This window comes from Salmo salar, chromosome 07 (assembly GCF_965601325.2).
Source record: "Salmo salar chromosome 07, fSalSal1, whole genome shotgun sequence".
In the NCBI taxonomy this organism is placed as follows: domain Eukaryota; kingdom Metazoa; phylum Chordata; class Actinopteri; order Salmoniformes; family Salmonidae; genus Salmo; species Salmo salar.
Genome location: NC_138297.1, coordinates 40,511,017 through 40,583,105, shown reverse-complemented (window position 1 = coordinate 40,583,105; position 72,089 = coordinate 40,511,017). Strand labels below are relative to the sequence as shown.

Here is a 72,089-nt window from a genome sequence, read left to right as displayed (position 1 = left end):
CCTGTCCTCGCGGTGGACGTCTCCGCCACACTACCAGCTGACATCCAAGCAGGTGAGTAGCACTGATAGAGACCCGGCTTCTTCCCACCTGGAGGTTGTGGACATTCCCCCTAAAACAGAGGCATACCCAGCTTCTTCCCACTTGGAGGTTGTGGACATTGCCCCTAACATAGAGGCAGAACCCGTCTCTTCCTACCTGGAGGTTGTGGTAATCCCCCCCCCTAACACAGAGGCAGACATGGCTTGTTCGCACCTAAAGGTTGTGGACATTGCCCCTAACACAGAGGCAGACCCGGCTTTTTCCTACCTGGAGGTTGTGGACATCACCCCTAACACAGAGGCAGAGCCCATCTCTTCCCTCTTGGAGGTTGTGGACGTCACACCTGAAGAAAAGACTCTCACGATGGCTGTCTTCGCCACTCTGCCAGCTGACATCCAAGCAGGTGAGTAACACTTATAGAGAGCACTCTGACAGGTGCCGTTTGTCATGACATCTTGGTAGAACCTTTCAACTGGCCAGAGTTTAGAACCTACAGTTTGCATTTGTTTACATTCTGTCCCTCTTTTTTCCCTTTCTGTTGATGTGGTCACCCCGGATGTCACCAAGGATGTGATCCTGGATTTTCCATGCAGAGCGAGGAAAGGGGCAGTCCGGCTATTTTTTATTTTTATTTTTTGCAGGCTTTGGAGGGCAGTGTGCTGCTGCTCCTGCCACAAGGAAGAGGAGGATCAATATTAATTATTCATCAGACTTTCAGAAGTGGAAAGTCCATAGACCATTCAATTATTTGCATTATAAATGGCTTCAATTCTGCTTTTCTTCTGTTTACTACTTAATTCATTTCAGAAAATGTCTATAAACTTTTACTTTGCAAGTGTGGAGTAGGTTGTGTAAATAAGTGGGAAACATCCCAATTGCGATTTTAATGCTTTTAATAATTTACTTATTACATTTTTATTTATTACAGTATTATTTGACCAAAAAATGGAGGGCGCTCAACCAACGTTGAGGTGCAACCAAAAACTTTAATCAAAATGCATTGTTTTATTCAAGCAAGGTTAACGTTTCAGCCTAGTCTATGACGATATGCAAGTTGTTTGCCCAGTAAAAGGGAGATCCAGACTCACCCTGCTTCCTGAGGGTTGCAGACAGTGAAAAAGTACAATTTTAAGTAAATTGCACATTTCAATTCTTGAGTACAAATCTTTAATGAACATGAGTTTAAATACAATTGAATTGAGGATCAGAGCAGGCAGGCTGACTGGCTAGCCCTGAAGGCCCTCTGCCTCTACCTCTGTGTGGTTCATCTCAGCCAAGAGGTTGTGTGGGTTGTCTTTCTCTCTGTGGGTGTGAATCACTATGACCTCTCCCTCTGCCTGCTCGTTGGCCTGATCAGAAGGCTTCGCTTCTTCCTTGCTCCCAGAAGCAGGAGGGATGGCATCTGGAGTAATCTCCTCTCTTCTATCAAACATCTCTTCCACCTCCTCCTTCTGGCTGCGAGTTCGACTGAGGTCACTCGTTCTCTCTCCCTGGGTGTTGGATAGTTCCTCCTCCTCTGTGTCTTTTTGAGTTTGGGGGGAGTTATCCTGTTCCGGCTCTCCCTCTCGTTCTCCCTCTTTAGGGGTGTGCACCTCAATTTCTTTCGGTGTGTTGAGGGGTTCAGTGGTTTTGGGGGGAGTCTGAAGTTCGATCTCTAGCGATGAGTGTGGGGGCTGTCCCGTGGTTGTGTCCCCCTCCCTCCTAAACTGTATCCTCAGCAGGACAATGACTGCGATGATGAAAAAGTAGGAGGAGCCACTGAGACATGTGATGAGGCCAAGGAAGATCACCCTGCAAGGACGGGATAGGACACATCACAACACTGCTGCTCATTCATATTCAAACACACCTCAGAGTATGCACACACACACGGACACACGCACACATTGGCGCGAGCCCACACACACAATGAACTTACCTGTACATATCAGAGTCATACATTCGACAGGCACCTCTGCCCCCACATTTCTTGATCCCCCACCTCAAACATGTTGAGTCAATCAAAGCCCCGAAGTACACTGGTGCTGGAATACCCCCTACAAAGAGATCAGAGTTCAGTACGCTGTATTAAGGACCTCTATGATATCAAGGGGTCTTTACGTACAACAGAGAAAATTGAGACTTACCTAGGGTTCTCATCACCAAAGTTTGGATACCTAACGCCAGCGATTTTAGCTCGGGCTTGATGCACCTACAAACACACATCACATGCACAGTCATACACAGTCTAACACAGTCTTGTGGCAGCAGGTGTCCCAGGTTCCAACCCCGGTTGGTCACACAAGTATTGGAACATGGCGACTGACCGTATGATGACCATGTATCCAGGCGTGGTCCCAAGGGAGTTGATAAAGGAGCTGAGTACGGACACAGCCATGTAGGATGTGAAGCTGCGGCTGCACTCTCTGCTGCGAGGACACTGGCCTAATATTACTGACATACTGCCCTCTGGTGCAGAGGAGGACAACACACAGCTACAGTTGTGGAATACCTTGTAGAACAACAACAAATACAGTAGTTATAGTTTCTCTGTTATGGTCTATAATCTCTCTCTCTATATATACAGTATATAGCTGTTTTTTTTCTCACTATTTTGTAACCTATTTTTTTATCTTTACAGTTTGCTGATCATTTCGCAGTTAGATGATGACTGATGTTGTACTCTTATTGCAATTATGAGAGTGCACCTATCACATACTTTTCTACTATTTCACAGTGTCAACATAGTTCAGTGGAGATAAGAGCACACAATGTCAATTATTTACACCTTGTAGTTCAAACAATAGACACAACATGGCTGTAAACCAAAGGAGGCAGCTGAGGGGAGGACGGCTCATAATAATGTCTTGAACGGAGCGAATGGAATGGAATTCCGTTCCAGCCATTACCAGGAGCCCGTCCTCCTCAATTAAGGTGCCACCAACCTCCTGTGCTGTAGACTCACCAAACCCATGTCTAAGGGTTAGGGTTATCCTGAGGGACTTCCACTGATCTGATCTGGTAAAGTATTTGCTCTTTGACATGACTGTCAAAGCCACAGGAGTCTACAGCCTTGTCTCAGGGCAGTAGGGCCTAGTATGTAATGATGTAATACCCCATATCCTGTGTTTGTGTTGATGTCATATTGAACAACTACCAGACAAAACCTTCTCTACATGGGAATTGAATAACATCTTTTTTTCCATACATCAAAATAATACTTGACTGCCAATCAGCAATGACTTACTTAGTCCTCTTCGTCCCGGGTGGGAGATAAGACCCAAGGTAATTGTTGAAAATAACTTTTTTCAATGCCAATGAGTTACACTGAGTGTTCAAAACATTAAACATGCTCTTTCCATAACATATACTGACCATGTGAATCCAGGTGAAAGCTATAATCCTTTATGGATGTCATTGTTAAATCCACTTCAATCAGTGTAGATGAAGAGGAGGAATTATTGTAAGCCTTGAGACAATTGAGACATGGATTGCGTATGTGTGTCATTCAGAGGATGAATGGGCAAGACAACATATTTAAGTGCCTTTCAACGGGGTATGGTAGTAGGTGCCATGAGCACCAGTTTTTGTCAAGAACTGACACACTGCTGGGTTTTTTACGCTCAACAGTTTCCCGTGTGCATCAAGACAAAAGACATACAGCCAACTTGACCCAACTGTGGGAAGCATTGGAGTCAACATGGGCCAGCATCCCTGTGAAGGTTTTGTACACTCAGTACATGAATAGTATTTGTACCGTGTTCTTGCCGTATCCTGTAGAGCTGGAGCAGCCTGCGAGGCAGGGGGAGGTGTACGTGATGCCGTTTTCTGAACACACAGGGTCCCACTCCCCAGCCAAGCAGGAGCAGTCACTGTTACACTCTGACCACAGGTTGCCGTTGTACACCACACCAGGGGTCCTGGGGGACAGAGAAAATGGCTGCCAATCATAATGATGTTTAAATAATTGTTGCTGAACTATCAATGACATAGGCACAGTGACAAAACAGCCAGGGATCCTGGCTCAGTAACAACCATACTGTATATTCCCACAAGAGGGAGCCCCGGCACAAGCCCATGTGTGTTTTGGTCTCACTCTCCCTCATATTCCATTGATCAAAACCTTTTTTGTTTTTATATAAATTAATGAAGTCAATGCTTGAATGAATGAATCAACCTACCAACCAACCAACCACCCCGATGTCATATTTACCCGTTGTAGGACACGGTCAGCCCAGCCACCTGAACGTTGTCACACTTAGTGCCAAACTGTAGAAGGAGGAGGAGGTAGGCCATGAAAGAGGTGACAAAAGACAGCTGGGCTCCAGACACAACGCCAAGTTTATACCTCTTCATCAGTAGACCGCCCAGGAATATCCCCACGGCAACCACAGGCAGATTCAACACACCTGGAAAAGTAATACTCACACATCTATAGTGTTACCAGAACAATATATATACTGCATCTAAAGATGCATTAGATCACCAGTGTACTGGAGTTTCATTTCTACTCAGCTTCAACAAACCTACAGGGGACAAGAGAGAACATTTTTTATTTATTTAATGCCATTCAACATCAATGCTGACAGGAGGGAACATTTCAGTTGGAGCATGTCCAGGTTTCTATGGCTATGTTTAGACAGACAGCCCAATTCAGATCTTTTTTTTGAGTAATATGTCTTTTGACCAATCAGATCAAATCTGAAAAAGAGTGGATGTGAAAATATCTGATGTGATTGGTCAAAAGACCAATTAGTGGAAAAATATCATAATTTGGGCTGCCTGTCTAAACGCAGCCCTTGTCTCTCTGTCTCTGACCCAAACCTCAGGTCCAATCCAACCAATAGAGTTTGACTTTACAATGAAAACGAAGCAGAAACGGAGGGGCCATAGTTGACGGAGGGGCCATAGCTGATTTATAAAGACGGTAGCTGATTGAGAAACATGTAGCTACAGTATCTAACCAATGAGGAAGTTGGCTCTGGCTGCTGATTGGCCAAACTGCTGTTCCATGTACTTGGCTTTGAACGTGAGCAGGCCAATGAAGGAGTTGAACTTCAGGAGGCTGCCACATAGAAGCAGAAAGTACGCTGGTGTGCTCAGCAGCTTCTTCAGTGACGGTATGAAACCTGAAGATATACGAGAAAAACATACAACACAGTTACTTGTTCTGGTTTGGGTTATGTGAATGCTTCGAGTCTTTATTATTTACTGTTAGAGGGTCCTGTATATAATGTATGGTTCCTGTATTGGAATATAAATGTCCATCATAAAAGACAGGCACAGGATTCAACTTCCAGTACATCATAAATAGGGCCAGGCATTTTTCTTGTTCACATGACCTGAGTGACTGAGAAAAACGTTGGGCTCTATTCATAAGCTATCTGTAAATCGCCAATGAAAGTCTGACTACCTTTTGCAATTTCAGCCAGCGTCATGGCCTGATGTGAGGTGGCGTCGCTGTTCTCTGTCCCATCCTGAGTAGGGGTGCTAGGGGGCAGCTTGCTCTCCTCTCCCTGCTTTGGCAGCGAGCGGGGCAGAAACCAGAAGGGGATGCCTGACAGGAGCATGATGACCGAGGAGACCAGGAAACCCAGCCACCAGGCCCCCACCCAGCGGGCATCCTTGGGAGTGATGGTCACAGTCTCTGGAAGATGTGAGAGACATCTCTATCATTAGCACTGATACACGTTCTATACTGAGAATACAAATAACATAAAGGGAATTATTTGAGTATTTTTGAGTGGTTTTGAATTCATTTGGATCCAAAATGAATATACATTGCTTAGTAGAAAGGACCCTAACACAATAATGTGGACAGTATGTGATTCTCTTACCCAGATCGACATATCCAATGTCTACATAGAGACTGGCACACAACGACCCCAGCAGGAAACCAAACATGGGACCTAGCAGTGTGATGGTCTGTAGACATGCTGTCAATCATAAAACACACAGTTAGGCCTACAGCACGATCTACTCAGTTACTGTACATATGTCATGACTAGGGATGCAAAGTTCCTAGAACTTTCAATAAATGCAAAACCTAGTCATGACATATTTACAATACATGACACACACTCATTGTACGGTTAACAAACACACACACACACACACATACACAGTGGCTTCATCTCTGCTGTGAGTGGAATTCACTCACCAATGTAAAAAGCAGAGTTTTCAGCTTTAGCGAAGTCGTCGATGTAGGAGATGCCTAGTGGGGTGACGGGGGTCTCTCCTATCCCCCTCACAGCGTTCCCCAGAAACACATAGATCCACATGTGGGAGCTGGAGTCCCTCACACAGTCTACAGAGGGAATCATACAGAGACACACAGGTACACAGTATACCTCCTTTATCAGGGACGATGTATGTACAACTTGTACGCGGCACCATGGTACCCTATGAAGCCAATAGGCATCTCTGTAGGGCCTGCAGAAATAGTATTGTAAGTAAAGTCTCATGCTAGTTCAGCCTTTGACAAGTCAGGCCAAGCGAGACTACTGCAGGAAGGTACAATTATAGTGGTAGAGACAGGTGAAGCTGTTTCTCTGTGATTGGTACCTGTGTTGCTGTCCGAAGATGTCTCCCTCTGGATCTCAGGGATGTCTGTCTGCTTTAGAAGGTCCAGGCATGGAGTTATACTGACACTGTCATTCATTGAGCCTTGGATGACTGTGTCAAATGTGTATCTGTAGAAGAGACAGACCAGTTAGTCGTCATGTCATGTTCTGCAGGCCTTATGATGAATAAGTATTCAAGTTTAAGTGTAACAAAGATATGATTCGTTGAGATGAGACACTGATCAACAACTAATCTTTCGTGGACAGATCTACGAAAAACACAACTGATTATGTAGAATCTGCCAGGAAGGAATGGGATGCGTAGGCTAACGAGCAGCAGTAGTTTCTGTGTTTTTTTTTTTTGTTACTGGTTATTTTGTGTGTTAGCTGATTTCGAAAGGGGAGGGGACATTTGGCCCATGGACTTGCCCGTAACTTGTAAAGAGAGAAGGTGGAGCTCCTCATTCCGATTACGCTCCTTCTTATAGCCTCTCTTAATCCCGTCTGTTAACATGTATAGCCCCATAACATAATCAAGCAGCTGACCAATTACGCAAGACTTTAGTTCTAAGTTAACCGAGTTGAATCAACAACTGCATGCATTTCTTAATTTCTAAAGTGAAACTATCAACCGTATAGGAGTATCTCTACAAGTATAGTTTAACCAGTATTTCAATTGTTTTACCGTCCCATGAAGAAGTGTGGCAGGCCTGTGAGGAATGATCCTACGGCCATGAGGAAACAGCCCACAGCGATGAGCCTGGGCCGGTGCAGCTTTGCCCCAAAATGGCTGACCACAGCCAGGAACAGCAGGTTACCTGCAAGAAACCACAACACTACAGTAGCCTGGAAACGCAAATTTAAGCTCTGTTTTTTTAAACTAAAAATAGCATAACAGTTTGGGTTCCAGGCTACCACATAAAACACATAAAACAATGTTAGGGGTTTGACAGTAGAGTTATGGACAAACTGCCAGATAATCAATTAATAGGAACAACTACAAAACGGAACGGTATTGAGAGCAGACTAATTGAATCACAACAAAAATTGATCACACTGTAGTGAATATCTACATGAATTCTCAAGCAACTCAATGCTATTGTTGATACCCATCTCAAAGCTGCCGTCTATGAGTCCGATGAGAGAGCTGGACAGGTCAAAGCGTCTCTCTATCTGAGTGATGGCACTCTTCATGTAGGTCCCTGACAGAGCCTTGGAGAAGTAGGCGAATGACAGGGCCACGATGAACAGCTGACAAACACAAGGGAGAGAACATTAGTCTGTGTTTGTCCGTGTGTATGTGCTTGCCGATGGTTGTTTGTCAACGTGTGTGTGTGTGCATGCTTATGTGCGTGCCAATGTGTACACGTGGGAACGACGTGAGTGCATATGTTTCGCACATCTGTCTGTGTGTGTGTGTGCGCATGCGGGGATGCGTGTGCAGACAGAGTGCATGCACATTCATTTGTGTGCATTTTAAAGCATTATTAAGCACCTTGAGTGTGGAACAGCAGGGGCGTTTGGTGGCCTGCTTGTCAGAAACACACAGTTCCTGTTGGCTGGTCAGCTTCCCTCTGTCCTCCGCTGGATCACCCATTCTATCCAGTCAGATACAGGACAGCACACTGCCTCTCAGCTTGCTCACGCTTACGCAAAAAAACACATGAATTTCACACGTGAACACGTGAAGTGTTCCAAAAACATGTTTTCATGTGACCACGTGATCTTATGTGAAGTTAATGTGATAACATGTAAAGCAACATGTGATTACACGAAACTACACATGTGAAAACGGGATCACTTGAAGTGTTCCAAAACATGTTTTCACATGATTTCACATAAAATGTCACATGTGAAATCATGTGACTTTCAACAAGTGAAATAATGTGGTTTTTCTGTAAGGGCAGGAATATAAGATGCATTTTGATGTTATGTTTGATGTTACATGATCTTGAAAAGGCAATGTTCTTTGAGGTTCTTCCATGTTCTTTTCCATTTATTTTCCATTTTACTTTCCCTCAGTCGTTTTCACTTTCCTTGGCAAAACAAGCTATGTGTCAGTCAAGACTTATTCAGAGCCAACATGAATTGAAAGCAGCTTTCAATGGATTTCAAACCATTCAACAAATAGTTTTATAAAGGTCGAGTAGACCCAACTAAACACTCTTGATTCTTTACACACACATTGAGAGCCTACACGACCGTAATTAGCCCCAAACTGAGCATGGTAGCCTATTAATATGAGTAAGAAAATACTGCCTTAATAACTCTTACCTCTGGAGTATGAGAATCCAAAAGTGGCTATTCACAAACACCTCGGCACAGTTATTGTCAGGTACTGGAAATCAAATCCATGTTCTGAGATGACGAAGATGATTCTGGCTTCATTTGAATGCTAGTAACAATAGGAAACACAGGTCAACACAATGCAAATATGTACATGAGTTAGATAGTGGAAGCAGGGAGCATAGCTGGACAAAGGCACTAGCACCTTTTCTGTTTTCTGATAATCCCCCCCCACATTTAGCCTGGCTAATTCTTTCTCCCCTCCCAATTCTCAGCACTCCAACCTGAAGTCTCATAATAGCAGAGTCAGAATCAATCAAGTACCCCCAAAACACACACATACACACGCATGCGTGTGCACACACACACACACACACACACACACACACACACACACACACACACACACACACACACACACACACACCACACACACACACACACACACACACACACACACACACACACACACACACACACACACAGAACCTGACTGGATAAATGTTAAAATACCTGACCTGAGTTGGGGCTCCTCTCTCCTCCTGTGTATCCCAGACAAACAGCTGAGGCTCCGCCTCTTTCCCTCCTTGTCTCTGGTGGCAGACCTTTCCCCTCCTACTCTCTGCCCCCTGAGCCTGAGCCCCTATTCTATGAGCGGGTGGCAGTGGAGGTACTGAGGACCGGCCTAACAAAAGGCCTGGCACATTTCTATTCCACACACATGCCTAGATAGAAACAAGTGGAGAGAGTGTGGAGAGAGCTAGAGAGAGAGAGAGAGAGCGAGAGATAGACAAATCAACTTAGTCACCTCTTGAGAGGCTGCACAGCATCTCCCTTTTTTACACAGCCTGTTTTCCTCAAAACCAACCTTTCTGGATGCAAAACATCAAGCACCCCTAAGGTCCTTGGGGGCACCTGCAAGTGCAGGCTGCAGGTTTTGTACACCACAAAAACCTCAGCTGCACTTGTTAAGCATTTCATCTGTCAAAGAGGACTACAAGAAGGCAACATTGCTGGTTACAAAACCAGCTCGGCCAAATGTGTCCCAATGGGTGGACTCAGCTGGGTCTGAGTCAGGGGAATGTGTTATTAGCATGTTTAACCAGCATGCATGTGGTGCAGGCAGACAGGTCGCCCTGAAAGCAGCTTTGCCCCAACAGGAGTTTTAGGGATTAACAGTTAAGAACCTGACACATTCCTGGGCACCAACCAAGGGAAAGTGCCCTTTGTGTTGAGACCTTACTATTGCTTCACACTTTTGTCAAATTGCATGGCAGAGACAAATTTGTATGTCTAAGTTCCATACTGTAGGTAATGGAAGGGCCAGTGGGTGATGTTAGGAAGGTACTGCAGCTTAAGATATATATTGAACATACAGGTTTAACACTTAGGTGGATTTTGTGTTGTTTTTTACTACAATGCATCTGCAGACTCAAGGTCTAGTTGACCTTCATTCCTTTCCTTTCACTGTACTGTTCAGCAGAATATCAGTGCAAAGCAGATGTTATACTTTCTGTAGACAGTGCAGCCTGCTGGTGATATTGGTTACTGCTTATTTTCACCAGTTGTTGAAGCCATATCAATTGTTGAGATGAAAGTAAAGTATCAAGAGGGCACAATCCCCACACAAATGATTTACTAGGATTTATACACTTGTTTAATGACCAATTTACAAATCACTGGACATCACTGAAAATGGCAAGAATAGGTTAACAACGGCACAACAAAATATCACCATTACAGTATAACAATGTCCTAACCACTGTCTACAGTACTGTATATACAGCATTCTCAATATTGACAATAAGTATTTATATTAATTCACAAGATTGCTTAAAAACAGGGCTTTACAAGGTAAAAAATAGTACAACCAACAACATTCCATCACCACTAATATGTTCTCGAACTAATATTATTCAATTGCAAAAGATAGATTACAACTTTTAGAACAAAGATAATATTGAGGGTAAACAAAGTTTACCAATAGAACTAACAACCAGGTTTAGTGGAAGGATGAAATAGTATGAATTTACTTATCAACATTTAAATCTCAATGAAAACATGTAATTTTTATCAGTAACTGTGAGCTTGTTTTCTTTGGCAAATGTGGCGTTAGCGGGATAAACGCCTCCACCCTGTACATTATCTGGAACTAATAAACTCGGGCAGTCCAAGTCGTCCATTATTTCCATATAATGTACAAAGTTTCAGTGTTTATCCCTTACATGTACGTGTGTATGTAAATGTATCGATGTCTCTCTGGGTCTATCCGCCCTTTCGTTGCTGTGTTTGGTCCTCTCCTTTCTGCCCCAGTCTCTTTCTGGTGCAAGCTGCAGCCACCTTATGACAAACTTCTCCGTCTCTCCGTCTGTAGCCTTGGATGTGAAAGTGTTTCTCTTGACACAGCCTTTGAATAACAGAAAAAAAGAGCAAAAAAATTAGTTACAACAATTAGTCAGATTTTGACACCACACAAAAATCCTAGGAATGACAATCCAGACCTCAAATGCGAAGCACATGAACACAACATAACAACCACAGAGGTTTTCAATTTCAACACTCAGTCAAACAGATCAAGAGATATAAATATGTTCCTGTTGTGGCACCACCGTGTGGTCAATCTGAAAGCTTGCATATGTGGAGTCTTGACAGGGTTTGGAACATGTGCACAACGTTTAGTTACAATACAATTATCCGCGTCTGATTTATACGCATTTATGTGCCTGACTACACCCACATGAATGTTTATTGGTCAGTTGTTTGAAATACTAGTCTGGAAAATATTGGGTTGAAAGACATTTGTCCATAGATGCCACAGATTCACCCAGATTGGCGGGCCCCAAAGACCTCGGATCAATTTCCTGGAATTTTTGTATTTTATTTTATTTTTTTAACTTTTATTTAACTAGGCAAGTCAGTTAAGAACAAATTCTTATTTACAATGATGGCTTACCCCGGCCAAACCCAGACAATGCTGGGCCAATTGTGCGCTGCCCTATGGGACTCCCAATCACGGCCAGATGTGATACAGCCTGGAATCAAACCAGGGACTGTAGTGACACCTCTTGCACTGAGATGCAGTGCCTTAGACCGCTGCGCCTCTCAGGAGCCCAGATGCAAGGTCTGGCCATCCATTATATAAAAATTCAAGTTAACCATGTTTTGAGGCTATAAGGTGTTTGTTTTCAGTTAAACAGGTCTATGTTTGGTTCTGATGGGGATGAACACTTAAACTAAGCTCAACAAGCATTTATAACTTATTTTCTTCAAGAATCAATGGCTATACAGTGCCTAATGAAAGTCAACACACCCTTGAACAGTTTTTACATTTGAGATTTAATCCTTTACTGTCCAGCCACACCAGCTCAGACTCAGGCGGTGCATCACCAGCCTTCAGATTCACATTTTGAGAATTTGGTGCACGGTGGTAGGTGGAGACAGTCCATCAGAGAGACTGCGGGTGGAGAGACAGAGTCTGCTGGTAGGGAGACAAACAAGAAGAAATGTATTGTAGAGCACATCACTTTACATGTGGTTCAACTGAGGAATGGGTTTAACTGGAAACACTCATCATTCAACCTATAGAATGCTGTTTTACATTATACTTATAGTTATTATTAGTGGAAAGTTAAAATGTATTGTAAACCAGAATGGATGGACTGTAATTGTTGTTAAACAAGTAATACGTTATTATGAGTTGTGTCACACACACATTTCTGCGTGGTCCCATGGTGTTTATACTTGTGTACTATTGTTTGTACAGATGAACGTAGAACCTTCAGAGGTTTGGAAATTACTCCCAAGGATGAACCAGACTTGTGGAGGTCTACAATCCTTTTTCTGAGGTCTTGGCTGATTTCTTTTGATTTTCCCATGATGTCAAGCAGAGAGGCACTGAGTTTGAAGGTAGGCCTTGAAATACATTCACAGGTACACCTCCAATTGACTCAAATTATGTCAATTAGCCTATCAGAAGCTTCAAAACCATTACATAATTTTCTGGAATTTTCCAAGCTGTTTAAATCAGTCAATTTAGTGTATGTAAACTTCTGACCCACTGGAATTGTGATAAAGTGAATTCTAAGTGAAATAATCTGTCTGTAAACAATTGTTGGAAAAATTACTTCTGTCATGCACAAAGTAGATGTCCTAACCGACTTGGTTTTCCTTTTGTGGTCCGTGATTGTCTGTAGTCCCTGCCACATATGTCTCGTGTCTGAGCCATTGAATTGCGACTCCCCTTTATCTCTATACTGGCATTTAGCTTGTTTGATTGCCTTGTGGAGTGAATAACTACGCTGTTTATATTCTGCCATATTACCAGTCACCTTTCCATGGTTGCGAATGCTACCATCTATCCACAGTTTCTGGTTAGGGTAGGTTTTAATAGTCACAGTGGGTACTACATATCCTATACACTTCCTTATAAACTCAGTCACCGTATCCGTGTATGCGTCTAGATTATTTTCACAAGCTACCCGGAACATATCCCAGTCCACGTGATCAAAACAATCCTGAAGCGTGGATTTCGATTGGTCAAACCAGAGGTGAATAGTACGAAGCCGGTGTACTTCCTGTTTGAGTTTCTGCCTATAGGACAGGAGGAGCAAGATGGATTCATGGTCAGATTTGCCGAAAGGAGGGGGGGAGGGCCTTGTAAGCATTCCCGGTGTCACGACTCCTGCCGAGGGTGACTCCTCTCCCTGTTCGGGTGTCCCCCGTCTCAGGGGAATACCACGGTCTTGGTAGTCGTGGATCGGTTTTCTAAGTCCTGTCGTCTCCTCCCGTTGCCCGGTCTCCCTACGGCCCTACAGACTGCGGAAGCTCTATTCACCCATGTTTTCCGGCACTACGGGGTGCCGGAGGACATCGTTTCTGATCGGGGTCCCCAGTTCACGTCCCATGTATGGAGGGCATTTATGGAGCGCCTGGGGGTCTCGGTCAGCTTGACCTCCGGTTATCACCCCGAGAGCAATGGGCAGGTGGAGAGAGTTAACCAGGAGGTGGGTAGGTTTTTGCGGTCGTACTGCCAGGACCGGCCAGGGGAGTGGTCCAGGTACATACCTTGGGCCGAACTGGCCCAAAACTCACTCCGCCACTCCTCCACTAACATTTCACCATTTCAGTGTGTGTTGGGCTACCAGCCGGTCCTGGCACCGTGGCATCAGAGCCAGACCGAGGCTCCTGCGGTGGAGGATTGGGTGCAGCGCTCCAAGGAGACCTGGAGGGCCATCCAGGAGGCCCTTAAGGAAGCAGGGGGACGACAGAAGAGGAGCGCTGACCGCCACCGCAGTGAGACCCCCGTATTCCAACCAGGGGACAGGGCCTGGGATCAAAGTTAATATTCAGACCACTAGGGGTCAATGTGTTTAGAAAGGATATCCAGTAAGCCTCCCTTTGTAGTAGTAGGATCTCAATGTTACCTCCTTTGCTTGTGTCACGGTTGTCGTCGGTAAAGGAGGACCAAAATGCAGCAGGACTGTGTTTGTTCATTTATTAACTCAAAATGAACATAAAACAAACTCACGATCACCGAACAGTCTTCTCAGGCTCATACATGCTAGACAAAGAACAATCTCCCACAAAACCTACACCAAACAATTACACATATATAGGACTCTCAATCAGAGGCAACGAGGAAGCACCTGCCTCCAATTGAGAGTCCCAAACCCTAATCAACCTAACATAGACATACATAAACCAGACTCAACATAGAAATAGACCACAACTCAAAACCCGGAAATAATCAAACGCCCTCCTAACTAACACACCACCCCGAACCACATAAAACAAATACCCTCTGCCACGTTCTGACCAAACTACAATAACAATTAACCCTTATACTGGCCAGGACGTGACAGCTTGGTAGTGCAGCATGCTCAATACCTGTGTATTTGAGGGAGGAGATAGGATGGTTAGCTTCAACAAAGTGAGCTGCTACTGGATAGTCAATGTTCTTACACCTGATTGAGCTGTGGTGTTCAGCTATGCATTGTTTTAATTGTCTTTTGTTTGTCCTACACAGGCTTTCCCACATGAGCAGGTGATGAGATAGATACTTCCTTTGTCTTGCGTGAGATGATACCCCTAACAGGGATTGTTCGACCTGTATGTGGGTGTCTGAAGAAGGATGTTTTTATAGTGGTATTGCAATGTCGGCATGAGCCACATTTGTAGTTCCCATTTGGAATGGGTGTCAAGAGTGTCTGAGTGGGCTAAGGGGGCAGGTGTATGTAACAAGAGAGCAATCGAAATAGGACAGAAGTCGAGTTTTGAAAGCAGTTGTAAGAGGTTTTTGGTTTATAGTATGTACACGGATCCTTCAGATAGGAAAGGGGGAGAAGGAAACACGTAATAGGGGTTGTGATTGGCAAACTACTTTCAATGAACTCATATGGAGAAATACTTCATTGGGATCATATTTTGAATACTGCATTAATAACATTAAGAGGATGGTAAATGCATCAGGGCTGTGGTCAAAGAAGTCCAGCAGCAAAATCAGTGTTTCCCAAATAGCGACCAATTCCTACCAATGCACTGGATCTTGGCTTAAGACCGTACCGAGTTGTGGCAAAAAATCTACTTGTTAATTTGACAAGTGGGTCACCAAATACCCCAAAACACTTTGGGTGGATCATGTGCATGGCATAAAACAGGATCAGAAACCATTGGTTTGGAAACATCTTTTCGGTATCTCAGATAGTGCTCTCTCCGTCCCTGTCCAGATCATCTTTGTTCTTAAAGATGCTGACCATGGCATGTCCATTGTGATTGTTGTTCCCGTTGGCCTCTAGTGCTGTAGCCTTGGCCTGGCTTCGCAGTGCCAACTTCTTCTGCCGCTTGGTCAGCTGCCGGTACAGCACCCCCCACAGCAGGTAGCTCAGGCCATATAGACCATAGATCAGACCCAGGAACGTTTTTATATAGGGGAGAGAAGGGACAGAGGTTATTTTAAAGTCCATCCATCCATTTATCAGTTGAATGTACCTGTACCTGATGCTCCTTGACCCCCACATCGCTTTAAAACCCAACTTCAGACACGTCCTGTCAATTAAAGCTCCAAAGTAGATAGGGGAGGGATTCCACCTGCAAACACACACAAGTTACTGAAGTGTTTTACTTCCTCAAGTTCAACCATAAAAATTGAAGGAAATTGTAACATTTTGAGAATGTTCCACAAGGTTCTAAGATTGTGGAAGTTTGTGGAAGGTATGAACAAACTTCTCTTACTTACCTTCCAAACTTCTCTTACTTACCTTCCAAACTTCTCTTACTTACCTTCCAAACTTCTCTTACTTACCTTCCAAACTTCTCTTACTTACCTTCCAAACTTCTCTTACTTACCTTCCAAACTTCTCTTACTTACCCAGAGTTCTGACTATCAATGTTTGCATTCCAAGAGCCAGTGATTTTAAATTGGGGTGTATCGATCTGAAACAAAACAAAAGCAACACATTGAGGGTAAACAAAGGTTGCAAACAAATCAATACAAAAGTGATTCCAATCCCAGGTGGGCAGTTCCATCCATCCTATTGTCTTGTCTTACCTGAGTAGGACGATGTATCCAGATGTGACCCCGCAGGCCCCCAGGACAGAGACAGCCATGTAGAACTTAAACATCCTGTCACAGTCACTCTTCCTGGGGCACTGGCCCAAGATGGCTGACATGTTGGTTGGTGGAGCCACCAGCCCCCACTTCGGCAACCCCATACATGTGCAGTTCTGGAACTCCTGTGGAACAGAGGAAGGAGAAGATGAAAAAACAGAAGCAGAAACAGTGACTTTAAATTAATCAATGTTGGTTATTCATTCGACCCACAGGGGGTGCAGGTTTTTGCTCCAGCCCAGTATTAACATACCCGATTGTGTGGTATAGTATATAACCTCCCGAGTCAACGGGCGGACCGGATCCGGACCCAGAACGGGGTCAATACGGACCGCAGGTCCACTCCAAAAAATAAATATTTATTAAATGTTTTCTACTCAGTCAGGCTTTGACCCCGTGGGGGTCATATATCATATAAACACACATAAGACATGGAACAATGCATATCATTGCATGAAATTAGCTTTAAAACAGCAAAACAAATCTCTGGACCATGCAAAATGTGTAGAATTAAGGGAAATTAGCTTTAAAACTAACATTCTCTCCGCCAACAAGAGGGGTGTGAACAGTTTGGGGTCGCATGGGTTTGTTACTACGCCGATAAATTACATTATCAATCTGGTCCTTTGCCACCTAGGAAATGTGTGTGACTGGACCTTCTCAAATAGTACTTGAGTACCCCTGGTATATAACATTCAGAAGTGTTTATTGGAGTTCTACACATATGTTATCCCTATGGAAACACATAGTGCTCCTAAAGAGAGTCTTGTGTTATAAAAGAGAGATGTATATGTTAATAAACAAGATAGGAGTTGAGAGTAACTCAGAACACATTTAGACCTTTAGTCATGAGATCCAAGATGGCGTAGCAGTCAGACGTCTTTGTCCTTCGTCTTGTCGTGTCCCATGTATATATACACTGCTCAAAAAAATAAAGGGAACACTTACACAATGTAACTCCAAGTCAATCACACTTCTGTGAAATCAAACTGTCCACTTAGGAAGCAACACTGACTGACAATTTTTCACATGCTGTTGTGCAAATGGAATAGACAACAGGTGGAAATTATAGGCAATTAGCAAGACACCCCAAATAAAGGAGTGGTTCTGCAGGTGGAGACCACAGACCACTTCTCAGTTCCTATGCTTCCTGGCTGATGTTTTGGTCACTTTTCAATGCTGGCGGTGCTTTCACTCTAGTGGTAGCATGAGACGGAGTCTACAACCCACACAAGTGGCTCAGGTAGTGCAGCTCATCCAGGATGGCACATCAATGCGAGCTGTGGCAAGAAGGTTTGCTGTGTCTGTCAGCGTAGTGTCCAGAGCATGGAGGGGCTACCAGGAGACAGGCCAGTACATCAGGAGATGTGGAGGAGGCCGTAGGAGGGCAACAACCCAGCAGCAGGACCGCTACCTCCGCCTTTGTGCAAGGAGGAGCAGGAGGAGCACTGCCAGAGCCCTGCAAAATGACCTCCAGCAGGCCACAAATGTGCATGTGTCTGCTCAAACGGTCAGAAACAGACTCCATGAGGGTGGTATGAGGGCCCGACATCCACAGGTGGGGGTTGTGCTTACAGCCCAACACGTTTGGCATTTGCCAGAGAACACCAAGATTGGCAAATTCGCCACTGGCGCCCTGTGCTCTTCACAAATGAAAGCAGGTTCACACTGAGCACGTGACAGAGTCTGGAGACGCCGTGGAGAACGTTCTGCTGCCTGCAACATCCTCCAGCATGACCGGTTTGGCGGTGGGTCAGTCATGGTGTGGGGTGGCATTTCTTTGGGGGGCCGCACAGCCCTCCATGTGCTCGCCAGAGGTAGCCTGACTGCCATTAGGTACCGAGATGAGATCCTCAGACCCCTTGTGAGACCATATGCTGGTGCGGTTGGCCCTGGGTTCCTCCTAATGCAAGACAATGCTAGACCTCATGTGGCTGGAGTGTGTCAGCAGTTCCTGCAAGATGAAGGCATTGATGCTATGGACTGGCCCGCCCGTTCCCCAGACCTGAATCCAATTGAGCACATCTGGGACATCATGTCTCGCTCGATCCACCAATGCCACGTTGCACCACAGACTGTCCAGGAGTTGGCGGATGCTTTAGCCCAGGTCTGGGAGGAGATCCCTCAGGAGACCATCCGCCACCTCATCAGGAGCATGCCCAGGTGTTGTAGGGAGGTCATACAGGCACGTGGAGGCCACACACACTACTGAGCCTCATTTTGACTTGTTTTAAGGACATTACATCAAAGTTGGATCAGCCTGTAGTGTGGTTTTCCACTTTAATTTTGAGTGTGACTCCAAATCCAGACCTCCATGGGTTGATAAATTGGATTTCCATTGATTATTTTTTGTGATTTTGTTGTCAGCACATTCAACTATGTAAAGAAAAAAGTATTTAATAAGATTATTTCTTTCATTCAGATCTAGGATGTGTTGTTTAAGTGTTCCCTTTATTTTTTTGAGCAGTATATTTAGTTAGGAAGCATAGATTGATAAATGTGTTAGTGATTTATAATGTCTAGCACGTGTAAAACTAATGCATAGCAGAGTATTGTAAAAACACTAATGTTACTGCTGAGTGTAAGTTGTGTGGGAAAAGTGTTGCATGACAGTCATGTACAGTATGAGCTAGATACTCATTGACAAGTGGTGGTGAGTAATCTAATAACAGTTCAGAGTGCTCTTTCAGTTTAAAGTTGCCGCCCACACACACACACACACAACTGACTTTTAGTCATGATTATCTCTGTTTGTCTCAAGCACATGTTCTTTCAATGACAACATTGTTTCGGCTTTCATCTGAATGAAGGAGAGAAAAAGTGTCTGTGTGTATGTCAATGCGTGTGCCTGTGTGTGTGTGCGTGTTTACGTGCCTCCTGTACTGTGGCCTACCTATAAAGAAGATTGCCTTGGAGGGAGAATGACCGTAGACTTGCTCCATGAACTTGGGTTTGAAGGTGATCATCCCTATGAAGCTGTTGACTGCCACCAGGGACATCAGGATGATCAGCAGGTAGACTTTGTTGCTGAACAGCCTTTTCAAAGACGGCCCAAAATCTGGAAATAACAATAAATAACACAATTCAGAAAGAATTCAAAAATACATACTGTAATATTCAGTAGCAAAACAGTCTGCAACCAACCATACTGTCACGGCTGTCTGAAGAATGGGACCAAGGCGCAGCGTGTGTATCGTTCCACATTTTATTTTAACTGTGAAACTATGCAAGACATACAAATAAACTCATAAACTCATAAACAAAACGTGACGAAGCGGTGCAACATACACTTACTCAAAATAATCTCCCACAAGACCTAGTGTGAAAACCAACAACTTAAATATGATCCCCAATTAGAGACAACGATAACCAGCTGCCTCTAATTGGAGATCATCCCCCCCAAAAAACATAGAAATACAGAAACTAGAACCCCAACATAGAAAAAAGAAACTAGAACCAACATAGAAATAAATAAAGTAGACAAAACCCCCTGTCACACCCTGACCTACTCTACCATAGAAAATAAAAGCTTTCTATGGTCAGAACGTGACACATACACAAACAACTACCCTCACATGATTTAGCAACATCATAGAAGTTAATTAACTTCAGATTCAACCCAAATAGAATGATTAACAAATTAGTAACTAATAAAATGAAGCAAATGCAACATGATTATTAGTAACACATATTCCGCCATAAATACAATATTGATGTTCACATATAAATACAACCCAGCTTACATAAAATAGACAATGTAGGATTTGTTAATTCAGGGGTCTGTGACCTAAATCCACAGAGCCAATGTCCACATAGATCTTGGCACAGAAGGATCCAAACAGGAAGCCAAATACGGGCCTCAGGTTGCCAACAGTCTGTAAACACGCTGAGGCAGAGGAGACAGAGAGAGTTGTTCAGATACAGTTCAAGCAACAGAAAAGACAATAGATTTAACTGAAGTCAGTCCAGTAGTTTGGCCAGATTCGTTTGTCATGTGGTTTGCTGTAGCTGATACATCTAAATCAGCTACTGGTATTTGTAGGATGGCAGATTTTGATATGGAAGGCCTGAAGAGGTTGTTTCTAACCAAGGTTTACATGATTTGCCAGACTAAAATACAGTTTGATACAAATCAAGTAACAGCTAAAATTTGAATGTGGTAGGTGTTGGGTGAAGTTGGCCCAAGATGCTGATCTTGGGTCAGTTTTCATTTCCCCCACTAAGCTTAGGATTGAGGAGGGGAAGTTGTTCCTAGACCTACATCTAGGTGAAACTTCAACCGGGAGCAATGTAGTATAAAAATAGGTTTACTATCCAGTGTTGATATGGTACACCTGAAAGTGTTTTTTACTAACCAAGGTAGATGGCAGTGTTCTCCTTTCTGGCGTAGTCATCCAGGTAGGACACTCCTAAAGGCATGACAGGCGTCTCACCAATCCCACACAGCATGTTACCCAGGAATACATAGATCCACATGGACGAGCCTGCCTCCTCACACACTGTGGGAACACAATTTCTGTTTAGAACATGGTTTCTTAATCCTGATCCTGGGGACCGAAAGGGGTGCACATTTTGGTTTTTGCCCTAGCAATAAGACACTTGTTTCCACTAATCCACTCATCAATCAGGTGTGTTAGGGCTAGGAGAAAAACAAAAAAGTACACCATTTTGGGTTCCTAGAACCAGGATTCTGAAATAAAATGGCTTATAAAACTAGGATAGGATCAACTTAAGGGTAAAATGGTCTTGAATACACAGTGCTGCTCTATAAAAAAATACCTTGTGGCAAACTATTTTTTATTTTATCCCCTTTTTTGGGATATCCAATTGAGATCTTGTCTCATCGCTGAAACTCCCAAACGGGCTCGGGAGAGGCGAAGGTCGAGTCATGCATCCTCCGAAACTTGACATGCCAAATCGCGCTTCTTAACACCCGCCCGCTTAACCCGGAAGCAAGCCGCACCATTGTGTCGGAGGAAACACTGCTTAACTTACGACCGAAGTTAGCCTGCAGGCGCCCGGCCCACCACAAGAGCACGATGAAACAAGTAAAGCCCCTCCGGCCAAACCCTCCCCTAACAATGCTGGGCCAAGTTGTGCACCGCCTTATGGGACTCCCAGTTGTGACACAGCCTGGAATCAAACCTGGGTCTGTAGTGATACCTCAAGCACTGTGATGCAGTGCCTAAAACCACTGCACTACTCGGGAGACCCTGTGGCAAGCTTTTAACCTGTGGCGCACCATTTATCTGAGATTGGCGCAGTGGAAGCTGGTGGGAGGAATTATACAGTGGTGGGCTCATTGTAGTGGCTGGAATGTAATTAATGGACCGGAGTCAAACGTGGTTTCCATATGTTTGATACCGCTCCATTTATTCCATTCCATGTATTCCATTGAGCCCGTCCTCCTATAGCCCCTCCCACTAGCCTCTCCCACTAGCCTCATCTGGTTTGGCGGTTATACTGTATCAACACAAAAATTCATAGGAATAATATATTGTTCAAGGTACCCAGATGCAGCCTGACTCTGATGCTGCTGTGATGGTGATTTACTCGTTACCTGCTTTACTCGCAGCTGTAGCCTGATCATTTATGACCAGATGACTCGTGTTGGACAGACAAGGCAGAATACTCTCTGTAGTGTTTTCCTCAGGTATATGTGACAGGGTTGTTTCATACATACCTGAATGGGAAAGAAATTAAATGTATGTTTCCTCTATAAAGTGATACGGTGGTTTTGAGAAGCCACATTTCCATTCTTCATACCCAAGCATTTCTTTGTTGTTTTTTGTACCACTTCTTAAAGAAGTGTTAAGATTTTCTTTCAAATCTTTGTCACGCCTTATGTTTACTTACATGTATATACTATGCACAAATATACATAGTCTAGAGTCTAAACCAAATAAGAGGTAGACTTACTGTCCCTGGAAGAAGTGTGGCAGAGCGGTGAGGAAGGCCCCAGCAGCCAAGATGAGACAGACAATCCCTATCAGTCTGGGCCTGTGGAGCTTCGCCCCAAAGTAACTCACAAATGCTATCACCAGCAGGTTACCTGGTAGGAGAGAGAACAGACAACCATGGCATAGCCAATGAGTAATGTTTATGGAACTAAAGTTAGAAGGCTTTTATTGTTCAGAATAAGATCAACCCCTATACTTCTTGGATTGTATATCTGAAAGGATTGTGAGCAAAATGTTGAAAATTCCACATAGCCCATCACAGGGCTTTAACGTTCAACCTTATTTGTCCCAGAGGAATGTTGCTTGTGCAGCAAGACCACACATAAAAATACAAAAAAATAACATTGTATGGTTAGGTGGAGCCCTATAACTGTACTGCTTACACACTTTCAGATGTTCAGGACAAGTATATAGGGCTAGGGGCCAGGGTTTGATGTCCTCCTGAAGAACAATAAACATCATCTATTGATTTCGGGCCCTGGGCAAACAAGGCTTTAGGACTAAGTACTTAGGAAATTAGGCCTACCCATCTCAAAGCTGCCATCGATGATTCCTATGAGTGAGCTGGGGATGTCAAAGCGTCTCTCTATCTGAGTGATAGAACTCTTCATGTAGCTTCCCACAAAGGTCTTGGCGAAGTACACAAAGGACAGGGAAACCAGGAGCAGCTGTGAAAATGAACACAAAGCAGAGTTCGATGAAGGCAATGTCCCTAGAGTCTAGATGTTGATCTGAGGCCAGATTTGTGTTGCCCAGACTATGGTTCATTTTGGGGTTTGGGAAGGGTAAACTGATATCCTAAATCTACCCAGAGGGGTCATGAAAACATGAGTATGGTTTGTTTGACACCACTTCCCCTGTCCTACATTCAGTTCTGTTAATAAGACAGAACATCTACTGTAGTTCAAGACAACGAGTAATACCCAGACACAGAAAACAAGACTCTGACCCATTTTCATCCAGCCATGTGCTCACGTCGCCCGAGTTATGGAGTCATAACAAACAAAGGTTATCGACCATCATAACAGTCAGTTCTAGGGAATCATTTGTGTACGCATCTATAAGTGAAGGTATGTGTGTGTACAGTATGTATGGCTGAATAAATGCAAACACCGTGTTTCAACAAAATGTTTAGGTTGAAAAACTGCTTTGTCATTTTACAGGTCTGGCTGTTGAATGACACACCAAAAGAATGTACTCTTGTATCTGCCCCCTTCTCTCCACCTCTCCTACCTATTTACCTATTTACCTATTTACCTATTCACCTATTTACCTATTTGGTATCCCTCCCCTCCAGTTCCTTCAGTTCAGATATACAGGTAGTTAAGAGTTTGTTTGCTCTTTTATTAGTCAATTGGTGGTTTTTTGTAAAATACTGGAACGGACTGTAAAGAGAATAAACAATTAAAAGCTCTCGGTAAAGGTCTGGGTCAGAGGCTATCCATGGACTAGGTTTACACAATCACTGTAATCCCATTTGCCATAGTCAACAGCAGCAAATATAAAAGCCAGACGGCCTTTCAATACTTAACTTACTCAGTCGTCTTCATTCCTATGTGGAACATAAAGGCTTCCACAAGATAATGCCACTAATTCCCTAGCTTCTGCCTGTCTGGCCAATACTTCAATCAGGCTTATTTCATCTTATTTAACCTTTATTTTTCTCTTTCCAGGATACGTATTTTTCAAAAGAGACACCAGAATGTTCTCCTTGCAAGTTCTGTGTGGACCACTATTAAGTTCCAAATGTTTGTTTCCAAGTGCATCTAATTTTACTGTTTCTCATCATCATCTACTAGGAGGCATACGTCCTTACTAACCTGAATGCCCTGATGATGAAATGACTACCAACTAGTTACCGTCACAGAGATTCAGGGTGATGATATTGTGAGTTATAACACCAACCTTCAGTTTGGAGCAGCAAAGCTCCCGCGGTGCCTTAGTTTCAACACTCATGATGACCTCCGCAGTTGACACAGGTAAATGTAGAAGGAACCAGCGGACCTATAGACAGATGGCAAGATCTGAGTTTGACTACTGCGATTATCAAAACCTGGAGAACCTAATTGTCTTAGGTACAACAAATGTCATTGCAGCTATGTAGATTAAGCATCAAATAATATTTTTATCCTCCTGTTGCTGTAGTCATTATACAAATGATCAAACAAATCAGTCAACATACTGTGGGCAACACACTAACACAAGGAATGTTGTGAAATACAATATATTGATAAACGAAAATAAAAAATGCCAGTTTTTACCAGTGCAGCAGCACGAGGAGATGGAGAGATGTGTTAGAGCGGCAGAGGATTTCACTGACTGGACTTTGGTCTAAGATCAAACCTTTATCTCAAAGAGGTATTATAACACAGGTAGTTTGGATCCTGGATGTTGATTGGCTGAAACGATAACATCCATTCTACAGTAATCAGTAACCGCAGGCCACCACTCGCGAACTCTTTGATCATGTCAACATGCAGGTCTTCCCCTAAAAAACGTGTCCATGAGAGAGGTAGGACCCATCCATAGGTATCCTGGAGAAGAGAGTCCACAAGGTTCACGGAACACTATGGCACAGATGCAAAACACAATTACACACACACACACACACAAACACACTCACACATTTACACACACACACACACACACACACACACACACACACACACACACACACACACACACACACACACACACACACACACACACACACACACACACACACACACACACACACACACACACACACACACGCTGTACTCATGGAGAGAATATCATATGAGAGACTCCATGATACACTGTGAATCCTCTCCTTGAGTCCTACTACTAAAAACAACGTATTTTACAAGCCTGTTATGCAGAGTTAAAGTATCAATCTTCTACAGACTTGCAGTGATTAAGGTCCTTTTTCCTCCCTCATGAAACTCATGAATGTTTTTCTAAGGCAGGGTGTAGCCATGCCAATTCAAAGTCTTCCAGGTCTTTGATATAGAGTTTCAAAGAATGTCGCTCTCCCTCAACTGAGGATGGGACAGGAGGCTGTGGAACAATGGTTCTCAACCAGGGGAGCTGGAACACCTAGTGGGCCTACAGAGTTCTGACAGGTCTATAGAAAAGCATGGAAAATGTCTTAACAGAACAAGAATGACACCTCTCTACTGTTTAGAATTCAATGCAGTATATGTTACAGGAATGAATCAGACATGATGCAATATGCTTCAATATGTTTTATGTCATTTTTTGGCATTGACTGATTCCAAAATACAAGTATTTGTATATACACCATCTACCGATACAGATACAGTAGCAATGACAGTCAACCCTGTCTTCTGCATTTGGCCACAGGTTCTCATCCACATCACATGTCATCTTGGGCAATACATCTAGGAAAGAATCTTTTGACATGCCTGGTCCATCCTTGGCAATCTTCTGCAGATATGTCCAGGCATCCAGCATTCATTGCGTCCAGGAGGGACATTTGATCATGTGGATGGTGGTCATAAACCTTCCACCTCCATGAGGAAAAGTGACACCATCCTGGGATGGGCTGCAAACCACTCTGTGACTACACGGGAGTGGTGAAATGCCACATTGTCCCATACAATTACAAACGATTTCGCCTCACTGCAACCCTTTCCTCACCTGGCACAACCCTTCCATAGAGGTCATCCAGGAATGAAGTGAGACGCTCGGTGTTGTATGGCCCAATTAGCGGTTTGTGTAACAGCAATCCATCAGAGGATATTGCTGCACACATTGTGATGTTGGCACCCCTCTGGCCCGGGACATTCAATGTAGCTCTTTTCCCAATCACATTCCTTCCTCGCTGTGTTTTTCTGTGTTTTAGCCAAGTTGAAACCAGCCTCATCCACAAAGATGAATATGTGGGGTGTTTGCCTGGCTTCAATCTCCATGACTCTCTAAAATAAATCCACAAGGCGACATAAGAGTTAGGCTATTATGGCAGTTTACATTATACCTAAAAACATGCCATTGTGTGTCCCTGCCCTGTTTGGTTTTGTTCAAAACAAGTTCTGTATTTTATAGTAATCTTACCTGGACATATTGGTTCCTGAGTTGCTTGACTCGTTCAGAGTTCCTCTCAAAGGGGACAGTGTACAACTGCTTCATCCTGACTTGATGTTGTTTCAGGACTCTAGAAATAGTTGTTATGCTTACATTGTGAATATTTCCAAATGTAATGTTGTCTGCCAACACTCTGTCCTGAATCTCTGTGAGTTTTATGCCATTGTTTCTGATGACCATATCAACGATTGCAGTTTCCTGCACAGCAGTGAAAATCCTACCTAGTAGAAATACAAAAACAATTACACACAAGTGGGTTTGGAGGCTTTGCTCAATTTACTTCTGTAATGTGCAGTTCAGTCAGATGCCCTTGCAGAATGCACATCTTACCTGTTGTTTTGCCGGAAATGTCTAACAATAGATGCCACTGTTGAGCGTTACAGATTTGGATTGCACACTCAGACCAGCCTCTCTCATTGATAGACCATGATTTATTACATGATCCATTATAGTAGCCCTAATCTCATCTGAGACTACAGCTCTTGATCTTCCTCTGTCTTCTTCCACCATGGATGTGTACTCCTCTCCCACTCCCAGCCACTCTTCTTCCTCTATCAGCCACTTCTCTCTGGCTGGGTCCATGTTTACATTACAGTACAGCATTATTCCTAACATGTCCCCTTTTGTATAGATGGTACTGAAATTGAAAGACTAACACCTGGGTAGGTGTTCAGCTACAATGGGAATCAGCCGTGGCTGGTCTAATTGTTTTGATAGTATTTCATATTTTAGATTTGGAATATATTTCAATACGGTATTACTGTAGAAATGTAGCAGATTTCTGTCTTATTCAATTTTGTGTTGTTAGGTTTTGAACTTAAGTTTAACAGTTTTGAAAAGAGTATGTAAACATGTGCAAATTGGCATGTAGGTACTTAGAGTTTTGGTGGTGGTTGTGTCTGAGTGAGAAAAGAGTTCATGAAATTTGAAAGATGTAGTCATTGAATGCATTTTGTGCCAAAGCAATGAAAAATGATCCACAGTTTAGCCCACATAGACTGCTGTTGTGTTCACTGTGTGAAGAGTTTTGAAAAAGTGACCTAAGTATTGAGGAATGGGTCCTTGCGATTGTAAAAAAAAAACTGTAAACAACATGCCAACATGAATAGAAAAACATCAGCAACAAGAAGGAAACATTTTATGGAAGAGCACTGTTAGTTGTTTTAAATGTAAGTATATTATTCTTGTTTAATATGAAGACAAAAGGGTTAGTGTTAGTGACATTGAGCCATTTCATTTCAGTGGGGTTTCCTCTTTAAAATGTTATCTCAGAAAATATATGTATTATTCTTACAGGGGGTCTCCAGATTTGACGGGTGTCTCAGTAGGCCCCGGAGAGGAAAGGTTAAGAACCCCTGGCAGCCATAGAATTGCCATAGAAACTGATCCTGATTGGTAGGTAATAGTGTTCCTATACATCTCTGACAGGATTAGCACTGAATTAGCAACTTTCGTTGAATTCAGCTAATCAATACTGATGTTAATATATCAGATGAATCTTAATAAATACTTATGCTAGTGCAAATGAATCAATGAAAGTCAACTGATTGTGTTAAGTAAATGGTTATTCAATGTAGAAGCTTCAGTACTTTATTTAAAATAAATCAGCAAAATCAATGTGGTTACAGTTCATGAAACGATTGGCGAACATACAGAACTCGTATAACTAAAATAAACATTTCAATAAAATAAGAAAATCATTTTAAAATTGGAGATGCAGTCTTTTAGATTAAAAAGTGCTAAAAGTGCTGTGTTGATCATTAGAAGATTTCCTATGTGAAATCTATGGAATACATACAATCAACAATATGCTACATACAATGGTCAACTTCCTGCACCGGAACAGAGTATATGCAATATAGAAAAGGCCTTATGACCGATGTGCACTAGCTGAAAAACCTATTATACTAAGGAAACATTAAGCCATTGTTCTGCACTTACCGTACAGTATACCCTCAACACACCGACCAAGACAGTATTATAAGGAGCAAGGTAGCAGAATTCAGTTACCCTCCACAACAGTAGTCATCCAACTGGCCTTGACACTCCATGTACACCATCCCTGTTGGGCACCCGACAACTGAAAAAATTAAAGTTATTTAGTATTTAGTATTTCTCCCTTATTGTCCTTGGATCTTAATGAATTTCCCCAGCACCAGTACACCATGTTGGATGAATGATTGTTTTTTAAATACACAAATACAAATACATACAAATAAAAAAAATGTAATCAATGTCTCAGTTGATTTTCCAATACATATTTTAGGAAGCTTAAGAATAAAAAAAAAAAGTTAAATTACCACAGGTCCCATTGGTGAGTTGTCTCCAGTTCACACAGATGCCTGCTTTTTTTACGCTCCTTAGCAGCCTGCTCCAAAGGAGAACAAGCCATGTCATTCCACCCACACGAATCAAACCTACAGTTCGTCTCAAGCGGGCTCAGATCCACCTGCCTACTGAAATCTGCAAAAACTCTGTAATGACACATAAACGGACTGATCAACATACAGGAAAATACTGTACAGTGTACATCGTCTCAATAGTTTAACAACACACTGTTTTTGGCACACACCAAAATCAGTGTTGGCTGGATCAATTAATCGTTAAACTAATCAATCAATAAATCAAGTTGAAGACCGGCAGAACCTTCACCCTGTACGACGCTGACAGTGGCCGTGTTGTTCTGGTACTGAAGGATGATGCCTTAGGCACAGGAATACATAAATAGTTGTCCACAGCATCAGTCAGATGGTGACGCAGCGTTTTCACCTTGACCAGGATGTACAGTTGATGTCGGAAGTTTACATACACTTAGGTTGGAGTCATTAAAACTCGTTTTTCAACCACTCCACACATTTCTTGTTAACAAACTATAGTTTTGGCAAGTCTGTTAGGACATCTACTTTGTGCATGACACAAGTAATTTTTCCAACAATTGTTTACAGACAGATTATTTCACTTATAATTCACTGTATCACAATTCCAGTGGGTCAGAAGTTTACATACACTAAATTGACTGTGCCTTTAAACAGCTTGGAAAATTCCAGAAAATTCCAGAAGCTTTAGAAGTTTCTGATAGGCTAATTGACATCATTTGAGTCAATTGGAGGTGTACCTGTGGATGTATTTCAAGGCCTACCTTCAAACTCAGTGCCTCTCTGCTTGACATCATGGGAAAATCAAAAGAAATCAGCCAAGACCAAGAAAATTGTAGACCTCCACAAGTCTGGTTCATCCTTGGGAGCAATTTCCAAACCTCTGAAGGTACCACGTTCATCTGTACAAGCAATAGTATGCAAGTATAAAAACCATGGGACCACGCAGCCGTCATACCGCTCAGGAAGGAGATGGGTTCTGTCTCCTGGAGATGAACGTACTTCTGACCCACTGGAATTGTGATACAGTGAATTATAAGTGAAATAATCTTTCTGTAAACAATTATTGGAAAAATTACTTGTGTCATGCACAAAGTAGATGTCCTAACTGACTTGCCAAATTATAGTTTGTTAACAAGAAATTTGTGGTGGTTGAAAAACGAGTTTTAATGACTCCAATACAGTATCAGTCAAAATGTTGGACACACCTACTCATTCAAGGATTTTTCTTGATTTGTAGTATTTTCTACATTATAGAATAATAGTGAAGACATCAAAACTATGAAATAACACAAATGGAATCATGTAGGAACCAAAACAGTGTTAAATCAAAATATATTAATATCTTAGTTTCTTCAAAGTAGGCACCCTTTGCCTTGATGACAGCTTTAAAAACTTTTGGCATTCTCTCAACCAGCTTCACCTGGAATGCTTTTCCAACACTCTTGAAGGAGTTCCCACATACGCTGAGCACTTGTTGGCTGCTTTTCTTCACTCTGCGGTCCAACTCATCCCAAACCATCTCAATTGGGTTGAGGTTGGGTGATTGTGAAGGCCAGGTCATCTGATGCAGCACTCCATCACTCTCCTTCTTGGTCATATAGCCCTTACACAGCCTGGATGTGTGTTGGGTCATTGTCCTTTTGTGTCACCAGCAAAGCACCCCCACACCATCACACCTCCTCCTCCATCCTTCACGGTGGGAACTACACATGCGGAGATGGGACCACCGAGTGCTGAAGCGCGTAGCACGTAAAAATCATCTGTATTCGGTTGAAACATTCACTACCGAGTTCCCAACAGACTCTGGAAGCAACGTCAGCACAACAGCTGTTTGTCGGGAGCTTCATGAAATGGGTTTCCATGCCCGAGCAGCCGCACACAAGCCTAAGATCACCTTGCAAAATGCCAAACATTGGCTGGAGTGATGTAAAGCTGACCTCTCCTAGGCAATCAGCAATTAGTACAGGGAGGTGGGCTCTTCACCTCTGCTAGACAATTACCACCCCCTGGCTGCAACCCTTCTAATTTAGTGTACCCTGCGCGCACATCCCATGTGGAATTTCATGTCTCTGGCAATGTTTGGAACTGCTGATCTGCGGTCAAGACGGGTCACTTTCTGTTTAAGCGTGCAAATACTCATCACCAATGTTTAATTCTCAAGAAACACAATTTAAGTTTTTCAAGTTTTGGTAAATGTTCCAATGTTAAGCTGCTTTTTAAATGTTTACATGGACTTGCTCCACAACCCTTCGGTAGTCAAGCGACTACTTTACTATCTATAGGGAGCAGTGAAGGAATGGAAACTGTAGTGTTCCAGTGTGTAGAACAGTTTTTGCCTAATCTGCATTTTCTGTAAAAGCTGTTCACCAATGAAACCAATGTCCAGAAAACTTCAAATGTGAGACTAGTGTCAGTGCTTTTACACAAAAAGTGGTTAAAAGAACAGCAGGTTTGTAGCCACTTATGAACCTTTTTGTTGCTGTTTTTTTACTATGTGTGTTTACTCAGAAGTCCAATAGTTATGTGTCCTATTATAATGTGCAATGCCTTGACTTATGTGTGGAAACGTTTATTTTCGTATGTAATGTTTTTTCATGTTTATACAGTATGTTACCCTGCCCGGGGACAACATACAGAAATTAGCTGTTGGATCAATCTGGAACAACACATGTTTTCTCAAGTGTACTGAAACGTACAGTACCAGTAAAAAGTTTGGACACACCTACTCATTCCAGGGTTTTTCTTTATTTTTACTATTTTCTACATTGTATAATAATAGTGAAGACATCAAAACTATTAAATAACACATATGGAATCATGTAGTAACCAACAACATTCTTTCTGATAGTCTTTAATAAAGAAATGTTTTGGTTATCCTGACCTGGACATCATGTATTATAATAGCCCATTATGGGTTATTAGCAGGAAAATAGACTCTTGCCAACACCTCTCTGTATTTTGATACTTTGTGCAAGGCAATTGATCAGCATTAAAAAAAAATGTGGATGGGGCCTCCTGAGTGGCGCAGCGGTCTAAGACAATGCACCGCTGTGCAAACTGCGTTGCTACAGATGCTGGTTCGATACCCATGCCGGCCGCGACCGTGAGCCAATGGTGGGCTTTCGGTTTCTCTCCCTCTAAAAACAGAAATAATAATTCTAAATAACAAACTGGCTTTATTTACAAATTAGTAAGGATGTCTCACCCCATGTTCAAGTATGGCCTTTTTCTCGCTCACTTTAGGATATTTGAAAACAAAAGCATCTCCAAAATATCGTTATTTTTTAAACATATTATTAAATCATTTAGAGTTATATAAAAGCCCCTTAGATATTCTCACAGATGTATTATTTACCCTGTTTTTCACAAGCGTAGCAGGCTGTGAATTCTGCAAACAACGTTTCTATGGTAAGCTATTAGCAGGACAATATATATTGGTCATGGCTCCCGAGTGGCGCACAATGGGATTGCCTTGCAATTCTCCAGCTTTATTCGCTGAGATAGTGGTGGGCGCACAAGGTTCAAGGCACGAGGGCAGGGGGCACGGGACGCAGAGCTGCGCACAGAAGACAGACCTACATAGCCCATGGGGAAGGCAAGAGGAGTAAGGGGGAGGGGGTGGACACCCACCCCGCCCCACTGGGTAGCACAGAGCAACACTTTAAGGGGCATTGCACTAATAATGGTGCTGACTAGGGAAACGTTCCCGCTGTTCTTAGTGCCTGTCTGCACGTTCAAACTAAAACAATGTAATTAATAATGGCGCGGAAAATGCCCCTTATATATGAATTCGGAAGGTAGAAATGATTAAATATTAAAGCATTACACCTTTCAATAAAGGCCTGTCAAAAGTTAGACTTAAATCCCAACTGGATTTAATGAAAAATTACACATTTGTAAATCCCAAACTCTAAAAGTCATTGGAAAGGTAGATACAAATTATTTGTGACATTGTGGTTACAATAAATAATGTAAACAAGATGCTGTGTTTTTATTTACAGTACTGATGGACAGTTGGAGGCATTTTGAAAACAGGTTTTCAAACAATTGTTTTGCACAATTGTACTGTAGTACTATAGCAGGTGTAGACCTATTAGCAGGACATTTAGACTCTTTATAGACTGGCTTTCGTAGGTGTGAAAATCCCCTAACTTCAATGTATTCTATGCTTAAGTACTCTAAAGTGTTACAACTCAAAACAGCAGTACAGTATTTCTTCATCAACATCTTTATGCTCCTGACTACGAGCCCGCCTGCCTGACCACTCTGCCTGAACCTGCCTGCCGACCAGTACCTCTGCCCCCTCTGGATTACCCTGAGCCTACCAGCCATCCTGTACCGTTGCCCCACCTCTGGTTTTCTGACCCCTGCCTGCCTTGACCTGTCTATTGCCTGTCCCTGTTTGGAACATTAAACTATTTATTCGACGTGGTCTGTATCTGGGTCTTCCCTTCATACCTAAAAGTTTTCAGTTGATGCCAAACAAGTTTGATCGGGTTTAAATCAGGAGACCTACATTTCTAGATATACTGTAGGTGTTGTAGATATTTTATTTTACTACATAAAGGTCTACTTACTCTGCTGGCGTCTTGACCCAGTTTATGCCCTCATTTGCGACGCAAACCTGGGCGGCAGTGTGCTTTGGGTCATTGTCTGCATCTGGAGAGGGGGGGGAAAAAATACATTTATTCAAACAGTCAACATTAAGTACAATACTCGAAATATACATGTAAATAGGCCTAAAAATAACAAAATATTGCTATAATTGAAAGATCTGGTCCCAGAAACACCTCTCTGATATAGGGTCCAGCATATCTCTTGACGATTTCTTCCTCAAATCTTGAGCCATGATACCTGAAAAAGGACGCAACAGTGAATTATTGTGGAACACATAGCAGTCCATGAGGTGTAGGCTACAATATTGTATGTACCTTTTGCTTTGTAAATAGCTGAACTTGCCAACAAAAATCTAATTTGGGCCTGGTCCCTGGTGAGGAAATTGCTCCACACAAATGGAGTTTGAGCAGATGCTTGAGACTCTCTGCTTGATTGAGATTTTTTTTTTTTCTGTATAAATTTTGAGCAAATTGCTCAAGGGCCACGGTTGATTCGTCTGTGAAGATGTCATTGAATGTCTCGCCAGCTTTGATCCATGCCTGGGCCTGCAGGATGCAAAGTTCTTTGTTTATCAGACGAATCATCGGGTTGAAACTAACAGAACAGTACAAAACAAGGGAACACACATGGTTAATGTTCCCCCCCAAAAAATGTTCATATACACTACAGTTCAAAGTATTGGGTCACTTTAAATGTCCTTGTTTTTCATGAAAACGTACATGAAATGAGTTGCAAAATGAATAGGAAATAAAGTCAAGACGTTGACAAGGTTTTTAATTGAAATAATTGTCCTTCAAAAGTTGCTTTCGTCAAAGAATCCTACATTTGCAGCAATTACTGCCTTGCAGACCTTCGGCATTCTAGTTGTACATTTGAGGTAATCTGAAGAGATTTCACCCCATGCTTCCTGACGCACCTCCCACAAGTTGGATTGGCTTGATGGGCACTTCTTACGTACCATACGGTCAAACAGCTCAATAGGGTTGAGATCCGGTAACTGTGCTGGCCACTCCATTAAAGACAGAATACCATGTGACTGCTTCTTCCCTAAATAGTTCTTGCATAGTTTGGAGCTGTGCTTTGGGTCATTGTCCTATTGTAGGAGGAAATTGGCTCCAATTAAGCGCCGTCCACAATGCATGGCGTTGCAAAATGGAGTGATAGCATTCCTTTTTCAAGATCCCTTTTACCCTGTACAAATCTCCCACTTTACCACCACCAAAGCACCCCCAGCATCATATTGCCTCCACCATGCTTGACAGATGGCGTCAAGCACTCCTCCAGCGTTGTTGAATTTTTTCTGCGTCTCACAAATATTCTTCTTTGTGATCCGAACACGTCAAACTTACATTCATCTGTCCATAACTTTTTCCAATCTTCCTCTGTCCAGTGTCTGTGTTCTTTTGCTCATCTTAATCTTTTATTTAGTCTAAGATACGGCTTTTTCTTTGCAACTCCGCCTAGAAGGCCAGCATCCCGGAGTCACCTCTTCACTGTTGATGTTGAGACAGGTTTTGCGGGTACTATTTAATGAAGCTGCCAGTTGAGGACTTGTGAGGCATCTGTTTCTCAAACTAGACACTCTGATGTACTTGTCCTCTTGCTCAGTTCTGCTCCAGGGCCTCCCACTCCTCTTTCTATTCTGGTTAGAGCCAATTTGCGCTGTTCTGTGAAGGGAGTAGTACACAGCGTTGTACGAGATCTTCAGTTTATTGGCAATTTCTCGCATGGAATAGCCTTCATTTCTCAGAACAAGAATAGACTGACGAGTTTCAGAATAAAGTCCTTTGTTTCTGGCCATTTTCAGCCTGTAATCGAACCCACAAATGCTGATGCTCCAGATACTCAACCAGTCTAAGGCCAGTTTAATTGCTTCTTTAATCAGCACAACTGTTTTCAGCTATGCTAACATAATTGCAAAAGGGTTTTCTAATGATAAACTTGGATTAGCTAACACAATGTGCCATTGGAACACAGGAGTGATGTTTGCTGATAACGGGCCTCTGTACGCCTATTCCATAAAAATATCAGCGGTTTCCAGCCACAATAGTCACTTACATTTTTTTACATTTACATTTTAGTCATTTTTTTTCATTTTCGTGTGTTTATAGCAGACGCTCTTATCCAGAGCGAGTGCATACATTTCATACAGTACTGGTCCCCTGTGGGAATTGAACCCACAACCCTGGCGTTGCAAACACCATGCTCTACCAACTGAGCCACACGGGACCACTTACAACATTAACAATGTCTACACTGTATTTCTGATCAATTTGATGTTATTTTAATGGACAAAAAAATGAGCTTTTCTTTTAAAAAATAATCTATTTTTAAGTGTCCCCAAACGTTTGAATGGTAGTGTATATATTTATATATTCAGTTGAAATATGTTCAATATTGGATTAATTGTCTGTGTATCAAGTTTACAAACTATAATTTCAAGCTTATCAAAGTTTCATACAGTGCCTTCAGAAAGTATTCATATCCCTTGACTTATTTCACATTTTGTTGTGTTAGAGCCTGAATTCAAAATGTATTACATTGTTGTTTTTTACCGCATAGGTTCAAAGTGAAAACATTTTTAGAAATGTTTGGGGAAAAAAACAATGAAATACATAAATATCTATTTTGCATAAGTATTCACACCCTTGAGTCAATACTTTGCAGAAGCACCTTTGGCAGCAATTACAGCTGTGAGTCTGTCTGGGTCAGTCTCTAAGAACTTTAGACACCCGGATTGTGCAACATTGCCCGTTATTCTTTTTAAAATAATTCAAGTTCTGTCAAATTGGTTGTTGATCATTGCTAAACAAACATTTTCAGGTCTTGCCATAGATTGTCAAGTAGATTTAAGTCAAAACTGTATCTCGACCACTCGGGAACATTAACTGTCTGCTTGGTAAGCAGCTCCAGTGTAGATTTGGTGTTTTAGGTTATTGTCCTGCTGAAAGGTGAATTCCTCTCCCAGTGTCTGGTGGAAAGCAGACAACAAGGATTTAATCTAGGATTTTGCCTGTGCTTAGCTCCCTTCCATTTATTATTTATCCTGAAAAACTCCCCAGTCCTTAACGATTACAACCATACCCATAACATGACACAGCCACCACTAAATATAAATAAGGAGAGTGGTTCTCAGCAATGTGTTGTAATGGATTTTCCCCAAACATAACGCTTTGTATTCAGGACAAAAAGTGAATTGCTTTGCCTCATTTTTTGCGGTTGCAAACAAGATGAATGTTTTGGAATATTTGTTTATTCAGTACAGGCTCCATTCTTTTCAATCTGTCATTTAGGTTAGCATTGTGGACTAACTACAATGTGAATTATCCATCCTTAGTTTTCTCCTATCACAGCCATTTAACTCTGTTTTAAAGTCACCATTGGTCTCATGGTGAAATCCCTGAGTGGTTTCCTTCTATCTCCGGCAACTGAGTTAGGAGGAAGCCTGTATATTTGTAGTGACTGGGTGTATTGATACACCATCCAAAATATAATTAATAACTTCATAATGGCTGATTAAAAAATATACATTTTTATTCCTAAAAGTATTCAGGCTTGCAATAACAAAGGGGTTGAATACATATTGACTCAATTCAGCTTTTCATTTTTTATTAATTTGTTTTTAAAAAAGTAACATAATTCCACTTTGACATTATAGACAGTGCCCCAAAAAATCTAAATTTGATCAATTTTAAATGAATTATGTAACAACAAAATGTGGAAAAAGTCAAGGGGTGTGAATACTTTCTGAATGCAACTTCACATATTCAGATTCAGTTTTCTAAATTCAGATTCAAAACCAGAGACAACATCCTGGTACTTTGCCAGCCAGGAAAGGTAGAGGAGAACAGATAGAATCAAACCCTCTCTGCGGTCAACAGAAGCTTCTGGTGGTTTCTGAAGCCAATGTGGCATGTTGAATTTATTTTCTTCCTATAACTGTGGCTCTAGTATTTTAACTGTTTTGGCTATGATGATCACATGCAGCGCAGGACACGTTAGAAGGGAGTTTCACAAAAATGCAACTTGGCCCCTATAAGAAAATAGCCCTGTCATTGCACTTCTAAGGATAGCCTTTCCAACCCCTATTTAATCTTGCTCTTGTGACTGACTGGGTTCGAACCAGGTCTCCTGCATGTCACAAGACTGTGTTAGCCCACTTAGCAAAAGCCCATAGGGGTGAGTTCAGGAAGCTAACACAAGTCTTCAAGTCTCCAGCAAGGTTACTCATCAAAAGAGCGTGGTTCATTGAACCACCTCAGTTACATTTCACCCCCTTTGACCTCATACCCAGAGACCACGGTACCAACATAACTGACTGGGTTCAAAATCAGGCCTACTGCACAACAACAACAACACTTTCTTTGACATAAAGAGAAGCAGAAGGATCTGTGCACCCTATTTAATGAGAGTGCAAAAGAGGTGGCTTAGTGATCCATCCATGTGATGAGCAACCTTGCCTGAGACCTGAAGACGTGTTAGTTTGACTGATGGGGTTCTAACCCAGGTCTTCCATGCACCAGACAATGTAACTTTTCAGGTCTCTGAAAAGTTACTTATCATATGAGCGTGGTCAACGAACCACCTGTATCACACTTCACCCCTCTTTGACCTCCTCCTTGAAGAGACCCCTCCAAGTCACAGGACCAATGCCTCAACTTTAGCTCAGCAGGCTAACAAAGTCTTAATTAACCCAGTCAGTCACATGTTACCCTTATAATGAGTACCCTTGCCGGAGACTAGAACATGTCTACAATGTTTGTTTGGGGAACACATTCAATCAACAACCAACACCACACGCCTTTGTTTTTTCCAATTAGGAAAAAAAACGAATTGCTGTAAAATGTTGCTATTCTCACTTTCAAAGTGGTGTATTAAATACAAAGTTAACTTTTACACTCTAAAAAGTGATGTAAGTGTTCCCTGAAGTCTACTGTTTTAAAATGATATATAATGTGATATTATATACTGTGTCACTTTTAAGAAATGTAACAACAAACCTGCCACTCTATGTAAAGTCCCATAGGAATATGTTATATCCAGCAGGGAGAAAGGTAACCCATTTGAACAAAATCCCTTTATGATGAGACCACAAAACAATGATGTCTTAATGGCTGAGATGTTGTGGAAGACCAAATTAAATGAAACAGGTATACTATTTATAGTCATTTGGGAAAATATGACCATACATCACAGATTTTTGTTGATATTCTGACCCCTTAGTCCCATTCAAGGGGCAATATGCATTTCAAACAATGACAAAGCGGACTCCCCTCCACTGTAAGCAGCTGAGGGATGTGGCTAGTCTTCCACACTACCTTAACCATTAAGACATAATTAGGCGTTATACCTATTATTTATATAGTTTTGGCCATGTGAAACAGCTCTTAAATTTGGCGTCATGAAGTTTGTTTGGCGACCATTTTGGAAAACTATTGCCTTACAGGTAAAATCTGCATTTCGCACTATACAGTAGCTGGACATCTGTAGTAAGACTGGCTTTTTGTAAGTTTTGTGGTCTCATCATAAAGGGATTTTGTTAAAATGGGTTAACTCTAGTCCTGCTGGACATAAAAGTGACAATAATATAATATGATATAATTTATAAATTGGGTGGTTCGAGCCCAGAATGCTGATTGGTTGACAGCCATGGTATATCAGACCGTATACAACGGGTATGACAGAACAATTATTTTTACTGCTCTAATTACGTTGGTAACCAGTTTATAATAGCAATAAGGCACCTTGGGGGTTATGGTATACAGTATGGCCAATATACCACGGCTAAGGGCTGTGTCCAGGCGTTCCGCGATATGTCGTGCCTAAGAACAGCCCTTAGCCATGGTATATTGGCCATATACCACACCCCCTTTTGCCTTACTGCTTTAATATACAGTGCCTTCAGAAAGTATTCAGACCCCTTGACTTTTTCCACATTTTGTTACATCACAGCCTTGTTCAAAAAGTTATCAAATTGTGTTTTTTCCCCCTCATCATTCTACACATAATACCCCATAATGACAAAGCAAAATCAGATTTTAGTACATTTTTGCTAGTTTATTACAAATACAAAGCTGTAATGTCAACTTTACATAAGTATTCAGACTCAGTACTTTGTTGAAGCACCTTTGGCAACGATTACAGCCTCAAGTTTGGGGCGGTAGGGTAGCCTAGTGGTTAGAGCGTTGGGCTAGTAACCGAAAGGTTGCAAGTTTGAATCTCCAAGCTGACAAGGTACAAATCTGTCGTTCTGGCCCTGAACAAGGCAGTTAACCCACTGTTCCTAGGCCGTCATTGAAAATAAGAATCTGTTCTTAACTGACTTGCCTAGTTAAATAAAGGTAAAAAAAAATATTAAAAAAGTCTTCTTGGGTATGACGCTACAAGCTTGGCACACCTGTATTTGGGTTGTTTCTCCCATTCCTTTCTGCAGATCCTCTCAAGCTCTGTCAGGTTGGATGGAGAGCGTTGCTGCCAAGTATTTTCAGGTCTCATCACAGATATTTGATCGGGTTGAAGTCCAGGCTATGGCTGGGCCACTCAAGGACATTCAGAGACATGAAATCAAATTGTATTTGTCACATGCGCCAAATACAACACCTTACAGTGAAATGCTTACTTACGAGCCCTTAACCAACAAATTGTATTAAGTAAAAAATACATAAATAACAGTAGCAAATAATTAAAGAGCAACAGTAAAATAACAATTGTGAGGCTATATACAGGGGGTATCGGTAAAGAGTCAATGTGCGGGGGCACCAGTTAGTCGAGGTAATTGAGGTAATATGTACATGTAGGTAGAGTTAAAGTGACCATGCATAGATAAAAAAACAGAGAGTAGCAGCAGCGTAAAAGAGGGGAGGGGGCAATGCAAATAGTCTGGGTAGCCATTTGATTAGCTGTTCAGAAGTTTTATGGCTTGGGGGTAGAAGCTGTTAAGAAGTCTTTTGGACCTATACTTGGCGCTCCAGTACCGTTTGCATTGTGGTAGCAGAGAGAACAGTCTATGACTACAGTGGCTGGAGTCATTGACAATTTTTAGGTCCTTTCTGACACCGCCTGGTATAGAGGCCCTGGATGGCAGGAAGCTTGGCCCTGGTGATGTCCTGGGCTGTATGCACTACCCTCTGTAGAGCCTTGGGGTCGGAGGCCGAGCAGTTGCCATATCAGGCAGTGATGCAACCCATCAGGATGCTCTCGATGGTGCAGCTGTAGAACTTTTTGAGGATCTGAGGACCCATGCCAAATCTTTTCAGTCTCCTGAGGGGGAATAGGCTTTGTCGTGCCCTCTTCACAACTGTCTTGGTGTGTTTGGTCCTTGATAGTTTGTTGGTGATGTGGACACCAAGGAACTTGAAGCTCTCAACCTGCTCCACTACAGCCCTGTCGATGAAAATGGGGATGTGCTCGGTCCTCCTTTTCCTGTAGTCCACAATCATCTCCTTTGTCTTGATCACGTTGAGGGAGAAGTTGTTGTCCTTGCACCACACAGCCAGGTCTCTGACCTCCTCCCTATAGGCTGTCTCATTGTTGTCGGTGATCAGACCTACCACTGTTGTGTCATCGGCAAACTTAATGATGGTGTTGGAATTGTGCCTGGCCATGCAGTCATGAGTGAACAGGGAGTATAGGAGGGGACTGAGCACGCACCCCTGAGGGGCCCCCTTGTTGAGGATCAGCGTGTTGTTACCTACCCTTTCCACTTGGGGGTGGCCTGTCAGGAAGTCCAGGATCCAGTTGCAGAGGGAGGTGTTTAGTCCCAGGGTCCTTAGCTTATTGATGAGCTTTGAGGGCCCTATGGCGTTGAACGTTGAGCTGTAGTCAATGAATAGCATTCTCACATAGGTGTTCCTTTTGTCCAGGTGTGAAAGGGCAGTGTGGAGTGCAATAGAGATTGCATCATCTGTGGATCTGTTGGGGGGGTATGCAAATTGAGGGGGTCTAGGGTTTCTGGGACAATGGTGTTGATGTGAGCCATGACCAGCCTTTCAAAGCACTTCATGGCTACATACGTGATTGCTACTAGTTGGTATTGATTTAGGAAGGTTATGTCAGTGGTCTTTGGAGCAGGGACTGTGGTGGTCTGGTTGAAACATGTTGGTATTACAGACTCAGTCAGGGGCAGGTTGAAAATGTCAGTGAAGATACTTGCCAGTTGGTCAGCGCATGCTCGGAGTACATGTCCTATCCAGTCTGGCCCTGCGGCCTTGTGAATGTTGACCTGTTTAAAGGTCATACTCACATCGGCTACGGCGAGCATGATCACACAGATGTCCCGAACAGCTTATGCTCTCATGCATGTTTCAGTGTTACTTGCCTCGAAGCGAGCATAGAATTAATTTATCTCGTCTGGTAGGCTCGTGTCACTTGGCAGCTCACGGCTGTGCTTCCCTTTGCAGTCTGTAATAGTTTGCAAGCCCTGCCACATCCGACGAGCGCCGGAGCCGGTGTAGTACAATTCAATCTTAGTCCTGTATTGACACGTTGCCTGTTTGACGGTTCATCGGAGGGCATAGAGGGATTTCTTATAAGCTTCCGGGTTAGAGTCCCACTCCTTGAAAGCGGCAGCTCTACCCTTTAGCTCAGTGCGGATGTTGCCTGTAATCCATGGCTTCTGGTTGGGTTATGTACTTACAGTCACTGTGGGGACAAAGTCATCGATGCACTTATTGACGAAGCCAGTGACTGATGTGGTGTATTCCTCATTGCCATCGGAACAATCCCGGAACATATTCCAGTCTGTGCTAGCAAAACAGTCCTGTAGCTTAGCATCTGCTTCACCTGACCACTTTTTTTATTGACCGAGTCACTGGTGCTTCCTGCTTTAGTTTTTGATTGTAAGCAGGAATCAGGAGAATTTAATTATGGTAAGATTTGCCAAATGGAGGGTGAGGGAGAGCTTTGTATGCGTCTCTGTGTGTGGAGTAAAGGTGGTCTAGAGATTTTTCCCACTCTGACTGCACATTTAAAATGCTTGTAGAAATGAGGTAAAACAGATTTTAAATTTCCCTGCATTAAAGACCCCGGCCACTAGGAGCGCTGCCTCTGGATTAGCGTCTCCCTGTTTGCTTATGGCCGTATACAGCTCATTGAGTGCGGTCTTAGTGCCAGCATAAGTTTGTGGTGGTAAATAAACAACTACAAAGAATATAGATGAAAACTCTCTTGGTAAATAGTGCAGTCTGCAGCTTATCATGAGATACTTTACCTCGGGCGAGCAAAACCTTGAGTATTTCTTATATTTTGTGCACCAGCTGTTGTTTACAAATATACATAGACCGCCACCCCTTGTCTTACCAGAGGCAGCGGTTCTATATGCTGAAAAAGTGTAAACCTGCCAGCTATATGTTATTCATGTCATCGTTCAGCCATGACTCGGTGAAACATAAGATGTTACAGTTTTTAATGTCTCATTGGTAGGATATACGTGCTCGTATTATGTCTATTTTATTATCCAGTGATTGTACGTTGGCTAATATGATCGATGGTAATGGGAGATTACCCACTCACTGCCGGATCCTTACAAGGCACCCAGACCTATGTCCCCGATATCTCTGTCTCTTTGTCCTGCGAATGACGGGGATATGGGCCTTGTCGGGTGTCTGGAGGAAATCCTTTGCGTCTGACTCAATAAAGAAAGAAAACATTATTCCAATACGGGGTGAGTAATCGCTGTCCTGATATTTAGAAGCTCTTTTCGGTCATAAGAGACGGTGGCAAAAACATTATGTACAAAATAAGTAAAAAATAACATGGAAAAACACACACGATAGCACAATTGGTTAGGGGACCGTAAAACGGCCATCTCCACCAGCGCCATTATAGACTTGTCCCAAAGCCACTCCTGCATTGTCTTGGCTGTGTGCTTAGGGTTTGTTGTGACATGACTGTGATGACGTTTATTTTATCAAATCAATGAACTATGTTTAATTATTACGTGATTAAATGAATCATGTAACAATTAACTCATTAGCAATCTTGGGGCACCATGGAAAAAGTTAGTTTAATGAGTTACCATTTCCCGAATTAACTCAAGAATATATCAGAATATATTGTTATTATACCAGTCATCCATGAATAACTGTTTGCCTCATATCAGTTTCATTCTGAATGTCGCTGACTTCAAATCTGCACGAACCCTAGTCTAAATGATGATTCAGCGATACACAAATTGCCTTATTTATTTACTAACTAACTAAATAATCACACAGAATTACATAAACCCACACAGGATCTATTAAACATTGATTACTAACATAATGCAATGAAAAGTCCCTAGTGGACTAACCTGATATGACAGCTTGTTACACAATGAAAGGGGTGGGGAAAGAAAGAGCCATCGTCCATATAGTTGGAAAACAATGCTCATGGGAACCCACCATACATACAGTTGGAAAACTATGCTCATGGGAATGATACTCTCGCAAAGTTAACTAAAAAGCACCATTCCCCAAGAGAGGATGGCTTTCACTTCAGCAGTGATACATTCATAAACTTCTTTGACGAAAAGATCATGATTATTAAAAAGCAAATTACGGACTCTTGAAATCTGCGTAGTCCTCCAAAGCTCAGTTGTCATGAGTCTGCACAACACTGCCAGGACCTAGGATCAAGGAAGACACTCAAGTTTTTTAATACTAAATCTCTTGACACATTGATGAAAATAATCATTGCCTCTAAAACTTCAAGCTGCCTACTGGACCCTATTCCAACTAAACTACTGAAAGAACTACTTCCTGTGCTTGGCCCTCCTATGTTGAACATAATAAACGGCTCTCTATCCACCGGAAGTGTACCAAACTCACTAAAAGTGGCAGTAATAAAGCCTCTCCTGAAAAAGCCAAATCTTGACCCAGAAAATATTTTTTTTAAACTATCGGCCTATATCGAATCTCCCATTCCTCTCAAAAATGTTTGAAAAAGCTGTTGCCCCTGAAGACAAACAATGTATACGAAATGCTTCTGTCTGGTTTTAGACCCCATCTTAGCACTGAGACTGCACTTGTGAAGGTGGTAAATTACCTTTTAATGGCATGTGTCCTCATGCTCCTAGACCTTAGTGCTGCTTTTTATACCATCGATCACCACATTTGTTTTTGAGAGATTGGAAACCCAAATTGGTCTACACGGACAAGTTCTGGCCTGGTTTAGATCTTATCTGTCGGAAAGTTATCAGTTTGTGTTACTGGTGTGTACTGGAGGCGAAGTCAGGTGAAGGAGAGCAGAGTGTGGTTAACAGGCGTACTTTTATTCCATTCTAAACGAACGCACAGAAGTACATACAACGTGCCCAAAACACGGAACATAAACAAACATGTCGAACAATGCTTCCGGGTTCCAGGCACTCTCAGCCGCCAATGTGCGAAAATCCACCGCATAGTCTGCCACACTACGGGAGTCTTTACGTAGCTGGTGCAGCTAACGAGCAGCCTCTCTCCCGGACAATGGAGAATCAAACACCTTACGAACTTCCTCCACAAAGTCCTCCAGACTGAGGCAGACGGCGGACTGTTGCTCCCACACCGACGTGGCCCAGGCGAGTGCCCTCCCGGACATCAGCGTTATGATGTACGCTATCCTCGAGCGGTCCGAGAGGAACGAAGAAGGCTGCAGCTCGAAAATGACAGTGCACTGGGAGAGAAAAGCCTGGCAGGTTCCGGAATCTCCAGCGTAGCACTCCAGAGGAGGTAGGCGGGGTTCTCGGACACTGGGGTAGGCTGGGAGATTATGGGTGTGACCTTAATTGCACCTCTGTCACTCGGTCGCGTCATGCCATTGTTATGAACGTTCTCAAGTCACCCTCTGCCGGCAACATAGTGTTACACTACAGGGCTACCGAGTGGCGCAGCAGTCACATCATCTCAGTGCAAGAGGTGTCACTACAGTCCCTGGTTCAAATCCAGGCTGTATCACATCTGGCCATGATTGGGAGTCCCATTGGGCGGTGTACAATTGGCCCAGCGTTGTCCAGGTTTGGCCGGGGTAGGCCATCATTGTAAATAAGACTTTGTTCTTAACTGACTTGCCTAGTAAAATAAAGGTTAAATAAAAAATACAAATAAAAAGTGGTAACCTCAGTCATTCTGGATGGAGGCTAACCACTATTGACTAAATTACACTATAGTGCCTGGAAATACAATGCCATTGCTAAAGTAGTCAACTATTTAGTAGGAAACAACTTAGCCAGCATTATTATATTTTCAAATTTACTTCAGACATATGGCAATGTTGTCATTAGTTAGCAAAGTTAGTCAGAAATAGCTAGCAATGCTAACGTTAGCTAGCTAAAATCCGGTGGCCTCCTCACAATTTTAACTAGCTAACGTTATACTGCATCTATACTGGAGACATCAAAATTATGACAATAATTTGCCTCTTTTGAATATCATAGTATTTCCCCGACTGTAATGCACTTTTTATGAAATCTTCATCTGTGCTCATTGACGATGCATTGAGTAGAACCAGTGGAGGCTGCTGAGGGATAATAATGTCTGGAATGGAGCGAATGGAATTGTATCAAACCCATGGAAACTTGTGTTTGACGTATTTGATACCATTCTACTTATTCTGCTCGAGCCATTACCATGACCATCATCCCCAATTACGGTGCCACCAACTTCCTGTGAGTAGAACGCTCAGTCGGGCATCAGTTCAAAACAATATTGTGACGAAACATTCAAAGCATTTTGAGCATAAAAAAAGAAACGCAAGTGCAAATAAAGCACTTCCCTTAAAATTCAATGTTGCTAAGAGTAATTTGCATAGACGTGGAGAGCACTCAACCAACGTCAATCCATGTGCAACCCAAAAATATGATCATCATAGAAAAGGCACAATGCTTGCTCACCATTATGTTTTATTTAAAATATTATTCAAAGTAATAAGTCATTTTGAAAGAAGTATACTTTGAATTTGTTTCCCTCAGTCATTAGGCGTGTTTTTTTTGTCACACTCCCTTCTAACAAGTCCCTGTGAGTACCAGAAAGGGAAACAGAAGCCACATATGTGTTAGACTGGTAGCTTTCAGGAATGGGGTCATAATATTTTGTAGCTTAAACCGTTCAAATGCTAGAGCCAAATTCATATGAAGAAAACTAAACAAATCTATATGCCACAAAGATGCAAGAAACCACTAAAAACCTTAGTGCTTGTCCTTTGGGCCGCCAGTTGAATAGCCCTGCACTATAGGTTATTTATGATGCAAGGTGATTGGTAAATCCAGCCAGTCATTTTGATTCTCTGGAACACGGCCAGTGCCTATATGGCAGTTTGCAGGAAAGCAATACCTTCTACGCCAGAGCGAGAGAGCGCGAGAGAGAGACAGAGAATGAAAGAGTAACCCTCACCAGTACCACTGCGATGACACTTCTGTCAACTCGAATTATTAATAATTAACGGTTTTTGGACCAGTTGCTCTCTTAACAATTAACCAACCAATTACAGACCTGTGAACATTTCGTCGGTGCGTTTGCTTCCCTTATGTCCCGAAAATCGAGAGACAATGACTATAATCTTCGTAGTATGAGCAACCTGATGGGTGAGAGGAGGAAGAAAGTGAACGATGACGGAGAGCGGAGCCTCATCAAAGCTTCGTCCAACGCGAGCATCAACAGCCAGGCTGCCGATGTCCCTGCCAATGCCACTGCCGCCACCTCCACCCGGGACTTGGAGAGAGAGGCGCGTAAACAGTTCCAGCAAGATGTCACACCTGCGTTTGTTTATGTTCTAGCCGCGTTCTCCGCGCTGGGTGGCTTTCTGTTTGGCTATGACACCGGGGTGATCTCGGGAGCGATGCTTCTGCTCAAGAGGGAGATGAATCTCAGCGCCCTATGGCAGGAGGTTCTGATCTCTAGTACTGTGGCTGCCGCCGCGCTGTCCGCGTTGGCTGGCGGGTTGTTGAACGGAGTTTTCGGGCGCAGGGTCTGCATCCTCCTGGCTAGTTTTATCTTCACAGCTGGGGGAATAGTGCTTAGCGCAGCTCCTGATAAGGAGGTTCTACTGGTCGGACGTCTCATTGTCGGGCTTGGACTTGGTAAGGTTTCTGCAACTTTAAACTTGTTTACTTATCTCATTCACAAAACACCATGGGCAATTAGCCTGGGACGAGATTACGAGATTACCTGTAAAGTACATTTTTTTTTAAAGAATGCTGACACAAAAAAGCAAATTTTGGTACGAATTAGGTATATGGACACAGAAAATAAGTGGACACAGTTGACAAATTTTTTGTTATTAAAATAAAAATGATAGAAAAGGTCCGCTGAAAATTAGTGTGATAAAACCCATTAGACCAATCAAATATCGAAACAAAATGGCATTGCACATCTCACTATTAATAACCTATGATTAGGTTTTTATGTAGACCTAACGCATGTATTTCTTTACCTGCAAATTCTCAATTCCCAGCAGATGCTAACTCATGCTAACGTTCCTAGTCAAAATCAACATTTCTAAAGATATTCTATGATTTATTTCTGCACATTAAGGTATTGTATGATTTATAACCTCCAGATTCACCTGAAATTGGTTTACATTTATACTAGAAACACATTTTTCCAACCTAAAAGGGGTAAAATGCCCCTGGGGTTTTCAGGGTTTTACATATAGAATATTACAGGAGGTGTTTAGCTGTAGGGCCTAGGCTATGTATATTAAAATGGCCGCTTATTGGTCAGGTTTTTGCAACTGATTGCAACCAATCACATCATGTTTTGTGTCCGATTGTGATTGATCCCCTAGCCTATAGGAGGCCATTTTGAAATATATAAAAGCATCTTCCTTTTTCATCTACAACCAACACGGAAGGCCAGAACCGAAGATCTAGTCTGTCAATGAGAGATTAGTAAAACCTTGATGAAGGCCAACGACCAAAATGCATGGGTTTTACTTTTAACAATAATCTCCTTTATCAACTTCCACTGTCCTCAGAGAGTTGCTGAATTTACTTTTCACTTCAGGCTAATCTCGTTCACCTAGACTAGGTTATCTGTGTACGGGTATGCCATGACAGCACATTTTCACCTTTATTTAACCAGGTAGGCTAGTTGATAACAAGTTCTCATTTACAACTGCGACATGGCCAAGATAAAGCAAAGCAGTTCGATACATACAACAACACAGAGTTACACATGGAATAAACAAACATACAGTAGAAAAAGTGTATATACAGTGTGTGCAAATGAGGTAGGATAAGGGAGGTAAGGCAATAAATAGGCCATGGTGGCGAAGTAATTACAATTTAGCAATTACACACTGGAATGGTAGATGTGCAGAAGATGAATGTGCAAGTAGAGATACTGGGGTGCAAAGGAGCAAGATGAATGAATGAATGAATGAATGAATAAATAAATAAATACAGTATGGGGATGAGGTAGTTGGATGGGCTTTTACAGATGGTCTATGTACAGGTGCAGTGATCTGTGAGCTGCTCTGACAGCTGGTGCTTAAAGCTAGTGAGGGAGATATGAGTCTCCAGCTTCAGTGATTTTTGCAGTTCGTTCCAGTCATTGGCAGCAGAGAACTGGAAGGAAAGGCGGCCAAAGGAAGAATTGGCTTTGGGGGTGACCAGTGAGATATACCTGCTGGAGCGTGTGCTACGGGTGGGTGCTGCTATGGTGACCAGTGAGCTGAGATAAGGCAGGGCTTTACCTAGCAGAGACTTGTAGATGACCTGGAGCCAGTGGGTTTAGCGACGAGTATGAAGCGAGGGCCAGCCAACGAGAGCGTACAGGTCGCAGTGGTGGGTAGTATATGGGGCTTTGGTGACAAAACAGATGGCACTGTGATAGACTGCATCCAATTTGTTGAGTAGAGTGTTGGAGGCTATTTTGTAAATTACATTGCCGAATTCGAGGATCGGTAGGATGGTCAGTTTTACGAGGGTATGTTTGGCAGCATGAGTGAAGGATGCTTTGTTGCGAAATAGGAAGCCGATTCTAGATTTAATTTTGGATTGAAGATGCTTAATGTGAGTCTGGAAGGAGAGTTTATAGTCTAACCAGACACCTAGGTATTTGTAGTTGTCCACATATTCTAAGTCAGAACTCTGGACGGGCGGGCAGGTGCGGGCAGCGATTGGTTGAAGAGCATGCATTTTGTAGGCTGCAGTATTTTTTTTTTGATTGGCAAACCTAATACAAAACTGAAAAAGTTGACTTCTTAGGCTATCGAGTCATCTAACCTGAAAAATAAGTGAGACATGTGCCAATAGTATCCTCGTGGGCGGGCCTAACTAGTTGTGAATGTGATGGGTTTTATTGCCCAAAATCTATGTAGGTTAAATTTAAAGGATGGTCAATACTTTATTTAGCCATATACCAAAACAATAATCAAACCAGAAGTTGCTAACTTCATCCCATTACTTTGAGACTGCTTTTTTCCAGGATTACTGATATTTGACTTCAGTGCCTAGGCCTATGTTATTTTTGGAGGTAGGAGGCTTTTACAAGATTTCACGCTGTTTGGCATTCAATGAGAATTCGACGTACCAAAGGAGTTTCTAGCAACTTCTGGGTGACTCATAGTCTTGACGTTGCCTTTGCTTGGGAATGAAGATTGGCGTGTCATGCTTAGTAGAATAATGTTCAAAATCTCTCTCTGTCTCTCTGTCTCTCTGTCTCTCTGTCTCTCTGTCTCTTTGTCTCTTTGTCTCTCTTTGTCTCTCTTTGTCTCTCTTTGTCTCTCTTTGTCTCTCTCTGTCTCTCTTATGAGAAAAACAATTATTACTCGTTAAACAAAATCTTTCTCGGAGCAATTGTATTAGTATAACAGAATATAATTTCCCTTTTTTTAGTATACAATATACCTCAGTATTTTATACAGTCATTTTTTTCTCATCTTTATCAAGTGTGTCAATAATTTCGGACCCCACTGTATTCTGAACCTACCCTGTCACACATCCAATCACATTTACATGATGGCAGGCCGGGCTCTTCATACATTTAATTGCTTAGCATTTCTGAGGGAAAGCGGGAAGGTCATTCTTGCCGTTTGTCAGGAGGAGGCAGAAATGAATACCTTTGACTGGTCTTTAACACAAGCCTGGGGTTTGGTCCATCTCACCGTCTTGGGCAAATTATTGGTGAGCTGACCTTTAGGTGAGCACATGGGAGAGCTAGGGGTGAACTGTACGTAGTCCCAAATGGCACCCTATTCCCTTCATAGTGCACTACTTTTGACCAGGGCCTATAGGGCTCTGGTCAATAGTGAACTAAATAAGGAATAGGATGCCATTTGGGATGCATCCTTGTTCTGTGGTTTGTCTATAAGGTATAGAATGATTATGATCTGTTTCTAATCAATGATATTGTCAGTTTTATTATTAGTGATGCACCGACATTACGTTTTTGGTCGATATCCGATATTTTCCTTGCCCCCAAAAAACTGATACCGATAACTGATATATATATATATATATATATATATTCATTCTTTTGGGGCCTTTTAAGCATTCTAGTACAGTTAAATAGTTAGACCGCTGCATCCATGTGTGTGTGCTAAGGCACTGCATCACAGTGCAAGAGGCATCACTACAGTCCCTGGTTCGAATCCAGGTTGTATCACATCCGGCTGTGATTGGGAGTCCCATAGGGTGGTGCACAATTGGCCCAGCGTCATTTGGGTTTGGCTGGGGTAGGCCGTCATTGTAAATAAAAATGTGTTCTTAACTGACTTGCCTAGTTAAATAAAGCTTACACACACACACACACAGACCAACAAGTTATTTTGTTGGCATTTACATATGTCCCCATTACCAGTAAAACATAATCAAAACCTATTTCTTTCACTTACTTGCTGTGTTGTTTCGTTGTTCATTTGTTTAGTCGTTCCGTTCTCAACCAGGATTTCATCATACATGTCAAGCAGTGAAGTTTCAGCTGTCTGTCCGTGGCCTCTCTTCCTCGGTGCTCACTGTCACTGTGTCCGTTTCCATCTTGTCCAGCTGTGTATGTAACATTTCACGTAAACCCTGTTTCTTGTCTTCATCGAAGTAGTGATTCTTGTACATAGCATCGAGCATGGTGGCGACACAGTAAAGAGAGAATGCCACCGAATCGCTTGTTCACAGCCTGTGTCAGCAGTTTTGTTGAGCCATGACAGTCCTCAACTGGCAGCTCATTAAATGTTAACCTGCGCTTGTATGCTGATGATACTGTTGTGTATTCTATTGGCCCCTCGGTTGACCAGGCTCTATCTGAAGTACAGTCTGACTTCATTGTATTACAGAAAAACTTTGTCGACCTGAAATTAGTACTGAATGCAGGTAAAACTAAGTATATGTTGTTCTCTAGAGCCCATAAAAATAAGTTTGATTTAAGCATATTTACTTTGGATATCACATATTGAAGTGTTAGTTTAGAAGCTGAGTATAAAAATGGTCTTCTATAGAAATAGGTCCTGCCTCTCGCGAAATAGTTGAAAGCAAATTATTCAGTTGACGTTCCTATCGGTCCTAGACTATGGCGACATCATCTATATGAACGCAGCTGCCACTTCATTAACCCTAGGATGCAAAATGACCCGGCCTAATGGTTATTTTGCTGTATTGACCCCCCCCCCCCCCCCCGAAATGTCATCTAATATTCCAGGAATTCCTCTAAATAATGTGTCTTTAATATTCTACCATCCTAGTTTTTTTTCTTTCTTATTTTTTAAGTAAAAATTGTTTTTGCATCACTACCCCAACTTTTCATATGTGGGTCAAATATGACCCGTATGTATTTCCTATGGAATTCACTGCATTGCACTCGCCACCCTGACCTTTCTTCTTCCTACAACAATAAAATCTAAGTAATTAATAAAATATGTATTAAATATCTTGTTTTTAATGTTCACTAATCACCGTTTTCATTTATCCTTTTTAACTCACTGAGTAAAAAGAGTTTCATAAGAATTTTGCCAGAAATACAACAAAATGGTTTTACAGATGCTGGATGAGGAAGCCATTGGTGCCTCTGACTAAGAACCTGAGGTATCCAATTCAGATGACACAGACTATGTGCCCCCCCCCCCCTACACACACACTAAAGGCAGGTCCATAAGCCATAACATCCTGAGGAGCTGGCCAGGGTTTGTGCCGGGGTCTACAGTTGTGTCACCAAAAGTTGCCTGGGAGCTGTTCATTAGTGACAACATCATTGAGGAGGTTCTAAAGTGTACCAATTTAGAAAGACGGAGAATAGCGACAGCAAAAGGGACAGAGTGGAGAGAGGTCAACAAAGAGGAATTTAAGGCCTTTATTGGTTTAACCCTCCTCGCCAGCATGGAGAAAAGGTGGGATGTCTCCCCACTGGAGCTATTTTTGGATCCACTGCAGAATCCAATTTATAAGGATTAGAAGATATGAGGATATCCGTCGCTACCTGAGGCTTGATTACAGGAGGACCAGAGTGTTCAGAGAGGCAATAGACTACCTGGCAGCCTTCCGGTATGTGTGGGACCTTTTCCTAGCAAACTGTAGAGGAAGGTTCATCCCCAGCGACTGCGTCACAGTGGATGAGCAGCTTTCCTCCAGACGTCATGCTTGACATTCCATCCAAAGAGTTCAATCTTGGTTTCATCAGACCAGAGAATCTTATTTCTCATGGTCTGAGAGTCCTTTAGGTGCCTTTTGGCAAACTCCAAGCGGGCTGTCATGTGCTGTTTACTGAGGAGTGGCTTCCGTCTGGCCACTCTCTACCATGAAGGCCTGATTGTTGGAGTGCTGCAGAGATTGTTGTCCTTCTGGAAGGTTCTCCCATTACATTTTACATTTACGTCATTTAGCAGACGCTCTTATCCAGAGCGACTTACAAATTGGTGCATTCACCTTATGATATCCAGTGGAACAACCACTTTACAATAGTGCATCTATATCTTATTTGGGGGGGGGGGGGGGGGGGTTAGAAGGATTACTTAATCCTATCCCAGGTATTCCTTAAAGAGGTGGGGTTTCAGGTGTCTCCGGAAGGTGGTGATTGCCAGGGCCAAAAGAGGAAGAGGTGCCAGCTCTGCCCAAGAGCAAAGGATACAAAAGTCAGCTGCTGGTGTTCTCAGTGCAATTCACCCGTCTGCAAAGAGCACAGTCACATGCTTGTGGTTTGTAACAAATACATGGACTAAAACAGCATAAGTAAGTAAGCATCACAGACATGCACACTTTGTTCCTTTTATTGTTCATGTTTTCTAAATTCACAATTGTTAGTGTTATCGTTTATATTGATGATGAACTTTGGATTTTCAAATAAATGTTTTGAAATATTATAAAACATGCTTACGGTGGTTTTATTTTGTTCTTCACACTAAAAGGTTGAATGTGAAACTTTGTAAGATTGATTGTAAGAAAAATATGCTAATATTTTCAATAGCTGTTATGAATTTTCAAAATATGTTATCATTGAAATGTGTATCAAACTGTTGAAGAGCGACTAAAAACATTTCAAACAAAATAATTATTTAAAGGTCCAAATCATCACTCAAAATAATTATGTTCCACAAAATGGATAATATTTTGGGCTCATATAAATTCAAAAGGTATTCATTCACACATCGGATCTATCTTTTTTTGCAGGTGCATGGTAACAGTTGTATAAAATAAGGAACCCGTTCTGACGAAGGCCGTGAGGCCGATACGTAAAGCTTATTAAAGAGCAGTGATACTATCATGACCCGTATAAATAAAACACAGCTATTACATTATCAGTTCATTTTGACCTGGCATATGCATTCTTGGGGCATCATGTTTACTATGCATCCTAGGGTTAAAGCCGTCATAAAACATTTCACTTTATTTCAGGTGACAATTTTAGTACTCATCACTGCATTCTCTACCAGAAAGTTGGTTGGCCCTCTTTGATGTCATGTAGGTTACATAGCACGATACATTGCTATGTTTTCATTTATAAAGCCCTTTTACAGAAAAGTAATTGCTAAACTTTAGACATCTGAGTTACCAGACCCTGTCCCCGGATGGCTAACAGAAAATTCCTTTAGTCTCTACTGAGTTAGGTAAATTAGCTTCTAGTTGTCTTGCACCTTATTTGTGAAACAATCTTCAAAATGTTCTTACATTTGGTGTCGTTGTGCCTTGAGGGGAATTCAGAAAGCTGATTGAGGACCTTATTACTGATGAATGTGTTTGTTTTTTATGACCATTGTGTGAGTTCTGTGACCGGCCGGAGGAAGACGACACGACAGCACCCTCCTCAGGGGATAGGTACTCAGTGTAAAGCCAATTAATACACACCTGGGCCCACTAATTGCTTTGTCTTCCTCTATATTAGGTGTCCTGGGAGAGGAGCTGGAGGGAGGGGGGGAGTAGAGACGGGGACCTGTGAGGATGTCGGATTTTCCTACCTCAGAGAAAGCTTCTTTTACCGGGGCACCTTGTCTCTCTGTTAACCAAGGCAGGCTATAGGTAGAGCGACGTGTTCCTCCTGTAACTATTATGTGTAGAAGATAGTCTAAAGACAGGGCTAGCCGTTTTGTTTTCCCTTTTTGGCCACAGCCTTTTGGTCAACGGCTAAGTTTGTTTATTTGTTTTGTTACGCTGGTGTTTCAGCTTTGGACGTTACCCTGTACTGGAGTTATTTTGTCAGGCGAAAGAAGACCCGTTTTAGTAAACATTCACAAGAAAAGGAATCACAACCACTGCCTCTCGTCTGTTCATGTTGTGCCTCCCGCCTGTGTTAGGGTGTTTCGGACAAGCTGATTTGTTCACACCGTGTTTTTCTTTCTGCTTGCATTTTGTATTTATATTTTCATGTGTGTATTTGTCATTCAGGGCTCGTCTGTAAAAGAGACCTTGGTCTCAGTATGACTCCCTGATAAAATAAAAGGTTAAATAAAATACGAGTCTTGGTGGTGGTGGACTCCACATGTGTCTGAGTAGAGGCCTGGGGAGACCGGAGGGACTGACCAAAGGCTGTCGCTGATAACAAGAGAAGGAGGGAGTGATGGGGAGGAAAGGAGGGCTCTCCCACTCTCAGAACCCACCCAGCAAACCGGGAACATTTCTAGAACATTAGTTATGCTGGGCATGCACTGCACAACTTCTAAAATCTTAACAACTTGGACGTGCTCACATTTCCAGATTTCCTTGTCCCAAATCTTTAATTCCGTCCATCCTCAACCCCAGGACGGTGGTGCTCACACTACACAATGATTCCCTAATTCATCTTGCACTGCATTTCTCAGTTGTCTTAGGAAAAAAATGGCAACGCAAATGTTCCTTTCCAATTCGCCATCATTGTTTTGGTCTCACGTGCTGAGTGCTCATTGGCTATTCTCATTAATCCTTGCCCAATCGCGTTATAGCACTTCTCATACTGCAAGGTGCACAACCAACATTTACATTACATTACATTACATTTAAGTCATTTAGCAGACATTTCTGACGTCGGAAAATGATCGGGACATCCAACAGGGGTTTGGAAAACGGAACAGCCATCATCGGTGCGTCCCTAACCCGCTCAAACTAGGTGTGTCCCGACATACTGATCCTATCCCAAGTTCATTGGATTTCACCCCGTCATGAAAATTCACCTGGGATGGCAAAAACATGGCAAATTTGTGGCCAAATCGTATAGTGTATGTCCTGCATTAGGGTTTTATCTAACATTAGGATAACATCCCAAAAAGATTAACTCTCTCTCTCGCGCTCTCTCTCTCTTTCAGTCTCTCTCTCTCTCTCTCTCTTTCAGTCTCTCTCGCTCCCTCTCTCTCTGCCTCTCTCTCTCTCTTTCAGTCGCTCTCGCTCTCTCTGCCTCTCTCTCCTTTATTTTATTATATTATACCCTCTACTCTTAATTCCATTCACAACCACGTGTTTGGTTCAGTTATTTGTTCTGCTCTCTGCATGTGTATGATGAAAATAAAATGACAAACGTAAAATGTGATATGTAGAGGAGCAGCCTTTGACAGAAGAGCAAACAGAGTAGAACCCTTTATCTATGTTGAAGCATGCTCAGCTCTAGTTGTTTACTTGGTAGTGTTACCCACTGGAGTATGTATTGGTATGCATGCTTTTGCTCCAGCCCTGCATTAACACACCTGACTGAAATAGTAAACTAATCAAGGTCGTCACTCTAAGTCTGGACCATGATCAGCTGAATCAGGTGTGTTAGGTCACTGCAGGGCTGGAGCAAAAATCTGCACAGCTAGTAGCTCTACAGGTGTAGTTGGCAACTCTATCAACCACACCTCTAGGGTTGGTCACCCCAGGTGTGTACCGTATGAGCGGCAAGCCTAGGGCCACTACCTTTAACAGTAGGACCCGTCCCTCCAGCCCTCAATCCTGTGTTTAAAAGAAAATGAATGAAATGCCAATAAAACGTCTCGCGTCTCCCAGATATTGATTAACTCCAGCCGGTGTCTTATAATTGAGTGCCTGCATGGCGAAGCAAGCGGTTCCCACGGCAACAGGTAGCTACGTCGTCTGCCGGATAACTGGAGGAGAGACAGGAAGTAGTGCACTCTGGGTGCTGTTAATAGTCCCTTATCGGTGTGGCGCAGAACGGAGCGGTGATGTCACGGCCCTTGTCAGATGAATCCGGGCAAACACATGTTGTTTGTTCTAGCGGTCAGTGTAAATATGTAGTCGTTTTGGCATGGTCAGTGGCTGCAGCAGCTGAGAACAACACTGACTTACATGCTGTATAGGCTACAATATCTCTGATGTAGTGGATGCACTTGAGATATATGTTGTAGATCTGCTTACAGAGATGACCGATGTGGTTGATGTTGTTCAGTCTGTCAGACATGATTGATGTTGTGTGAAATGATGAGGGCTCTTTAGTGCCCTAATGGCTAGTGTGGGATTGGTGCAGCAGCTCTGTGGTTGAGTGTTTTGATTGGTCAGGTTCTCTAGATGAGAGATGTGACTGAGGACACTCAGATTCCGCTTGATTGACAGATGTAGGGGAGTGTGGAGAGGATATGTTGTTTCATGCCTAACTCAGACCCTATACCATTGTTCTTGAGTTAGGTAAACCAGTGAAGTGATCATAAAAGCTGAATTTGCACTTATCCATAAACTTTGACTGTATTGTATGCTCCGGGGTGAAGTTTCCCCTAGGTGCAGATCTAGTATCAGCTTCCCCTCCCCTAATCCTAACCTTAACCATTAGTGGGGAAAATGCTAAACTGATCCAAGATTAGCATCTAGGGGCATCTTCACCCTACACTGTACAGTTCTACTCTCCTCATTGTGTTTTCCCTATTCCTCTGACCCATCCCACGTGAGTAGGTATTGCGTCCATGACGGTGCCAGTGTACATAGCTGAGACGTCTCCCCCCCACCTGAGAGGCCAGCTGGTGACAGTAAACACACTGTTTATCACAGGAGGCCAGTTCACTGCCAGCATCATAGACGGGGCCTTCAGCTACCTACGCCATGATGGATGGAGGTGAGACACACACACACACACACACACACACACACACACACATACACACACACACACACACGTAATTGCTCTACAAGCCTCATCTTTGAATATCTCATCAAGGTCCATCATTTAACCAATTTGATTATTATTATGTGGGTGGTAGATCAGCTTTAATAGTGCAGATAGATTGTCGATTCCATCAATATAATTGTCTGCATCATTTCCAATCCCCCATATAATTGTTGGTAAATATATACAGTATACACTGTATATATACAGTACCAGTCAAATGTTTGGACACCTACTCGTTCAAGGGTTTTTCTTTATTTTTACTATTTTCTACATTGTAGAATAATAGTGAAGACATCAAAACTATGGAATCGTGTAGTAACCAAAAAAAGTGTTAAACACATCAAAATATATTTTATATTTGAGATTCTTCAAAGTAGCCATCCTTTGCACTCTTGGCATTCTCTTAACCAGCTTCACCTGGAATGCTTTTCCAGCAGTCTTGTAGGAGTTCCCACATACGCTAAGCAGTTGTTGGCAGCTTTTCCTTCACTCTACAGTCCAACTCATCCCAAAACATCTCAATTGGGTTAAGTGATTGTGGAGGCCAGGTCATCTGATGCAGCACTCCATCACTCTCCTTCTTGGTCAAATACCCCTTACACAGCCTGTAGGTGTGTTGGGTCATTGTCCTGTTGAAAAACAAATGATAGTCCCACTAAGCCCAAACCAGATGGGATGGCGTATCGCTGCAGAATGCTGTGGTAGCCATGCGGGTTAAGTGTGCCCCCCCCCCCCCCCCGCCCCCCACCTTGTCACAACACAACTGATTAGCTCAAGCGCATTAATAAGGAAAGAAATTCCACAAATTAACTTTTAACAAGGTTCACCAGTTAATTGAAATGCATTCCAAGTGACTACCTCATGAAGCTGGTTGAGAGAATGCCAAGAATGTGCAAAGCTTTCATCAAGGCAAAGGGTGGCTACTTTGAAGAATCTCAAATATAAAATATATTTTGGTTACTACATGATTCCATATGTGTTATTTCATAGTTTTGATGTCTTCACTATTATTCTACAATGTAGAAAATAGCAACAATTTAAGAAAAACCCTTGAACGAGTAGGTGTTCTCAAACTTTTGACCGGTAGTGTATGTTCTCACTCTAGTAGCCTACCTGGTTATATTTTGAGAAAACCATCACAAAAATACAAAACAAGACTTGTGAATTTCTGCATTTGCTCCTCACCAATTGCAACTTGAAGTCAGAACCAAAGCATTGTGGGAGAAAGAGCATGGGCTGGTATCTTATTTCCTTGGACGACACAAGGTTTAGAACATTTTAAGGTATGCGGCATCCATCTCGCAACAGAGCCTTCAACTGCATTGGGGCATTGCCATTCCACTCCGTTGTGGACCTACCCATTGAAGTGCATGACTCCCGAGTGGTTCAGCAGTCTAAGGCACTGCATCTCAGTGCTAGAGGTGTCACTACAGACCCTGGTTCAATTCCAGACCGTATCACAACCGGACTTGATTGGGAGTCCCATAGGGCGGACCACAATTGGCCCAGCGTCGTCCGGGTTGTGGCCGGGGTCGGCCGTCATTGTAAATAAGAATTTGTTCTTAACTGGCTTGCCTATTTAAATAAAGAATAAATAAAAAAATGTATGTTCATCATGTTCAGCTTCATGTAGGAGAAGTGGCATTTCGATAGCATCCACTTCATTGGCAATAACTAAGGCGAATGCCTTTGTTATCTGCCATTGTCAAGTTTCCCAGAAACAGCAGAAGTTGTACCTTCCCCGACTTAATAATTATCATAAAAAACAAACGTCATTACCATATCATCACAACAAACTTAAAAGTGTTCTCACTTATAGGAATGGATAATTGTTTAAAAGTTGCCTAGCTATTCCATAAAGCCATCACCGAAAACACATTTTTGTTTTTTTTGATAACTAGACAACACAACGTTTGGAACATTTTAAAGTATGTGGGGTCTGTCTCACAACGGAGCCTTCAACTGTAAGGGGGCATTGCCATTCCACTCCGTTGTGGACCTCCCCATTGAAGTGCATGACATCCAGCGCAACGTAACGGAGTGTTTATGGGTAATGTAAACGAGACTTAAGAAAGCTACAGACATGTATGCTGGAACATTGCTACATTGTGGGAGTCAACCCATCAGTGGTCCCTTCTATGCTCCAGCTCATGGGGTTTCTCCTCTCTCACACTCTCAGATGAAACAGCTAATTTATCTCTGTCTCTCCCTCTCTCTCCTCCTCCCTTTTTCCATCCCTCACCACTGCATTTCCCCCCTCTCTCCCTATCCTCTCCTCCTCCCCCTCTCCAGGTATACTTTATGGTGGGTATTACATTTAAGTCATTTAGCAGACGCTCTTATCCAGAGCGACTTACAAAATGGTGCATTCACCTTATGATATCCAGTGGAACAACCACTTTACAATAGTGCATCTAAATCTTTTAAGGGGGGGTTAGAAGGATTACTTTATCCTATCCTAGGTATTCCTTAAAGAGGTGGGGTTTCAGGTGTCTCCGGAAGGTGGTGATTGACTCCGCTGTCCTGGCGTCGTGAGGGAGCTTGTTCCACCATTGGGGTGCCAGAGCAGCGAACAGTTTTGACTGGGCTGAGCGGGAACTGTGCTTCCTCAGAGGTAGGGGGGCCAGCAGGCCAGTGGTGGATGAACGCAGTGCCCTTGTTTGGGTGTAGGGCCTGATCAGAGCCTGAAGGTATGGAGGTGCCGTTCCCTTCACAGCTCCGTAGGCAATCACCATGGTCTTGTAGCGGATGCGAGCTTCAACTGGAAGCCAGTGGAGAGAGCGGAGGAGCGGGGTGACGTGAGAGAACTTGGGAAGGTTGAACACCAGACGGGCTGCGGCGTTCTGGATGAGTTGTAGGGGTTTAATGGCACAGGCAGGGAGCCCAGCCAACAGCGAGTTGCAGTAATCCAGACGGGAGATGACAAGTGCCTGGATTAGGACCTGCGCCGCTTCCTGTGTGAGGCAGGGTCGTACTCTGCGAATGTTGTAGAGCATGAACTTACAGGATCGGGTCACCGCCTTGACGTTAGTGGAGAACGACAGGGTGTTGTCCAGGATCACGCCAAGGTTCTTAGCACTCTGGGAGGAGGACACAAGGGAGTTGTCAACCGTGATGGCGAGATCATGGAACGGGCAGTCCTTCCCCGGGAGGAATAGCAGCTCCGTCTTGCCGAGGTTCAGCTTGAGCTGGTGATCCGTCATCCACACTGATATGTCTGACAGACATGCAGAGATGCGATTCGCCGCCTGGTTATCAGAAGGGGGAAAGGAGAAGATTAATTGTGTGTCGTCTGCATAGCAATGATAGGAGAGACCATGTGAGGATATGACAGAGCCAAGTGACTTGGTGTATAGCGAGAATAGGAGAGGGCCTAGAACAGAGCCCTGGGGGACACCAGTGGTGAGAGCGCATGGTGCGGAGACAGATTCTCGCCACGCCACCTGGTAGGAGCGACCTATCAGGTAGGACGCAATCCAAGCGTGGGCCGCGCCGGAGATGCCCAACTCGGAGAGGGTGGAGAGGAGGATCTGATGGTTCACAGTATCAAAGGCAGCAGATAGGTCTAGAAGGATGAGAGCAGAGGAGAGCGAGTTAGCTTTAGCAGTGCGGAGAGCCTCTGTGACACAGAGAAGAGCAGTCTCAGTTGAATGCCCAGTCTTGAAACCTGACTGATTAGGATCAAGAAGGTCATTCTGAGAGAGATAGCAGGAGAGCTGGCCAAGGACGGCACGTTCAAGAGTTTTGGAGAGAAAGAAAGAAGGGATACTGGTCTGTAGTTGTTGACATCGGAGGGATCGAGTGTAGGTTTTTTCAGAAGGGGTGCAACTCTCGCTCTCTTGAAGACGGAAGGGACGTAGCCAGCGGTCAAGGATGAGTTGATGAGCGAGGTGAGGAAGGGGAGAAGGTCTCCGGAAATGGTCTGGAGAAGAGAGGAGGGGATAGGGTCAAGTGGGCAGGTTGTTGGGCGGCCGGCCGTCACAAGACGCGAGATTTCATCTGGAGAGAGAGGGGAGAAAGAGGTCAAAGCACAGGGTAGGGCAGTGTGAGCAGGACCAGCGGTGTCGTTTGACTTAGCAAACGAGGATCGGATATCGTCAACCTTCTTTTCAAAATGGTTGACGAAGTCATCCGCAGAGAGGGAGGAGGGGGGGGGGGAGGGGGAGGAGGATTCAGGAGGGAGGAGAAGGTAGCAAAGAGCTTCCTAGGGTTAGAGGCAGATGCTTGGAATTTAGAGTGGTAGAAAGTGGCTTTAGCAGCAGAGACAGAAGAGGAGAATGTAGAGAGGAGTGAGTGAAAGGATGCCAGGTCCGCAGGGAGGCGAGTTTTCCTCCATTTCCGCTCGGCTGCCCGGAGCCCTGTTCTGTGAGCTCGTAGTGAGTCGTCGAGCCACGGAGCAGGAGGGGAGGACCGAGCCGGCCTGGAGGATAGGGGACAGAGAAAATCAAAGGATGCAGAAAGGGAGGAGAGGAGGGTTGAGGAGGCAGAATCAGGAGATAGGTTGGAGAAGGTTTGAGCAGAGGGAAGAGATGATAGGATGGAAGAGGAGAGAGTAGCGGGAGAGAGAGAGCGAAGGTTGGGACGGCGCAATACCATCCGAGTAGGGGCAGAGTGAGAAGTGTTGGATGAGAGCAAGAGGGAAAAGGATACAAGGTAGTGGTCGGAGATTTGGAGGGGAGTTGCAATGAGATTAGTGGAAGAACAGCATCTAGTAAAGATGAGGTCAAGCGTATTGCCTGCCTTGTGAGTAGGGGGGGAAGGTGAGAGGGTGAGGTCAAAAGAGGAGAGGAGTGGAAAGAAGGAGGCAGAGAGGAATGAGTCGAAGGTAGACGTGGGGAGGTTAAAGTCACCCAGAACTGTGAGAGGTGAGCCATCCTCAGGAAAGGAACTTATCAAGGCGTCAAGCTCATTGATGAACTCTCCAAGGGAACCTGGAGGGCGATAAATGATAAGGATGTTAAGCTTGAAAGGGCTGGTAACTGTGACAGCATGGAATTCAAATGAGAAGATAGACAGATGGGTCAGGGGAGAAAGAGAGAATGTCCACTTGGGAGAGATGAGGATTCCAGTGCCACCACCCCGCTGGCTCGATGCTCTAGGGGTATGCGAGAACACGTGGGCAGACGAAGAGAGAGCAGTAGGAGTAGCAGTGTTATCTGTGGTAATCCATGTTTCCGTCAGCGCCAGGAAGTCTAGGGACTGGAGGGTAGCATAGGCTGAGATGAACTCAGCCTTGTTGGCTGCAGACCGGCAGTTCCAGAGGCTGCCGGAGACCTGGAACTCCACGTGGGTCGTGCGCGCTGGGACCACCAGGTTAGAGTGGCAGCGGCCACGCGGTGTGAAGCGTTTGTATGGCCTGTGCAGAGAGGAGAGAACAGGGATAGACAGACACATAGTTGACAAGCTACAGAAGTGTTGTTTCTTGTATTATTGTCTCCTGTGTCTTTAGAGAACTGTTTCACTTTGATATCCTTTTTCTTCTGTCCTGATTTTTATATATGAGTCAAGGCATGGCCATAGACCTAAGCAATGAAACCACCATACATGATAAACTGCAATATCCCCTTGTTGACATGAATACATGTATATGGACAACCAATGGTTAGATAAATTATTGTTTTGTACTGCATTCTCAAGTCAATGACATTGTATGACACCAAGCCATCTCCTGAAAAGAAAGGAGAGGGAAAATAAAGCCTCAGCCAATCAGAGTGCTAGAGTGCGGTCAGTGGGGCCACAATCCAAGAATAAAAAAATACCCTCCTGGCAATAAATTGCAACTCTGATAGTTGTTGGGGGAGGGGGGGTAGTAAACTCACACCTGGGAAAACAGGTGCCTCCTTTGTCCCCTTTCTCCCTGACTTGTTTTCCATGATAACCTCATCCCTTTCTTCCCTGTCTCCATCACCTCTGATGTGATGAGTCACTCTAACCACCAGTCACTCATCCACCCATACACAGCCAGGATTAAAGAGCAATAATAAACACAATGACACATACTGTACAGAGTGACAGAGCAACACAACATCAACAACACAACTAACAACTATATCTGATGATTCATATTTTCTTTTAAAACCACAATTAGAATCCCTCCACAGCCTCATAGAGGATCTAGATACTTTTGCTAATCTCTCTGGATTAGTGTACTATATTATGTATTGGATCACAAAAAAATTCAACTTTTACATTACTGTGTAGTTTACCAATAAAATGGTCTGACGGGGATGTGGACATACTCTGTATACAAATCCCGAAAGAAAGAAATTCTCACTCCAATACAGTTTTATAGAAAGTTAGCAACAATAGATAAGATCTTGCTACCATGGAAAGGATAATACCTGTCTATTTGTGGAAAAATCACCCTGATTAACTCTTTAGTCATATCCCAGTTTACCTATTTGCTTATTGTTTTTCCTACACCTAGTGACCTGCTTTTTAAGTTATATGAACCAAAAAATATTCAATTTTATTTGGAATGGCAAGCCAGACAAAATTAAAAGGGCCTATTTATATAACGAATATGAATTCGGAGGGCAGAAATGATTAAATATTAAAGCATTAGACCTCTCACTAAAGGCATCAGTCATACAAAAGTTATACTTAATTCCGAAATGGTTCTCTAGTAAATTGGTAGGAATGTCTCACCCCATGTTCAAGAATGTCCTTTTCTCCTTTATTCAGATTACAACTGCTCACTTTTGATTGTTTGAAAACGAAATAATCTCCAAAATATCGTTATTTTTTAAACAAGCCTTAGAAAGTTGGTTGCAATTTCAGTTTAATCCACCTGAAAAGACAGAACAAATAATACAACAAATATTGTGGTTAAGCTCAAATATACTAATAGATAAAAAAGTGTATTTTTAGATAAAATGTTTAAAAAGGTATTTCTGTAAATGATATCATAAATAGGACTGGTGGAGTTATGTCACACATGCAGCTAACACAGACATATGGAAATGTCTGCTCTACCCAAAATTACAACCAATTAATTGCAGCATTACCACAAAAATGGAATAGGCAAGTAGAAGGGGGAAAGTAAGGAACTTGTCTGTCGGCCCTGCATTAAAGAACATAAATGGTTAAAGAAAATTGTGATTAATAAAAACATATACCAATTTAATTTAAGAACCAAAATATTGACAGCTGTGCCTTATAAATGGCAAAATAGTTGGGAAGAGATTTTCGATGTACCCATTCCATGGCACATGGTTTACGAATTGACACGCAAAACAACGCCAGATTCAAAACTTTGAATTTTTCAATTTAAATTATTATACAAAATTCTTGCAACTAATAGAATGTTATATATATGGGGGATACAATCTTCCCAGGTCTGCAGATTCTGCTGTGAGGAGGCAGAGTCATTAGATCATTTATTTTGGTATTGTCCATATGTAGCTCGTTTTTGGTCACAGGTCCAGGAATGGCTGAAGAATTGCAACATTTGCCTAGAACTAATGCTGCAGATAGCAATACTGAGTGATTTGAAAAGTCAGTCAATCAATCAATAATACAATAATTATTTTTGCAAAAATGTTTATCTTTAATTTACAATCTGTATAAGCTATGAGAATAGAAAGGTTCAGTATTTTTGTGAAACATCACAGCACAGTTGAAAAATATATGGCAAATAGAAATCCAAAATGGATGGTGTTGAGAGATAGATGGGAGGGGTTGAATGGAGCTGAAGGGTGGGACTAATAACAAGATAACCAATGTTAAACATACGGGGTCTGTAAAATGTATATAGGTTCAGAAATTCTGTGAAATAGCACAGCTACAAATAGAAATCAAACTGGATGGACATCAGAAATGGAGGAAGGATTAAAAACAAATAAAATATGACTATTGTAAAATAGATTGTGTCTTTAAAAAATGTGTATAATATGTATAAACTGAAGGAAGAAGCCTAAGTATTATTGTTAATTCATTTACTGCAATTGGGGGAAGGGTGGTAGGGTTTGCGGGGAATAATAAAGGTATATTCTAAAAAAAGTATGCGTATGTATGTATGTATTTATTTATTTATATATATATTTTTTTATTTTTTATTTACCCCCCAAAAATATGGGGGATTGGAAATGATGCAGACAATTAGATTGATGGAAGCAACAATCTTTCCGCAATATTAAAGCTGATCCACCCCTTAAGAAACATCTGTATCAATCACTGCTCTCTGATCTCTGTTTCTCTTTGTTAGAGTATATCTTATTAAAGCACTGGGCTTCCATCTCTGCTGTAGAATATGTTAGAAATGCCTGTCATGGATGAATTTCCTGTCATCTTAGTACTACTAAGATAATATTTAATCTAAGATAATCTTTCCTGAAATTATTTTATCTTAATCCTATACGAAGCTTCCAGGAAACTCACCCCATGTTTTTATTCAGGCCTACTGAACTTATTATATCTACATATATTAACCTATTTTACCTGGTGTATATGGCTGGGAACAAGCCTATTACCAGTCAACATGATAATGTTTTCCTCTTTACAAGAGTGTTTTATCTCAGCGTTAGTTTGACACCGTAGTAGCCTAATAGGGTGAAGGAGGCTCACACACAGTAAGTCAGACACACAGGTAATTAAATTAACAGAAGAGGCACCATGCTTCTCAACGCTGTTTCCTTTGTGATAATGACCTCTGTGTGACGGTGGAACGACAGCCTCTGAGCTACTCACTGACCCTGGATTGTTGGTCTTTTATATTACTGAGTTTCAGACACGGGGAGGATTCAATATATTACGAAATATTGATGGGTCTGTGGGGTAATATTCTGTGAGAAGAGAGTGGTTTGCGTGCGTGTATCCATGTGTCTGTCTCTCTGTCTCTCTCTCTCTCTGTGTGTGTACAGTATATCCACGTGTCTCTGTGTGTGTGTCTCCGTTTGTGTGTGCTGTTTTGATGTGCAGCCGGCTGTGTGATCAAGACTATAGGTTGATTTGGAGAGAGAGGCAGAGGAGCTGTTAGAGCCCCTGATGATACTAATCACAGGACTGATACTAACAACACAACACACCAGTCAATGGACTCTGATTACTGTGTTCTTAGAGGGGGAGAAAGGGGAGAGGGGAGAGGGCAGAGAGGGGGGGATGAAAGACGGAGAGAAATAGAAAAACGGGGGGAGGAAAAAGAGAGGGAGAGAGAGAGAGAACAAACACAGATTCTCTTCCAGCGAGGGAGAAAATTAGAGAAGCTAAGAAAAGAGAATGTGAGGTTTAGAGAGAAAGGGATGGCAAGGAAGAGTGAAATTAGAGGCTTTTGTTTTTAGCTAAAGCTTTCTTTGACATCCGAAAGGGTTCTTCGGCTGTCCCCATAGGATAACACTTTTCTGTTCCAGGTAGAACCTTTTTTGCTTCCAGGTATAACTCTTTTGAGGTCCATGTAGAACCCTCTGTGTAAAGGGTTCTACTATGGGGACAGCCAAAGCACCATTTTAGGTTCTAGATAGCAACTTTTTTTTGTACTGCATATAGTATTAATAATTTATTCCATTTGTGAAGTGGTTTTCATTATACAGAATAATCTCAAAGTGCATAGACAGGGCAACTGACACAAGGAACACAGCTGACATTACAAGGGACAAGGACACCAAGGAGCCCAGCTATCAACAGAAACCTTCCTAAGGAGAAAAGTCTTTAGGCCCGTTTTAAAGGAGCCCAGAGTCTGTGGTGCCTTCAGGTGGCCTGGGAGAGCATTCCAGAGAACTGGGGGCGGTTGAGCTGAAAGGCCGATTCCCCCAAGGAGCAGTGCTTGGTCCTGGGGGATGGAGGAGCAGGCTATTGCTTGACCATAGGGTGCGGGTGGGGTTATAGAGGGAGAGTAGTTTGAGATAAGGAGGGGCATTGCCATGACTTTCCATACACTGGAAAGTCAGCAGGAGGGTTTTGAATTCGATCCGGAATGAGATGGGGAACCAGTGCAGAGGTGCCAGGATGGGGGTGATGTGATGGTGTTTCCGCTCTCTCATCAGGATCCTGGCAGCGTTGTTCTGGATGTATTGGAGCTTCTGGAGACTCCTGCCAGGGATCCCGATGAAGAGTGCATTGCAGTAGTGCAGCATTGAGACGATAAGGCATGGGCGAGGTTCTCTGCATCCGACTGAGTGAGGGTAGGACGGAGTTTGGCAATGTTCTTGAGGCGATAGAATTACGCTTTACACAGTTGTTTGATGTGGCTGTCAAAGGTCAGGGAGGAATCAAGTTTTAACACCCAGATTGGAAACTGAGTGGGAGAGAGGGATGTTCTGTCCTGCAATACTGTATAGATGTTACAGCTGTCAAAGGCTTTGTCTTTCAACTATATAATTAACTAGTCTTCAACGGGTTTCTAGACAGGTTCTGAGATACCTCACAGCTAACTGCCTCAGAAATGATTGTTACAGCCCTTTTTATATATATATTTTTTTTAAACATATTTTTCAGCCATGAAGAAATGTTTTATCCTATGCTTACCATCCACGGCAATTTCCCCACAGCACAATCTCCCCATTTGATTCATAATTGCCATTTAGCTCTCAATGGCTGCTTTGCTTTCAGGTAATTGAATGATGCAGTATGTCATTCATAATGAATACAAGGTAATATTTGTTATCTGCTCGCTGTACAAATTTACAATGAGGTTTTATGCAATATTCCTCCCTCTCTTTCTTTCTCTTTCTTTTTCTCTCATTCTCTCTCTCTTTCTCGCTCACTGAGATATGGGCAAAAGAAGCAGATAAGAAATTAGATGAGATATTACACAGTTAGATATTAATCCAGGAGATAGAGAGTGTAGCACAAGTCATGCCTCTTCTTCTGCTCCTCTTCTGCTTAATTCATAATTTAGCATTTTTACAATTTTATGGAATCCTGTTGGTTGGTGCTTTAGATCTGATTAAATCCTGTATCTGTTGAACTAGCATAATTTGGATTTATGTAATGTAGATGTTCAAATAGATTCCTTCAGTCATTATTGCCTGAAGATGGGATGCATCCCAAATGGTACCCTATATAGCCCCATAGGTATTTGGTATTTTATTAGGATCCCCATTAGCTGTTGCAAAAGCAGCAGCTACACTTCCTGGGGTCCACACAAAACATAATACAGAACATCAATAGACAAGAACAGCTCAAGGACAGAACTACATGAATTTGTTAATAAAGGCACACGTAGCTTACATATCAATGCATACACAAAAACTGTCTAGGTCAAATAGGGGAGAGGCGTTGTGCCGCAAGGTGTTGCTATATCTGTTTTTTGAAACCAGGTTTGCTGTTTATTTGAGCAATATGAGATGGAAGGAAGTTCCATGCAATAAGGGATCTATATAATACTGTACGCTTTCTTGAATTTGTTCTGGATTTGGTGACTGTGAAAAGACCCCTGGTGGCATGTCTGGTGGGATAAGTGTGTGTCAGAGCTGTGTGGAAGTTGACTATGTAAACAATTTGGGATTTTCAACACAATGTTTCTTATAAAAAGAAGAAGTGATGTAGTCAGTCTCTCCTCAACTCTTAGCCAAGAGATACTGGCATGCATAGTATTTATATTAGCCCTCTGATTACAATTAAGAACAAAACGTGTCGCTCTCTTCTGGGCCAGCTGCAGCTTAACTAGGTATTTCCTTGCAGCACTGGACCACACGACTGGACAATAATCAAGATTAGACAAAACTAGAGCCTGCAGAACTTGCTTTTTGGAGTATGGTGTCAAAAAAATCAGAGCATCTATTTATTACAGCTAGACCTCTCCCCATCTTTACAACCATTGAATCTATATGTTTTGACCGTGACAGTTTACAATCTAAGGTAATGCCAAGTAATTTAGTCTCCTCAACTTGTTCAACAGCCACACCATTCATTATCAGATTCAGCTGAGGTCTAGAACTTAAGGAATGATTTGTACCAAAGACAATGCTCAATTTCTTTCAACCAATCATCAGTCATTTGTGTCAGTGCAGTACATGTTGAGTGCCCTTATCTATGCTGAAAGCATGCTGAAAATCTGTTGTTAATTTGTTTACAGAGAAATAGCATTGTATTTGGTCAAACACCATTTTTTCCAACAGTTTGCTAAGAGCTGGCAGCAAGCTTATAGGTCTGCTATTAGAACCGGTAAAGGCCGCTTTACCACTCTTGGGTAGCGGAATTACTTTGGCTTCCCTCCAGGCCTGAGGACTCTGGTCAAAAGTACTGCACTATGTTGTGAATAGAGTGCTATTTGGTACACAGACAAAGTCATTCACCCGTTGTATTATTGTCTTATTATTCGGTAATTTGGATTTCGTATGAGGTGTGTCGTGGTATGTTACAGTCGAATGACACCCATGTTAATTTCCTAGCATCGTTATCTGGAGACACAAGGGGATTTGCATTGTTATTTGAAATAAGGGATAATTTAATATTAACATGCTAGCGGGGGTTATCTTCTAATTCAGTTCAGCTAATCGACTTTTGAATGAATATTCCTTTATTCTGTTTATTTCTGTTTATTATTAAGCTCAAGGAAACAATTTTGAAACAAACTGAATTAGTTTATCTTGCTGAATATGTTTTCAATGATTTTACCCATAAATATATTTGACATGTGGATACAAACAACAATTTTCACAGACATCAACTATTAACTACTTTATGATATTAGATGAGCTGAAAAAAAGTAGTCAGATGAAGCAGATGCTAAACTACATGAATGTTTTGCTAGCACAGACTGGAATAGGTTCCGGAATTGTTCCGATGGCATTGAGGAGTACACCACATCACTCACTGGCTTTATCAATAAGTGCATCGAGGACGTCATCCCCACAGTGACTGTGGATTATAGGCAACATTCACACTGAGCTAAAGGGTAGAGCTGCCACTTTCAAGGAGTGGGACTCTAACCCGGACGCTTATAAGAAATCCCGCTATGCCCTCTGTTCAAACCATCAAACAGACAAAGCGTCAATACAGGACTAAGGTCGAATCGTACTACACCAGCTCCAACGCTCGTCGGATGTGGCAGGGCCTGCAAACTATTACAGACTACAAAGGGAAGCACAGCAGAAAGATGCCCAGTGACACGAGCCTACCAGATTAACTAAATTACTTCTATGCTCGCTTCGAGGCAAGTAACACTGAAACATGCATGAGAGCATCAGCTGTTCTGGACGATTGTGTGGTCACACTCTCCACAGCCGATGTGATTAAGACCTTTAAACAGGTCAACATTCACAAGGCCGCAGGGCCAGACAGATTACCAAAACGTGTACTCCGAGCATGCGCTGACCAACTGGCAAGTGTCTTCATGGACATTTTCAACCTCTCTCTGTCTGAGTCTGTAATACCAACATGTTTCAAGTAGACCACCATAGTCCCTGTGCCCAAGAACACAAAGGTAACCTGTCTAAATGACTACCGACCCGTAGCACTCACGTCTGTAGCCATGAAATGCTTTGAAAGGCTGGTCATGGCTCACATCGGCGATATCATTTACAAAATAGCCTCCAACACTCTACTCAGCAAATTGCATACAGTCTATCACAGTGCCATCCGTTTTGTCACCAAAGCCCCATATACTACCCACCACTGCGACCTGTATGCTCTCGTTGGCTGGTCCTCATTACATGTTTGTCGCCAAACCCACTGGCTCCAGGTTATCTATAAGTCTTTGCTATGTAAAGTTCCACCTTATCTCAGCTCACTGGTCACCATAGCAACACCCACCTGTAGCACACGCTCCAGCAGGTATATGTCACTGGTCATCCCCAAAGCCAACTGTCACGACTTCCACCGAAGTCGGTCCCTCTCCTTGTTCGTTTGGCGGTCGACGTCACCGGCCTTCTAGCCATCGCCGATCCACTTTTCTTTTCTATTTGTTTTGTCTTCGTCTTACACACCTGGTTTCAATCCCCCAATTACCTGTTCATTATTTAACCCTCTGTTCCCCATGTTTGTTTGTGAGTAATTGTTTTTTGTATTGCGGTCCGTATTGTGTGGCCTTGTATTTACTACGTGTATTGTGATATATTTTGAGTAAAATTGCTTTCTTTACTCTTATCTGCTGTCCTGCGCCTGACTCATCTCACCAGCTACACACAGACGCTTTACACCAACACCTCATTTGGCCGCCTTTCCTTCCAGTTCTCTGATGCCAATGACTGGAACGAAT

General features: G+C 42.7%; 3 protein-coding genes across 3 annotated transcripts; 1 reads left to right on the top strand and 2 right to left on the bottom strand.

Moving 5' to 3' along the window:
* Window positions 1-915: 915 nt before the first annotated feature.
* Window positions 916-9,224, bottom strand: LOC106609119 (solute carrier organic anion transporter family member 1C1). The gene is made up of 15 exons (XM_014207561.3): window positions 8,857-9,224; window positions 8,078-8,228; window positions 7,692-7,833; window positions 7,268-7,400; window positions 6,584-6,711; window positions 6,180-6,326; window positions 5,857-5,955; window positions 5,433-5,666; window positions 4,984-5,148; window positions 4,233-4,428; window positions 3,777-3,939; window positions 2,347-2,531; window positions 2,167-2,231; window positions 1,959-2,076; window positions 916-1,831 (listed from the first exon to the last, which is right to left on the bottom strand). The coding sequence occupies exons 2-15, from the start codon at window positions 8,177-8,179 to the stop codon at window positions 1,267-1,269; spliced, it is 2,442 nt and encodes an 813-aa protein (XP_014063036.1). The 5' UTR covers window positions 8,180-8,228; window positions 8,857-9,224; the 3' UTR covers window positions 916-1,266.
* Window positions 9,225-15,563: 6,339 nt separating this feature from the next.
* On the bottom strand, window positions 15,564-23,098 carry LOC106609090 (solute carrier organic anion transporter family member 1C1-like). Its single transcript, XM_082977213.1, has 7 exons — window positions 22,961-23,098; window positions 22,392-22,526; window positions 20,830-20,973; window positions 20,245-20,360; window positions 19,345-19,536; window positions 16,415-16,599; window positions 15,564-15,747 (listed from the first exon to the last, which is right to left on the bottom strand). Exons 1-7 carry the CDS (start codon window positions 23,043-23,045, stop codon window positions 15,564-15,566), a joined length of 1,041 nt encoding a protein of 346 aa, XP_082833339.1. The 5' UTR covers window positions 23,046-23,098.
* Window positions 23,099-46,654: 23,556 nt separating this feature from the next.
* LOC145879938 (proton myo-inositol cotransporter-like) lies at window positions 46,655-57,902 on the top strand. The gene is made up of 2 exons (XM_082977212.1): window positions 46,655-47,547; window positions 57,739-57,902. The coding sequence occupies exons 1-2, from the start codon at window positions 46,995-46,997 to the stop codon at window positions 57,900-57,902; spliced, it is 717 nt and encodes a 238-aa protein (XP_082833338.1). The 5' UTR covers window positions 46,655-46,994.
* The last annotated feature ends 14,187 nt before the right edge of the window (window positions 57,903-72,089 follow it).

What these genes read in the sequence shown, in the direction of transcription:
- LOC106609119 (XM_014207561.3), bottom strand. Translation starts at nt 8,179, where the DNA reads ATGGGTGATCCAGCGGAGGACAGAGGGAAGCTGACCAGCCAACAGGAA. An exon ending in GCTGGCTGAAATTGCAAAAG is followed by an intron (nt 5,149 to 5,432) that starts GTAGTCAGACTT and finishes GTATATCTTCAG; the next exon opens with GTTTCATACCGTCACTGAAG. An exon ending in CAGAGCCAACTTCCTCATTG is followed by an intron (nt 4,429 to 4,983) that starts GTTAGATACTGT and finishes TTACTTTTCCAG; the next exon opens with GTGTGTTGAATCTGCCTGTG.
- LOC106609090 (XM_082977213.1), bottom strand. Translation starts at nt 23,045, where the DNA reads ATGAAGAGTTCTATCACTCAGATAGAGAGACGCTTTGACATCCCCAGC. An exon ending in CGATGGCAGCTTTGAGATGG is followed by an intron (nt 22,527 to 22,960) that starts GTAGGCCTAATT and finishes CTCTCCTACCAG; the next exon opens with GTAACCTGCTGGTGATAGCA. An exon ending in TAGGTCACAGACCCCTGAAT is followed by an intron (nt 19,537 to 20,244) that starts TAACAAATCCTA and finishes TTATTGTTATTT; the next exon opens with CCAGATTTTGGGCCGTCTTT.
- LOC145879938 (XM_082977212.1), top strand. Translation starts at nt 46,995, where the DNA reads ATGTCCCGAAAATCGAGAGACAATGACTATAATCTTCGTAGTATGAGC. An exon ending in CATTGTCGGGCTTGGACTTG is followed by an intron (nt 47,548 to 57,738) that starts GTAAGGTTTCTG and finishes CCACGTGAGTAG; the next exon opens with GTATTGCGTCCATGACGGTG.